This window comes from Chenopodium quinoa, unplaced genomic scaffold, assembly GCF_001683475.1.
Source record: "Chenopodium quinoa cultivar QQ74 unplaced genomic scaffold, ASM168347v1, whole genome shotgun sequence".
In the NCBI taxonomy this organism is placed as follows: Eukaryota; Viridiplantae; Streptophyta; class Magnoliopsida; order Caryophyllales; family Amaranthaceae; genus Chenopodium; species Chenopodium quinoa.
Window position 1 is genome coordinate 5,435,468 of NW_018742484.1, and position 72,089 is coordinate 5,507,556.

General features: G+C 35.7%; 4 protein-coding genes and 1 long non-coding RNA gene across 7 annotated transcripts in view; 3 read left to right on the top strand and 2 right to left on the bottom strand.

Annotated features, from left to right (window-relative positions):
• Positions 1-6,877: 6,877 nt before the first annotated feature.
• Positions 6,878-9,056, top strand: LOC110719525 (transcription factor bHLH18-like). Its single transcript, XM_021898477.1, has 4 exons — positions 6,878-7,107; positions 7,564-7,986; positions 8,281-8,682; positions 8,795-9,056. The coding sequence occupies exons 1-4, from the start codon at positions 7,066-7,068 to the stop codon at positions 8,858-8,860; spliced, it is 933 nt and encodes a 310-aa protein (XP_021754169.1). The 5' UTR covers positions 6,878-7,065; the 3' UTR covers positions 8,861-9,056.
• Positions 9,057-15,637: 6,581 nt separating this feature from the next.
• Positions 15,638-26,079, bottom strand: LOC110719526. 2 transcript variants are annotated; one of them, XR_002511120.1, is made up of 3 exons: positions 25,711-26,079; positions 25,435-25,476; positions 15,638-15,890 (listed from the first exon to the last, which is right to left on the bottom strand). It is a non-coding gene; the product is annotated as an uncharacterized LOC110719526 (long non-coding RNA). The 2 variants fall into 2 exon arrangements; XR_002511121.1 differs by lacking the exon at positions 25,435-25,476 and having other exon boundaries at positions 25,711-26,072.
• Positions 26,080-35,261: 9,182 nt separating this feature from the next.
• On the top strand, positions 35,262-46,175 carry LOC110719527. Its single transcript, XM_021898478.1, has 8 exons — positions 35,262-35,866; positions 36,773-36,835; positions 38,692-39,375; positions 41,324-41,458; positions 42,481-42,558; positions 43,776-43,835; positions 43,941-44,027; positions 45,621-46,175. Exons 1-8 carry the CDS (start codon positions 35,465-35,467, stop codon positions 45,900-45,902), a joined length of 1,791 nt encoding a protein of 596 aa, XP_021754170.1. The 5' UTR covers positions 35,262-35,464; the 3' UTR covers positions 45,903-46,175.
• A 15,453-nt stretch (positions 46,176-61,628) lies between these two features.
• LOC110719528 lies at positions 61,629-66,718 on the top strand. Of its 2 annotated transcripts, none has more exons than XM_021898479.1 (3): positions 61,629-62,641; positions 63,301-65,143; positions 65,874-66,718. In XM_021898479.1, the coding sequence occupies exons 2-3, from the start codon at positions 63,317-63,319 to the stop codon at positions 66,201-66,203; spliced, it is 2,157 nt and encodes a 718-aa protein (XP_021754171.1). In that variant the 5' UTR covers positions 61,629-62,641; positions 63,301-63,316; the 3' UTR covers positions 66,204-66,718. The 2 variants fall into 2 exon arrangements, with proteins under 2 accessions (XP_021754171.1, XP_021754172.1); XM_021898480.1 differs by lacking the exon at positions 61,629-62,641 and adding an exon at positions 62,658-62,872.
• A 748-nt stretch (positions 66,719-67,466) lies between these two features.
• Positions 67,467-72,089, bottom strand: part of LOC110719529 — a 6,374-nt gene continuing 1,751 nt past the window's right edge. The window contains exons 3-10 of the mRNA XM_021898481.1: positions 70,996-72,089; positions 70,737-70,855; positions 70,403-70,527; positions 69,858-69,957; positions 69,690-69,767; positions 69,352-69,435; positions 68,774-68,859; positions 67,467-67,963 (exon numbers count right to left, since the gene is read on the bottom strand). The exon at positions 70,996-72,089 is cut by the window's right edge and continues 188 nt beyond it. Coding sequence (XP_021754173.1) covers positions 67,801-67,963; positions 68,774-68,859; positions 69,352-69,435; positions 69,690-69,767; positions 69,858-69,957; positions 70,403-70,527; positions 70,737-70,855; positions 70,996-72,089 — 1,849 coding nt within the window. The 3' untranslated portion in view covers positions 67,467-67,800. The remainder of the gene's footprint in view (positions 67,964-68,773; positions 68,860-69,351; positions 69,436-69,689; positions 69,768-69,857; positions 69,958-70,402; positions 70,528-70,736; positions 70,856-70,995) is intronic.

Sequence of the window (72,089 nt, forward strand, 5' to 3'; positions counted from 1 at the left end):
TAAAGATAATTTCACTTTTGCTACCACCAAAACACATGCATTTCACTTTTGCTACCCCTTTAAAATTTATTTTTATTTTACTACCACACGAAAACACCTTTGTTAAAATTTGCTACCACTTAACGGAATTAGTTAGGGTTCCGTTAAGTTTATTAAAAAAAATGTTTTAAAAAAAATGTTTTTTTTAAAAAAAAAAAAAAAACCCAGCCACCACCTTCAACCCGTCAGCCACCCTCCCCCTTCCCTTTCCTTTACCTATGCATCCCACCACCTTCAATTGCCAACCAGCCCCCTCCCCCCTCCCCCGCCGGCGCCCAAGTCGTCGGCGCCGGTGACTCCAACCCCCCTCCCTTTCCTCCACCTACGCAGCCCACCCCCCTCCTTGTTCCCCTTCTTGCTGCCCCGACCCCCACCCCGAACCGGAAACCACCCCCTCCCCATTCCCCCCACCAGAATGCGCCGCTACTGCTGCTGCTCCTCCCGTCGAACAAGTCGCCCCACTCCCCAGCACCTCTAATCCTAAACCACCAACCCGAAACCACCCTAAATGGGATTTAGGGTTTCGTTTATGGTGGTGTCGGCTGGTGTTTAAGAGTTAGGGGTGGCTGTTTTGGGTAGGGGAAGGGGAGGGGGAAGTAGGGGCCAATTCCGGTGTGGGGGATGGGGAGGGAGGGCTATTTTCCGGTTTCGGGGTGGGGGTTGGGGCAGCGAGAAGAGGATAAGGGAGGGGGGTGGGCTACGTAGGTGGAGGAAAGGGAGAGAAATTGGAGTCACCGGCGCCGGGCGACTTGGGCGCCGGCGTGGGGAGGGGGCTGGCTGGCAATTGAAGGTGGTGGGATGTGTAGGTGGAGGAAAGGGAGGGGGGAGGGTGGCTGACGGGTTGAAGGTGGTGGCTGGGTTTTTCTTTTTTTTTTTTTAAACATTTTTTTTTTTTGAATAAACTTAACGGAACCCTAACTAATTTCGTTAAGTGGTAGCAAATTTTAACAAAAGTGTTTTTGTGTGGTAGTAAATAAAAATAAATTTTAAAGGGGTAGCAAAAGTGAAATGCATGTGCTTTAGTGGTAGCAAAAGTGAAATTTTCCTAAATTTAACTTATTTTTAGGTAGACATAACTTGTTATGATTTTAAGGGATACTCTCTCCGTTTATTTATTTATTTTTAAAGTTAGAGTTCGTATTTTCGTCTTTTTATTTTTTTTAAAGCTAGAGTTCCTTTTTTAGAAACCTTTACAATTTAATAATATATCTTTAACCACTAATGGTCTCTACTCACTTTTACTTTATTATTTCTCTCTCCTCCAACGATTCCCATTTCCTCTCACACCACCTTACTTTTCAATAAAATAATAACTTACTATATTTTCTTACAATTTTTTATTACCTTATCTACTCCCTTAACATCTTATTTTATTGAACCTCCTAAAACTCCGTGTAATCCCAACTCTAGCTTTAAAAAGAACGGAGGAAGTAATTTTTTAAATTGTAATATGGTCACTTTTACTAGATGATTTTTTTACTTTTTTCGTATTTTTTTTTAAATGCATCACTTGGTGATGTGCGGAGTTTTAGGAGGTAATATACTATTGTAAGTGGGTAATAATTTATTATAGTAAAAATAAGATGGAGACCATGAAAGAGAGTAGATATTTTTATTTTTAAAGTGAAGACCATGGGAGAGAGAGAAATAATACGGAGTAAAATAATTAAAATGGGGTTTAAACTAAGAGAGAGAAATTGATAAAATATAATACTCCCTCCGTCCGAGTTCATAATTTTTGTTTGTGTTTTTTCACGGTATTTAAGAAATGGGAGGAGAAAGTGGATGAACTACATTAAAAAAGTTAAAGTATAATTATAAACAAAAGTACTAGAAGTATATTTTAGGGTAATTTAGGCAAGTAGAAAATTCAAGGGTAATTTAGAAAGTTTAATGAATAAAGTTTAAAAAAATAGCGTATAAAAGTCTTTATATACTATCCAAAAATAAAAAAGGAACAATGTTGCAGCTCTTTAAAATAGGAAAACAGGAACTATAATGTGGGACGGAGAAAGTATAAAGTTACCAAATATAAAAGTAATGCTTTTAAAAAAAAACACTTATAAAAAGGAAAGTGATTGATTTTAAAAAATAAATAAATAAAAAAACAGAGGGAATACTTTTTAAAAAAAAAAAAAAACTTTATCTACTTATTATTAGACCTGGCAATTCTGACCCAGACCCGATGACCTGACCCGAATGACCCGAAATTGACCCGACCCGACCCATACCCGACCCGAAAATGGAGTTGACCCGAATCTGACCCGACACCCGAACTGACCCGATCCGAAGTGTTTGACCCGAACAGACCTGATACCCAAAATTGACCCGAATAGACCCGATATCCGACATGTCCCGAACTAAAAATTACCTTATAATTGAACTTAAAATATCTTTTACAAAAGTAACTCAAATCGTTCATCTTCAACCGTAGCTAAGCTCATAAACTAAATTGATAGTTTTTATTATAACAATAACAAAATATATACTCCGTATAAAATTATCCATTTGAGCTTGATTCACAAATAAAACAACCCGAACATGACCCGACCAGATTTTGACCTGACCCGAACATACTTGACCCGAAATTGACCCGACCCGAACTTGACACGACACATGACCCGAAGTTGACCCGAAACCCGAATCGACCCGACCCATACCCGACCCAAATATTAGCTGACCCGAAAATGACCCGACCCAGATCCGACCCGAATGACCAATTTGCCAGGTCTACTTATTATAAGAAAATATGCAAACTATTCAACCTAATTTTACATCTGGTATACAGTATTTATTTTACACTCACCTTATTATAAAAGTTGTGTTCCTTATTTTAAAAGTTGCAAGGGATTACGGAGTATATGGTTCTTAATTTCTTATAAAGTATGATGATACTCTTATGTGTTAAAAAGATTTGGCATTCATACCAATTACCAAAAAGTTTAATCTAAAATTTAATTAAAAACCTTAGAGATGGCATATTGGAAACCATTAATAACATTGTAGGAATGACAATAGATCTCAAATAACTTCACCCAATTTCCATAATTGTTTCTCTCTTTAATCAAGAATAATTGGTACGGATTATTTCATTCTTGAATTGTATTGGCTGGGTGTGAAAGTAAAAGGTGGGTTAGGTTGGCCTTCTTTGTCGTCTTTGCCCAAAGTCAAAGAAAAGGAAAAGGTACTTATACATTAACTTGTGAATAATTACGAAGGGGATAAAGACAAAACTAAAATGAATGAATAATCTTGCCGTCGAAGGTAAGCAACGGAAATCGTCATGATGGTGGCTTTGAGGAAAACCTCGTTATAGTCTATTTGTGAATTGTGACGGTTGTAAGTGTCCCACATTAGAGAAATAAAGAGAAAATCAATTACTTTATAAGGTAGAGTAATTACCATTAGTATTATCAATTATTTTTTAAGTATAAATCCTTTTTAGGCATTGTTTGAGTAAACTAGCCAAATATGTAATAATTATTATAAAATCGATTGCATTGTATAAGAATTTACATATGTTCATAATTTACTAATTTGCACAAATGATTAAAAAAAAAATTCTTTTTAAGAAATGAACAAAAATACTTTACATTGTCAACTAATAATCCCAATTATTTTTTTCCCAAACTATAATTCTCACATCCAAAACAAAACATTTAAACCAAAAATATAGTTACAGTTTTTCTCCTGATTCTAAGAAATTTTAAAATCGATTCTCATCATTGAAATTAACAACTTGAACTTTGATTTCTTGACAATGGTGGTTGTTGATGTATAATATGGTAATTAGTTTTCCAATTAATTGATTAAATTGAACAGATTTGAGTCTTCATTTTTGCAAAATGAGACTTTTTGTAGCTACCCAAAATTTGCTTATTTTTGTCTCAAAATGACCAAATATTTAGAAAAATAGGTTCGCATAATTACACAATAGAGCATTTTCTGTTTGGCTGGCCACATTGGCCGGCTGACACACGAGTAACCCCTAAACCGGGTTACCCTGACTGATCGAGTAACCCTAATCGATTAGGTAACCCCTGACTGATTGAGTAACCCTTGACCAAGTAATCTCTGACCGACTAACCCCTAACCAATTAACCCCGATGTGGCCAGCCAAATATGAAACTGCATTTATAACATAGCCACTAATTGTATAGTGCGTGAACTCATATTATGAAATTTTGTTAAATTCAACTTGAAATACTCGTATTATTCAAAATATCATTTGGTATTGTTGTAATTTTCTGTTTATTGGTTTTTTGTTTATCAAAATAATATTATATATGTCATATGAATTAAAAATGGTCAAATTTATGAAAATCATGATAATTTGAAAATTAACAACTAAAAAATAAAAACACTTTTTTTCTTGTTTCTTTTTTTTTTTCTTTCAAAATATAAAAAAATTGAAAAAAAAAAAAATTATCACGTGAATATTTTTGACAAGAGAGAGAACAAGAAATCATATATTGAAGCCGTAAAATTAAAAACATAATATATATATATATATATATATATATATATATATATATATATATATATATATATATATATATATATATAATAAAAAACTACGAGTATAACAATTCTACGAGTAATATTTTTGAAAAGATCACGTGAATAATGACGGAAAGGAGATTTCTTGAAAAGCAATTATTGTTCAATCATTACTCAAATAAAAAAGGAGCAATCTTACTCTTTTTGGCAAGACTTTTTTTAGGACAATAGAGAACGTAGCGATTTGAATAAATGGGAAAAGATAAAATGGTGTAAAAAGCACAAAAACATGTTAACGTTCATTTTTATTATGGCACAGTTTTCGGTAGATTAAAAAAATGCGTAGTTATATTTCAGATTAATTGCAACACTTTTCATTTTAATTGTTTCTAATTAATTGCGACACTTTTTTACCGTATATGATAAGAGAATTTTGTTATTTTATTATGGAAAATGTTACACATGGCTCTAAGGACTATCTATAAAAAGCTAAAAATGAAAAAATAATGAAAAAATAATATTAATTACACTGATTTGCGCGTGATTTTGTTATGTATTCCTAAATTAATATTAAATTAAAAAAGATATTAAATGTTTATTTGTGCATATAACATTACCCTTTTATTATTTCTTTTCTCCGTAATTTCACTTACATTACAAACTATATACTAAGCACCAATTATAGTTTATAATCTTTATATTTAAAATCCTCACATTGATCCCACATTCCCACCTATATTAATTTTTAAACTACGTGTTATGCTTATTGATAGTTTATAATCTTTATATTTAAAATTCTCACATTGATCCCACATTCCCACCTAACTCAGCAAACAGAGTGTTAAGCTTATTGAAGCGTTTAGTCCAAACAGAGTGGATGTGATTAATCTGAAATGGAGGGAGAAGAACAAGTAGGGCCACAAAAAGTTGGTCTAACTCAGCAACCCGCCTGAATCAAACCAGAAATAAACAGGTTTTATTTGAGATTTTCAACTCGTTTATGTGATTGGGTTAACCTAAACCCAACCTGAAAATAAACCAATATAGTCTTCCAAACCTCTTCTCTTCAATCTAACCCCAACAACCTAAGAGGCATTTTTTTTTTCCTTTCTTATTCAGTAAAAAAATTAAAGTTCAATATAATAAAAATAGGTTTTAATCAGTAAAAATCAGTAACTTAATATGATAGTGAATTATTAAAAATTGTTCAATTTCAACAAAAATAATAACAATTCGATAAAAATGATTTCAGATCAGTAAAAATAAGGTGAAATGAACATAGTTAAGTGTTAACCTTTCTTTCATTTTCTTTGTTGTTTTCTTTCATCTTCTCTCTCTTTCGGACTTCCTAAATGTCAAAATATATTAATTTGTGTTGAAAATAAGTTATAAATGTTTAAATTTTTAAGAACACCGTGCTTATTGAGTGTATTTTCTATTAATGTGGATATTAATTTATCTGGTCAACATCAGCTCTCTTATTTTTTAGACCAAAAAACAAGCTTTAAAATTTATCGGACTACACGGGTCGAGTTCTAACTGATTTGATTATAACCGGTCAAGTTCGAGTTTGAATTTTTAGCACGTTTACATAAACAATGCAAGTTGGGTTAGGTTTAGGGGTGCTGACCCAATTATATAAACAAGTCAATCCGAACCTAATCCAACTATTGCAAGGTTGGTATTAAATATTAACATATTACCATATGTGTTATAATGGCAATTGGCAAAGTTATTTTAAATTATATGATTAAAAAAGAGAGACTTTAGATGAGCACAATTATTTTGACACCCAAAATGTAATACAATCATTCTATTATGGGAATGAGGGGGAGTAAAGTGAATCATGTACTGTCTTATTCCAAATAATATATTATTACTCTCTCAGCTCCATTCATTTTATTTTTCTATACAACGATTTTTATGGTCAACTTTTTAAAACTTTGACTATAAAAACTCACTACAATATAAACATCAAAATTATATTATGTGGAATCTTGTTAGATTCAGCTTAAAATATATATTCAGAAATTATTTAAAATCCTTATTTCTTACATCGCGTTTTGCGTATCGCAAGCCACACCATGTGACTATTTGTAAAAGAACAAAATAACCTCTATAACACTGACCGATTAACCCCTATAACACTAACCAAGTAACCCCTACAACACTAACGAAGTAACTCCCATGATAGCTGGCCACACAATGTAGCCAGCCATATATAAAAATTGGTGTATTTCTTACTCACATCTTATTGAATGTATTCATGATTGAAGATGTTTATTGAAAACCGTAAAAATCAAATCATAAAGAATAAAAAATGAAGAGATAGTAAAAAAAAAAGGGGGGGTGTTGGGAAAACACGTGAAGTTGGTAACATCCCTCTATATAAATGAGGGAACTCTAAAGACTGAAAACTTAACAACAATACTTTTCAAATCTCTCTCAAATAACAAATCTATCAGTATAATAGCATTCATATACTCCTTTTTGTCGTCCTACTTGAATTGCTAAGAAGAGGGAACAATGACTTCGACCATGACTATGGATGCATGGTTAGCAGAATTGGTAAGAACTCAATATACAACTCCAGATTACTTCGATCATTAATAAATTATTTGTAATGTTTACGTCGAATATCGCTCTGTCTTCTAATGTAATTTGAAACAGTAATATAATGTACAATTACATTTGGTGGAGTGAAGAATTTTGTTTTCTTAATATTTGTGAAGTTATTTTTTAATCCTTTTATTTAAATAATGTGAATATATCTATTTTGCACCGTCTTATTGTTAAACGTCGGTATTTAAATCGATTATAAACATAAATTATGAAAAAGTTACAAGTAGTATTATAAAAGTAAATATTTAGACTAAACTAATATTATTTCTACTTTAGTAAAAAAAAAAAAAAAAAATTATCTCCACTTTTTTCTTACAAATATGTATCCTTCTTAATCTTTTGCTCATTGAAATTAATTTTGTAATTAATAAACTGATCCATTGTACTAATTGGTTGATGTAGGAAATTGATATGGATTCAATTGATAGTTTAATCAACCCTTATTACCAAAGTGTAATGGATATGGAATCAACTTTTGACGAACAACTTGCTGCTACATTTTTCGACACGGCCTCTCCTCAAGGAGATATTGAGTGTGATGTCATTGAACAATATATGTCAACCCCTCCTATTTCCGATCTCAGTGAAAACCACGACGATAACAATAACAAAAATGACAGAGATAACATTGCAAGCTCCGATGTTCAAGAGAGCCAACTGTCTAAAACTAAGCAAAAGACGAAGAAGCAAGCAGTGAGTGATGGCCCAAAGAGGAAACGACAGCCAAGCCAAGTGCAAGATCACATTATCGCCGAGAGGAAGCGCCGGGAATTACTTAGCCAGATGTTCATTTCGCTCTCTGCCATCGTTCCTGGCCTTAAGAAGGTGCGTGCACAAATTTTTTTATTTTATTGTTTTTTTAAAGAGGAAAGATACACAAGAAGGTAGGACAGTCTTCTCTCAAAACTACAAGCTAACTTATCAGAATGAATAAAAAAAAAAAAATTACTATCTAAGAAAGGATCAATTGACCATGGTGCGCCTGCATGAAGTGACCTAGAGAAACAATATAATATGTTGCTCTATTGCCTTTTTTGTATTTATTTTTCCATTGTGTTTATGTTTGATTTGAAAAAAGATTTAAAGAGTGAAATATAAGTTGTGATAATGGTTATACAGATAGATAAAATATCGATCTTAGGGGAGGCAATCAAACATATGAAGGAACTTCAAGAGAAAGTAAAGGTAATTGAAAATGAGGTCGCAAAAAGGACTGTGGAGTCTGTGGTACTTGTCAAGGGCATTGTAGATGATAATGTCTCTTCTTCATCGACTATGGAGGACTATTGTGGACACGGTAGTAGCGATGATGATGGAGGTAATAGTAATGGTAGTGAAACATTTTCAGAAATTGACGTTAAAGTACTGGGGAAGACAGTTCTCTTAAGAATCTATTGTGAAAAAAGAAAGGAGATATTGGCCAAGTTATTAGCCGAGATAGACAAGCATCATTTGGTCATTACTAATTTTAGTGTTATACCATTTGAGAACTTAGCCTTAAACATTACCATTGTTGCGCAGGTAATTCATCGTACCCCTTATAGACTAAAATGCATTTTCTTATCTTGATGAATTGTTTTTGTTGAATTATAATTAATGAATTTTTCCTACGTCGTTACATTCATTTTTGCAGATGGAAGGGGGATTCAAGAAGAATGTAAGAGATTTTGCTACAACTCTTCGTAACGCCCTTCATTAAGCTAGCTACGTACCCGATCGACGTTCTATATCGAAAGAAATTGTATATTCCCCATAGTTTAGTTAGCTAGAACTTGTTTTTAGATTTTTGGAATATCTCTGTAGTTTATTAATTATCTGAACTTTACTAAATAACGGAGTAATAATAAGTTTATGCAAAACATGGCTACATACACTTATTAATAAGTTATATGAAACATTTCTAAATTTGTCAATTCAAATTTTTATGATTATATGATGATGAGTTTAGGTAAGGGAGCCTTTTATTTCAATTTTTATCATAATTTATTCATGAAATCAAGCTTTATAATTTGCCAAATATATAGAGTATAAAGCGTTTCTTATGAACACGCGGTCACAATTTTATAACAATGTGTCGATTTAGGCTAAGGCCTATACATTTTCCTAATGAGTGATGAAAACTTGGGGGTATGTAGAATTTTGCGGTGATGACAATAATGAGAATATTGCCCTTATTTGTTAAAGTGTTTTAAGTTTATTGAGGCCTATTAATTATTTTACCATTTTGAATAAGCTAATTTGGGAATTTGGTGAATAATTTATTGAAATAACTTTTCTCCTTTTGAAAAACCTCATAATAGGAAAATTTTGCAATTATCTTATTGAACTTAAGAGTTTTTTAAAATATTACATACACTAAAATAAATACTCCCTCCGCTTTATAATGTTAGTCTCATATAGAATCAATCACATAAAATAAGAAAAGAATAATACTTGGAATCTAACATGAAGTACAAAATAATTCATAATTAGTTTACCTTATTTAAGTTTTTTAAATTTTTTTTTGAGAAAAGTATAAGTCATAATATATAATTTAAGGTAGAGATTTCCTTACTTAGAGCCATGTCATCAATTCACAATCAATTAACTTCAAAAAAATTAAGTTAAAAATTGAACATATTCAATATGGGTAGATTTTTTTGAAATGTCCAAAATAATATATAGGACTAACATTATGAAACAGAGAGATTAACAAATAACAATTATTTACTTAACGTAATCAGCTAGTTAAACTCGATGGCAGATTTATAAAAAAATTCATTTGGGAGCAATCAAATCTAATTGTGGGCCAAATTTATTTTAAAAAAACTAAGCTAAATGAAAAGGCAAAACCCAGATTGATAAAATTAAAAATTGTGGTTGCAATTGCAACTTGCAAGTCTTAACTTGCTATTACATCCTAGGGTTTATAAAAAAATAAAATAAAATAAATAAAAAATTAGAGCAAAATAATGAAATTAGGGAATCTTGAATCTAGTAGGAGATAGACAGAAGTAAGTAAGACAAGTCAAAACACTCAAAAGTACGTGGGTCTTAACTCTTAAGCTACGAGTTAGCCGTGGAATTGTCGTAAATAAAGTTGCGCCTACTCCTATCATATCAGGACGTTTTTCCAAATTAAGCCATATTTGCAAAAAATATTTACGAAAATGGTTGCGTGGCAAAAGTAGTTACCAAACTAAGTTTCAGGGATAAAACGCTATCTCGGACAGTGTTTTATGCCCTGGTTTTTAAAAAAAAAAATCAATTTGTAAAACGTTGTCTGGGACAACGTTTTACCGTTTGACTTTATTTTTTTTAAAATTTTGTAATTACCAGTTTGTAAAAAAATTTTTGCAACAATAAACGTTGTATGAGACAGCGTTTACTGTTAAACAATAAACGCTGTCTAAGACAGCGATTCTTGCGTTTTTATTTTTTTGCAACACCCATATACCAGGCAGCAACAGGCAGCGTTTCCTCCCTTCTTCATTCCCAAACTCCCTAACTTAATCCCTCTCTCTCTCATACTTGTGCTCCTCCGTTAAGGCCACCGCCGCCACCTCCACCGTCGCACTCCGACGACCGAACGCCGGAAGCCCACTAAACCTAGCCTCCCCTCACCCCGAAATTGGTATTTACTCAATCTCTCTTTGTTTTTTAAATTCTAGGGTTTATGTTGGTGGTTTCTAATTTTTTGGAATTGTGGTTAAAATCTTGATAATGTTGAGTTGTTAGTGTTAATAACGTTGAATTGTTAGTGTTGGTATTGTTGAATTGTTATTGTTGGTAATTGTTGAATTATTAGTGTTGATATTGGTAGTGTTAATATTGTTAATGTTGATAATAGTTTCCGGGTTGAGGACCGGCTGGTTACGAGATACTTTCCTTGCCATGCCTACGGACGCTGATGACGTCATAGTTGAGAGATACGCTTGAGCATACTTGTTCCTGCTCATATCCGGCGTGTTGTTCGGGAACAAGAGCGGGAGCCATATGCAGCTTATTTACCTACAGCTGTTAAACCACGACTGGGATCATATCCGTGGATACAGCTGGGGTAGTGCTTGTTTGGCGATGTTGTATCGCCACCTGTGTAAAGCCTCACAGAGTGATGCACTCGAGATCGGTGGACCCTGATCATGCTTCAGGTAACCAACCTAATTTTTCACAAGTTATTTAGGCAATGACTAACTTCATACTTAACATAGTTTTGTATTTTTGCTATTGCAATTATGGGCTTGGAAGCACATCCAAGTAGGAAGACCAGGTAGGCCTGTTGTGCATCGTCGGGGGCAGCATAACTGAGATGACCACTATGACCCTTAAAACATCGCTCCACCGCTTCCTGCAACTGATGAAGCATACGGTTGTAGGTTTGTAACATTTGTCATTCTTTTTTGCCCCCATACGGTTTCATTTTGCTAACAAACAAAACAACTTTGTTGCCATAAGTGGGTGGTCCCCAGACTCACATAGACTCATGCGGCGACGAGTCTTCCGTACTACCGAGACGCCCTTGATCGACTCACTGAGCATCAGGTGGAAACTTTTAAGATATTTGTAAACAATTATGTACAGTGTGTACTGTATGTGGACTAACTTAATTAAAATATTCATTTTGATGTGTTATTGCAGATCACCTGGGATCTGTATGTACCGGAGTTGGTAGATGTCATGCCTGCACATCTACTAGATCATCAAGCAGAGTGGCGTGCCAGGGTCCCCCTGATTTGTTTCGAGGTTGTGGAGAGTCACCTACCCGACCGCGTCATGCGACAGTTAGGACTACGCCAGCCTATTCCCCAGCATTGTGACACTAGTGTACGCCTTCACGGCATTGACCAGCGGGGAAAGGGGGAGATAAACTGGTCACTGGAGCATTGGCAATTCCTTCAGCTGTGGCAACAACGGTTGGATTATGTCGTTCGAGGTGATCCGATGCAGGGCGTTATGGATCCTCACGATCCGTACACGGTGTGGTACAGGCGTATTACACGCCGTTCATCAACCCCAGCTACACACCACCGTCCACTCATTACCATCCAGCATATGACATCATTAGCGGATATGTGAGTTTCTTTTATTCTACTTATCGTCCTCATTTTTTATTTTTTCATACATCATGTAACTGACTGATCGATGATTACTGCAGGCGGCAGATATGGTGGCGATGTTTGATGCACTGTCGCTCGCCCTTGCAGACGGACCCACTAGAGCCCCGGTCGAGCGGATGCGAGATATGTCCGTGACTTCTTTACAGAGACATGGTCACGGTTATCTCGTCCACCAGCGGGACGGTCAAGATGGCCACTCCTTCCATTCACAGTTCGACCCCGGCCAGAGTAGCGGTGGAGGTGATCCTACGACACCCATGGACGCAGAGGAGTACATCATCCACAATATTGCGCCCACCGAGACCCAGGAGGACACATTGTCCAGCCAGCTCACTCCCCCACCGCCCTGAGACCCATTCACCACCATTACTCATTACAGTCGGCGTCGTAGACGGAGGGACGACAGTCAGGCTAGGGAACCTTTAGCCCGAATTGATGAGTCGGGATAGTATTGTATGATTTATTTGTTGTAGACAAACATTTTCTAGAATGATGTATATAACGATTACATTATTAATATAATACATGTTAGTTGAATGAATTTGTGTGTAGTTTGAAGTTTAGTTTCCTTATTTATCCAAATCGGACTTATGTCAGTCAAAACAAATCCTTCTAGACCGACATATATCAAACAGCAGACATTTGGGATCCATAATCAGAAACGGGGTAGAAGCGATGGCCCGTGGTGGTTAATGTGGTGGTTCATGGTGGTTTTAGTGCTATTGGTTGTGGTGGGTGGTGGTCGACGGTGGTGAAAAGGTTGGGGCTGGTGGTGAAGGTGGTTGAAGTGTTGTTGGGGGTAGTTGGACTGTTTTGAAGTGCATAAGGGTGGTCGAAAGTGGCGGAAGGTGGTGGTTGACGATGGGGGTTGGTGGTGGGGGTGGTGGTTGACCGTGGTGGCTTAATCAAGGCAGGGGTGTTGTGTTGGGGCAGAAATTAGAGAAGCAAGGCAGAAATTAGCGAATAAAGGCTGCTGGTTGTTGGTGCTGCAGACCAACAGAGAAACGTTGTCCCAGAAAGCGTTTTATGTTGTACATAAGACGCTGTTTCAGACAGCGTTTTATGTGTTTATTAAATTTTATTTAAAAAGTCAACATCTAAAAATGTTGTCCCAGACAACATTTTTAAATTGAATTTTTTATAAATAAAAAAAAAAAAAAAGGGCATAAAACGTTGTCCGAGACAGCGTTTTACCCTGAAAGCTTAGTTTGGTAAATACTTTTGCCACGCAACCATTTTGGTATTTATTTTGTCAATTGGGCTTAGTTTGGAGAAAAATTCATCATATCATATCATATATCACTAATATATAAAGCCGGTTTTACAGCTAGGCTACGAGACAGTAACAATTGGCATTCCAGTTATTCACCAAGTGTCACGCCACGTAGGCGAAAAATAGATATTATTGTGACACATATGATATTAAGTAAATGAATTTTGGATAGTTTTTTAAAGATAAAAATGTTGTATAGAATTTTATTATCAATATAATTCTAATACTTCATATATGCAAAATTAATCATTACTTTTAATAAATATTATATAACTCAATTCTATTTCCATCATAAAATTCGTTTTAAGTTCTTTTAAATAAGATCTATTTATAATATACATTTATTTAAAAAAATAATAGAGAATTAGTAAAAAAAAAAATTAAGTTATATAAAAGTATATTCAAATCAATAATAACATAGATATTCGCAAACAAAACTACAAAAAGTACACTATTATTTAATTAAATAAGCGATATGACATCGCTTGTCTAAATATCCTACGTTATCAAAAGGTATTGTAAGACCGTATTTAACATTCAAGTAAAAAAGTTTATACTGAAATTTTATCAACAATGTGGGCATCGCCCGAACACAAAACTAGTAACTAATATATAACGCTAAACTTTTAGCCAGGTCACGAGACTACGACACTTGGCGTTCCAACTTTTCGCCAAGTGTCGTGCCACATAGGCGACATGTCATGATGGTCAATAAGATTGAAAAGTTATTAAATAATATATAAAGATATTATTATTATAATATAAAGTTATTGATCGAGTTAACTGAGTTTGACATCCTATTTGACGGTGAGTGGAAGCTATACTTGAGATATCCTGATTTTCTCTCTCTTCTTCGTCTTCTACTTTCTTCTTCTGAAATTGATTTTCTCTTGTTTAGAGCATCAAACCACATACATACATACGATTACTATGAAGTCTACCACCCGACCCCTTTAATTTATTTCATACCTTTTTTCATAAGATTAGGAGTATTAATTCTTTTCTAGCACCTTAGCTTTTATAAAGCTGCATACAATATATTTCCACCACTAAATTATAATTGCAAGAATTCAAGATAATGAGCTTTAAAATGTGCCTAGATTGCAATTACTCCTTATAACATTATTTTTGTATCGGGTTGAAAAAATTCCAAAAATTCCTCCCTACTCTTTATCTTCCTTCATCTCTCCTCTTAGGCTCCCATCCACCCTCTGCTTTCCATTCCCATTTTCCTTTTCTACGATATCGTATGAAACCAAACAATGGCAAGCTATTTTAGAAGACATTTCAAAGAATGTTTATTTTTTGAATTCTGTATCAAAAACATCAAACAATAATATTAATTTACAAATTATGACATAAAATAAATGAAAAAATAATAAAGAAATATTACAGTTAAAAAAATATATCAAAAATTGTTACAAAAAAGGTGATAGGGAAAAATTATACTAAAACGACAAATATTATTTCAAACTAAAATCAATCCTAATCCATATAGAATTTTTATATTATATATTATAATCCAACTAATATAAGAATTCTAATCACACGATGAAACTAATTAAATCCAACTAATATAAGAATCCTATTCACACGAGGAAACTAATTAAATCCAACTAATATAAGAATTCTATTCATACGAGGAAACATAATGATGTTTATATAAACCCTCTAACCTCACCTATACTCAATGTCACTTATTAACATTCAATTCTACACACGAACAGACAGAAGCACTCTTAGACGATCGATTTCTACGCAAACATTTCATAAGCAGGTATGACTGTTAATTTTTTAAAAACACAAAAAGCATACATGAATCAACCTTTTTACGATAAGTTCATTAGTTTCTTATATAAATTATTCTTTTGCAGTAATTCAAGTCTACATTGAAAAACCTAACAAGAGAATGAGGTATTTTCCAATACTTGTGTATAATTATAGTACACTTTACAGTTTAAATTCAGAAACAAGAGTGAATTCGCGTTCAGATTCACATGAAAAGATCAACTAGAATTTCAATCGTGAGTTTAATGATTAAAGCCTAATATTTAATTATCTATTTTCATAATGCAATAACAATAGGCATAGTGCACTAATCAATCAATTAACCTCAAAAAGAATTTTACTAATACTAAAAATTATTATTCCCTGCCAAGTGGGGTGAAAGAATATCCTTCCTAATTTCCTACATTGCACGCCACCCTAACCTTTTATTTTTAAGGTTTAAAAATAAAATTACAGAAATAAACACCCCAAGAATCATAAATGAACCATATATGGACCCCATTAACATGTTTACCCTTATTAACATTGCTGTAGCATTATAAAATTTTCCAGACCCTAGGAGCTTCCATTACCTGAAACATAAAGATACATGTCTTTTAACAGAATAAACCATATGCAATAAAATAGGTGTAATGAAAGAGTAATCAACAAAATCAATAAGTTGCTCGGTCCACTGGCATCTAACGTACACTTTACAAATTAAATCTATTTAATGAAATTAACATGATTGCCTTCAAAAAAAAAAAAAAAAATTAAAAAAAAAAATTAAAAAAAATAAATTAAAATTAACATGATTTGAAACAATAACAATCCATCATCACTAATTTTTACAGTGAAAAACAAGATGATGCAAGGGCTACAAGGCAACACAGACGATTAATTTTATCTGAAAAGAAGCATCAAACATACTTAAATTTATCTCAAAAAACTTTTAGATATGATGCAATGCAGAGTACAAACTGTCACAAAAGAGCACACTCAAATCATTCTTCAACTGTACACAGTGGTAGGTATCAATGTAATAAGGAATTTATCATAAAGTATAATATTTTGAGGTTCGAAAAATACTCTTTGCCTATTTTGCAGGAGACAACACCAGAAATCACAAAAGAGCAAGGCTTGAGAGAATGAATATGGTGCAAGAGAATCAATTCACAAAAGCAAACACATGCATTACATCTTCAATTCATGTTGAGCCACAAAGTTTAAATGAACCTTTCGATACACAAAGCTGTAAGTATCATATAACAAATGATTCAAAACAAAATAAGAATCTCTTTTTAAATAAAAAAAAAAAAATTAACCACTGAAATTTTATACAGCCATACGCACATCAAATTACAAAAGAGCAAGAATGGAAAGAATGAAGATACTTAGACAACGTCGAAACACAGCGAGAAATTTAAATCAAGATAGCAATGCTACGAGCTCGCTGCACAGTCTAGAAGTTTTGGCACAATCAGAGAATAACAACCCCATCCATACATGTAAACATTGTGGAGCATTATTTAGGTTGGAAGAATGTGTAGAAAAAGAAAAAAATGCAAAAGACCCAAGTTACAGATATTATTGTCAAGATGGTCGGGTGATATTACCTCCCCTTAAAAGAGCCCCGCATGTTCTGGAGAAGCTTATGCACCCTAACGGTGATAGAGAGTCTCAAAATTTTCGTGACAACGTAAGAGTATATAATTCCATCTTCGCATTTAAATCAATGAGTGGCAAGATTGATAAGGACATAAACAATGGCAAAGGACCTTATGCATTTCGAATTAGTGGGCAAAACCACCACAAAATTGGGTCGCTACTCCCGATTGATGGAAACCAACCTAAGTTTACAGTTATACAGTACATATATGATACAGAGAATGAAGTTGAGAATAGACTAAATGCCATTAATCTTGGAGAACCTCAACAAAAATTGGACCCTAAGATAGTTCAGGATCTACTGGAAATGCTAGATGAAAACAACGAACTTGCAAAAGCTTTTCGGATGGCAAGATATCGTTTCAGAGAAGATGATTTCATCCCAATTCGGGTACAGCTGATAGGAAATCGTTCTAAAGACGCAAGACAATACAACATGCCAAGTGCTTCTGAAGTTGCAGCTCTTATAGTGGGTGACTATGAGGATACTATTGGTCATCGTGATATAATCATAGAACACAAAACTGAAGGCTTGCAAAGAATCATTGAGTTACATCCAAGCTATATGGCAATGCAATTTCCACTTCTATTTCCTTATGGGGAAGATGGATATCAAACCGACATAAAGTATAGACAAGGAGGAAAACAGGACAGAAAGAGGAAATTCGTAACTATGTGTGAATACAATTGTTATCTGATTCAACAACGAATAAATGATGAATCCATCTTACTATGGAGAGGACGTTTACTCCTTCAATTTTACGTAGACGCATACACATGCGTAGAAGAAGAAAGGCTAAGGTTGTACGAAACAATCAGACAAAACTAAGGAGTGAACTATATGAAGGGCTAAAAGATGCAGTAGCAAGGGTAGATAACGACCCAATATCAGTTGGAAAAAGTGTTGTACTACCCTCCAGTTTCACGGATGGACCAAGATACAAGGTAAAAAACTACGAAGATGCTATGGCTATTTGCAGGGTTTACGGAAACCCAGACCTATTCATCACCTTCACCGCAAATCCAAAGTGGCCTGAGATACAAAAAATGTTGGACAATATGCCTGGATAAAAAGCAGAAGAAAGACCTGACATAATCGTCCGTGTATTCAAAATTAAGCTAAATCAACTAATGAGAGACTTGACACGAAAAAAATCACTTTGGGAAAGTTTTGGCAGGTAAGCTAGAAACTAATAATGATGATATCAAAATGAAGCTTAATCAGAAACTAATAATGATGATATCAAAATGAAGCTTAATCAATTAATGATAATGATGATGTGTTTCAAATTAAAAAATTTATGATGATGATGATGATATTAAGCTTATTACTAATGTTTGTTTATCTTTGATTCACAGCTCTCTACACAATTGAATTTCAAAAAAGAGGACTCCCACATGCTCACATTATACTATTCCTTCACTCAGACTACAAGTTTCCTAGCCCAACGGACATATATCGGATTATTTCGGCTGAAATACCTGATGAACAACTACAGCCAAACGCACATGCAGCAGTATCAAATTTTATGACTCACAGACCATGCGAAGAAGCAAGGAAAACAGCCCCATGCATGATCAAGGGAAAATTCTCAAAGCATTACCCTAAACAATTCAACAAGGAAACAACCATAGATGATAATGGCTTCCCTGTCTACAGAAGAAGGGACAACGACCCCACACTAATTAAGGGTAGAATTCAATGCGACAACCGTGATATCGTACCACACAATATAGACTTGATTGTTAAATACCAGGAACATATTAATGTAGAATGGTGCAACAAAAGTCGGGCCATCAAGTACTTATTCAAGTACATACACAAGGGTCCAAATAGAGGAACATTCTTAGTTGAAGACAAAATGGATAAAGTCAAGGCCTATCTAAATTGTCGCTACGTATCAGCATGCGAAGCTGTGTGGAGGATTTACCAATACGACATTAATTATCGCACACCTGCGTGTTATGCTCGGGGAATGCTAGAGGGAGATAAGGAGTGGAATGATGCAAGTCGTGAGGCATCTCTATGGGCAAACTCAGCACAACTACGCCAACTTTTTGTCACAATGCTACTATTTTGTGAAGTGTGTGAACCTTTACAATTGTGGGGGAACAACTGGACAATACTCTCAGATGATGTCTTATACATACAAAGGAAGCAATTAGGCTACTTTGAACTACAATTGTCTGAAAATCAGTAGAAGAACTATGCCCTTTTAGAGATTGAAAAAATATTGCTGACTTATGGAAAACACTAAGAGATTATCCACCTTTACCTTCACCGCACGAAAACTTAGTGGAAACATCCAATAACAGACTCATAGCCAAACAACTATACTTGGACAGAGAAGAATTAGCAACCGAGCATGGACTATTGAGTAAAGGGCTAAACGAGGAGCAAAAGCTAATATATAACGAAGTAGTCGAAGCGGTTAAGAAGCAAAAAGGAGGATTTTATTTTGTGTATGAGCATGGTGGTACAAGAAAGACCTATCTTTACCGGACGATAATATCAAGGTTAAGATCTGAAGGAGAAATAGTACTCGCAGTAGCATCTTCTGGAATCGCATCCCTATTGTTACCTCTAGGAAGGACAGCACACTCGAGATTTGAGATCCCAATAGACTTGATTAACTCATCTACCTGTAACATACGACAAGGGACACAATTGGCAGATTTGCTACGCACAACAAAGCTCATAATATGGGACGAAGTACCCATGGCACACCAACACTGTTTTGAGGCACTTGATAGATCACTAAGAGACATATTGCGGATAACAGATGAGAATGCTGAGAATACTATCTCTGGTGGGAAAACGGTGTTACTAGTCGGAGACTTCAGACAGATCCTACCAGCAGTGCCAAAAGGTAGAAGAGAAGATATAGTTGGAGCCACCATAAGCAGATCAAAATTGTGGGAAGAATGCAAGGTGTACACACTACACAGAAACATGAGACTACAACAGACCAGCAACGAAGAAGACAGGAAGAAAATTGAAGAATTTGGCAATTAGATACTATCTACAGGAGAGGGCACTATACCACTGATGAAAATGGAAGGAGAAGATGAGGACACATGGATCGAAATACCTGATGACTAAATTATAGATCCAAACGAAGATGCAATAAAAGAAATGGTATCAAAGACATGAAAATTTGCAAACTTATTATAAGGATCCTGATTATTTATGTGAGAGATGCATTTTAACCCCAAAGAATGCAACAGTGGATGAAATCAACAATTACATCATGGACTCACTTCCTGGGGAAACAAAAACATATCTAAGCTCAGATTCAATATGCAAATAAAAGTTCCGGAGATATAGCCGATCAAGATATCCTTTACCCAATAGAGTTCTTAAACAGCTTGAAGTTTAATGGGATTCCAGATCACGAGTTACACCTAAAAGTAGGCACTCCTATCATACTACTAAGAAACCTAAAGCAGCAGGAAGGCCTATGCAACGGGACAGGCTAATAGTCACACATTTAGCAAATTGGGTGATAGTGGCTGAGATAATGGCAGGAAAATGTAAAGGAATTAAGGCAATAATCCCAAGGACAGTAATGATCCTTACTGACTCTAAATTGCCATTCATTTTCAAGAGGCGGCAATTTCCGGTGAAGGTATGCTACGCAGTGACAGTAAATAAGAGTCAAGGACAAACACTAAGGAAGACAACTTTTTAATTACCAGAACCCATATTCAGCCATGGACAACTTTATGTGGCAGTATCAAGGGTCACTTCAAGAGACGGACTTCGAATACTCATTGATAACAAGGGAACTGTGCCACAAAATTATACAAAAAGCATCGTCTACAAGGAAATTTTTGAAAATGTGCCTAAAGATTCTGAACAGTAAAAATTGTAACATTTTATTATCTTAGATTGATATGGTCTGAATTTAATATTAGGAATATTTACAATTAAGATTGTGCTTATTGGTTGACTTGAATATTTGACATTAGCACTGCTTTACATAGCAAAAGTTGACCAAAACCTTATGTTATAAATCATACTTCGTTTATATCAAATCTAATACTTCCTTCAATTAGTAACTAAAACACCTCATTCACATATGACACTCAAATCCAAATTATAAAGCAAATTAAACCTCAAAAATAAAAAATTAAAAATTAAAAAAAAAAAAATTAAAAACACAAATTAAATTAAAAATTAAAAAAAAAAAAAAAAAAAAAAAAAAAAAAAAAAAAACAACTAGAAAACGATCTCCCCTAAAGTAGGCGAAAACACTTAAACACCCTGATTAATCCACTGCACCTTAATTAACTTGATATAAACACAAGACAAAAAAAAAAAAAAAAAAAAAAACACCACTACATGGCATAGAGCTTTGACATAAGAGTACCAAGAAAATTTGAGATTAGAAAAAATGGAGAACGATACCTTTAACCCCATGAAGCTCTCTTGACTCAATGGACAATTGAGTCAGATTTGTAGATCCTTTTAACGAACCCGGTAATAATCCATAAAAAATTCTAATCCAACCTCAAATTATGAATTCCTAAAAACGAGGCGTATTCATCCAAAATCACTCCAACAATTCATCTCACTTTTTAATCTTCAATTACTTGGGTTCTTTAAGCCAATTTTTCTGACGAGATCGTAAACCCACAAACATTAATCTTTCCAAATTGATCTTCTTTCCCAATTGACCTCCAAAACACCAACTAAATCTTAACCATCTACTATCTCTGACCAAAAGATCTGATGTACTCAAAAAAGAACTACAGATGAAACATAAGGAGAAGAAATCAGTAACTCCAAATTGTACTATGTAAAGGAGTCCTAAAAAATAAAATGAATATAAATGCATACATATCATCTACTTCTTCTTCTTCTTTTCGAGGAATGACTGATGTTTGTTGGCTCAAACATTAGGAAGTACTACAATATATAGCATCTTTGTTTATTTTTGTAATTAAACTCCAAAAATCCATTCCAATTTTATTTATATTGTTTTGGGGTTTTGGTAGTTTTAATTTTTCAATTGTTTTATCGTTTGGTTGTATATTACTTGATGCTTTGGTTTTAGAGAGAGAGCAAGAGAGAAAATGAGGTTTGATTTCTGGGTTTTTGTGTTGAAGAATGGCTGAGTTTCAACGTGAAGTCAGTGATTGTACTTTCTTTTCCTCTCTTTCCAATTTTTGTTTTTTAACATTTAATTTTTTAGTCCCCTAAATTTTGTTTGATTAAGTTTTGGTTATTTATGTATTAGGTTTAATAATCTTGGAAGTTTAGATTTAAACTCAAAATCTGTATTGGATTATTGTAATTGATATCAGATTTATAACCGTCTAATAAACGAATGGTTATATTTACTACAATCCTACCCAACCTATAATACGAAATTACCAAACATCATTATAATTTTTTTGAAAAATAAATATACAAGCACCTTATTTTAAACACTTCTCAAATGATAAAAAAAATAATTACTACTTAATAATTTAATTGACTCGTTAGACCTATTCTAATAATTTTTACGAGATGTTAATCAAACCGTATAAATAAATTACCTTCCCGCCAATGAACATTTACATCCACAAATAAGGATTTATATTGAGTAGTAGTGACTATTAAAAAGACACTCTGCAACTTATTTAACCAAGGGATCCTCTTCTGATACTTCCTTTGACCTTTAAAAATCAATTACCTCACTGCCTCTTTAGTACCCATAATATTGGCTCTTACCATTTCTGCACAAAGAATGCCTTTCTTATCTAAGCACACATCTCCCACGTCCTTAGAACATGCATCCTTATCCCCTTCCTTTAAGAACTCTCACTATCACTAGAGACATAGAAAATACTGTAGGTTGCTAACCTGAATCTTTTTCTCATGAAAATAGTTCTCCCAAGTTTGTATGAGACATTAAATGTTCAATGAGGATTCTATGTAAGCTGTAAATATCTAAAGTAAATAAAAAATAGTTTAATGTAAATAAAAAAGAATCTAAAGTGAATAAAAAAAACTTTAAAGTAAACCTATTAGCTCAATTCATATAACACTATGCGGATGCATAGAGGTGTAGGTTCGATACTAACATGGGTTCTTGAAAAGTAAATATAAAAACACTCTAAAGTTATTCAAAATATCTTAAAAAGTAAATCAAAATAACTAAAAAGTAAATCAAATTATCTCTAAAGTATACGAACAATAAATTAACTTGAAATGATAATTATTGACTAAGAAAACTCAAAAACTCCAAGTCATTGACTTTCTTACAAAATGAGTCATGTTATAATAAGTAACAAATATATTGAATTCGATGTAGATGTTTTCAAAATTAAAAAGTAAATAAAACTATATCGAAAGTAAACAAATGAGAATAAAAAACTAATAAAACATATAACTAAACCTTAATAAGTAGTCTAATCTTCATATTACACAAATAAACTTGCTGGGATTTGAACCTACATCTTTTGTGCAATTGCACAATGCTTTATATGTTAAACTAGTAGGGTAGTGTATATTTAACATTCAAATATCTCAAAAGTAAATAAAAAATATTAAAAGTAAATCAAAACATCTATAGAGTATACGTAGTACAATTTTTGAGGGATATGAAAATTTTATTGCACTCAAAGTATACTAGAGTCAATATGAACTGCCTCCAAGAGTTCCAATTTGATGTACATATATGTGATATAGCATTTGTCGTTTCCTTTTTTTCAAAAGTAAATAATACTTGCACAAAAGTAAATTAGAAAAACACAAAAGTAATAAATATAAAAATATCAAAAGTGTATCTATCTATAATCTAATGGTTCGAAGCGTTAAAAAAAACCTACGTGGGATTTGAACCATCTTTTATGCACTTGCACAATGCTCTAACAATTGAGCTAGTAGGTTATTATAGAGTCATTTTAATTTCTTAATACATAAAATATTTCAAAGTAAAGAAAACAAATACAAAAGTAAATAAGATATACTCAAAAGCAAATAAGAGAAGCACTAAAGATAACATTAGCCATATTAAACTAATTGGAGCTCAGTTTTCTTCCTAAATTGGAGGTTCTTAGAATAGGGGACAACTTGCTTCGAGGAAAGATCCCCAAAAGTATTGGCAACATTGGCAACTTTATTGAATCAAAAGTTCTAGCCATTGCTTATTGCCTGTTGAATGGATGTGTCCCATCTAAGATAGGCAAACTTAAGAATTTGGAGTCTCTTGATTTGCAACAGAGCGCTCTCATGAGCCCAATTCCAAGTGAGATTGGTGACTGTGAGAAGCAAAAAAAATTTGCAGCCTCCAACAATGTGCTCAACTCCAAATAACTACATTCATGTCATAGATAAATTACACATAAGTTCATGGTTGCTATTCGACATACAGCATGGTGTATTCAGATTTCAGAGTTTAGAACTTCAATAGCATTTTGATTATTATAGCACCAGTGACTCCCAAATGATTTGCTTTTCAACAAGGAAAATAACTAATGTACTCCACTACTTCAAAATGCATCCTATTGTTGAAATCCAACGTCGCTATATACATTCTAGGAGATTAAAGTCTTAATTTAAATCTAGAAGGTTGAACACAACAGGACATGAGAATACTGAATCATCACCATGATTTAAGAAGGAAGAATTTAACAAAGAAAAAACAAATTATAAACTCATAGAACATAAATAGTTAACTTTGCAACTAACTGATCATATGCTTGAGGAATGAGAATGCTGATGAAGAGTATCACCACATAGTGGAATCGCCTTATTACGTGTACTCATCACAATTCTACAATAAAACCATTCCTCATGCTGAAGTTTCCGTTGCTCCCAACATTAGGCACCATCCACCACAAGATTAAGCACATACGTCATTTCAAAAAACTACTACGAGTATAAAAAAAATTGAACACAAACACTCTGCAATAACACCACCACCTGCTAAGTTCCCTTACCCATGCAACAACAGTCAGTGGCACATAGCACCCATACCCCTGCTACTTGCTAGCCATAGAAGATCCCCATTCACAAAACACCCAAGGTCGTCACAACAAAAACCCACAATACGCTTGCTGCTTTTACCTAACAACAACCCTAGACATCAGCTCCCCCACGCAGCCACTACCATCAACAACACAAAGCCATACCAAACTCAACCACCACCATCAACTAAAAGTAAATAATATAACTCAAAAGTAAATTACATAAGCTAAAAAGTAATTCAAAAAATTAAAAACCTACGATAGAAACTAGCATATCTTAGTATCATGTAATTCCAAACTAACATGCATAGCTATTAAGGAAAAACAAAAAAGATTGGACCTCTAACATCAAACAAACAATCACACATCATACTAAACCATCAAAAAGATCAGATCATGTGAAAATCCCATCAATTTAGATGTCCAATTACAAAAAATTAAAGTACAGTAATTTCATTTGAAAGCCAAGTTAAAGAAAATCAACAATTAAATTGAAATTATATTCTGAACCTTAGATAGAAAATCGCACGTAGGCATCGAAGAGGCGAAGACCTAGTTAAAAAAAATCAACAAATAAATTGAGATTTAATTTGGAACCTTAAACAGAAATTCGCGAGAAGGCTCGACAAAAATCGCAACAAAATCTTAGAAAAAATAAGTGAAATTGCAAAATTGCTCAAACTAAAAATAGCAAAAACCCTAAATTCAGACTCAAAATCATAAATAAATCAAACAATTAAAAAACAATTGAACAAAACAACAGAAGAACACAATCAAATAGCTTACTTGTCTAATATAGTTGCCTACTTGCCTCACAGGAGAAAAGCGGATTCGTCCAACAACAAGAACAGCGTAAAAAAATTCGCTGAAAGAAAGACAATTAGAGAAAATTCAGAGGGTACGAATCACAGCAAAAACAAGAACGTAGAAGAATAATCAAACAATTTGCGAAATCGAAGAGGAAAACTTATGAACTCAATGAGCGAAATCGCCTTCAGACTTTTAGAGAGTACGGAGGTAGAGAGAGAGAAAAAATGTAGAGAGAGAAAGTAAGAGGAAGAGAAAGAAAGTTAGAACAAAGGTCGTTTAATGGACAAAATTACGAAAATGCCCTTAATGAGGCGGGTGAAATGTACACAGATCTAACGCGTTGGACAGCTCATATCAGTTCTTAGTTCCTATTATTCCAGTTTTTTGCTAAGTATCACGCCACGTAGGCGACAAATAGGTATTACTAGATGAAAGCCCGTGCGATGCACGATTTCTCATACATATATCTCGAAAAGATATATTCCTATATACTCGAAGTTTTTTTTTTTAATTATTTGATTTATTTTACAATTTAATAATTTCAGACAAAAAAAAACAAATAATAATTTAATTAAAATGATATTGCCATTTACAAAAGTATAATTTTTTAATGTAATTTATAATGCGACTTAACTTATTGGTGTTTTGTATTTTATTCGTTGTTGTTAGTTATATGACAATAATATGATATCTTTCAAAAAAAAAAAAAATTGTAAACATGATAATATGAAAAGATAGTAATTTTTTATTTTTAAAATAATTTAAATCCTAAATCATTATTCGTTGCCTTTTACGCTTGAAATTAAACTCTCAAATCTATATATCATTTTGTATACTTTTTGTGATCTCTTGATCTCTAACAAATTATCTGTCTTTCCAATTTTTTAGACATAAAATGTTTAAAGAAGGTAAAGTTTTTTATTGCGCGCGTTATAAGTTTAAATTTTTTTTTTATGAAAAAAACATCTTATTAATCGATATTTAGATAAAACCATTAATTTCATAAGATAATTTTTTTTTAATAATTTAAATCCTAATATCCCACGATTTTTTATACGTAATCTCATAAAAATAATTTTTGTAATTAGATCATACTCATAATATTTTTGATTACTTTGCTATTGTTTTTAAGGATAATTTTTTATTAATTTATGTAATTTATTCCCCTAATAAATATTTTAATAAGAACATTAAAAATAATAGTTATTAGATGTAATAATTCGATGTACAAAAATTTGTATTAAAAAAAAATTCGATAGGATCACCAATTTTGTTCACACCCATATCTCTTCCATCCAATAAAAGTGGATAAATTGAACATGTGAGCAAAAATAAAATTTATATCAAATTAATCTTTGTAGTCTTATAAAATAAATTAAAATATTTACCAGAAAGTGAATAATTGTTGTGAAATTAATCTAAAAAATTGTAATTATACAAAATTAAATCTATGTATTGGAATTTTTTCATCGTCCTCAATCGCCCAAACAATAGTATTTTGGAAAATTGAATCATTATTTTGTTGTTACTGACAATGCGTGCGATATTGCTTCTTATTTGTAACGACTGAAAAGTATCTAATGGAGTAAACTTTTCCTTCAATCAATTTTGAACAAAATTGTAGAACAAAGTTGACTTTAATTGAGGCATGAACGTAATCACCCTGTAATTAAAATAAAATATTAAGTTAATTCTATGACTTAATTAAGCTACCTAAATCACAAAAAAATTGTTTTAATCATAAAATTAATTGATAAAAACTAAAAGGTTCATTAAAAGATTTAATAAATGTAAACGATTTATACAGATATAATACCTCCTCATCCAATAGGATCATCAGGCGAGAAACTCGTACTTTGATATTCCAAAGATTTTTTGCTCAAATATAATTCTCTGATTAAATTAGATTTGCATGTAGAAACAAAATTCAGTAACAAAACATAAACATATAATCATTAAGTATCCCAAATAAACACAATTTAAGCAATAATCACAAATATACATTTAAACATGGGTTTTAAAAATTAGGCTAAGAATTACCCAGCCATTGATGACATAATAAAACTATCACAAAATTAATGACACATAATTTGCTTGGTTTGGTTTTGTATTGATACGAAATTTTGTTGGTGTCATATGATGCGTCAATTTGTAATGGTAAATATCACAAATTTTAATTTAATTATAATTAAGGAATAATTTTTATTCTTATCATAAACACTATCAAAATTTATCTTATAATAGGTATATAAATCCTATATCTAAAGATGATTATTTTAAAAGATAATTTTTAGTTTTTAAAATAAATTAAATCCTAATAAATCAATATTCGTTATTTTTATTTACGTGGCAAAATTCTTAAATCTCATTCGTCACTTTTGTTTAGGTGGCAAATGAATTTTTTAATTCCAAAATAAAATAAAAATCTAATTTTTAATTGGTCGAAAATATACCTTTGTTTATGTGGCGCGCCGAATGCTCTTGAAAAGTGACTACTTTATTTATATATATTAGATTAGATTAGATTGTGACAAATGTGATGCTAATGGATATATTTTTTGTAAGATAAAAATGTTGTATAAAGTTTTATTATCGAAATACCTCTAATGTTTCATATATACAAAATCATAACTTTCAATAAATATTCTATAATTCGGTTTTATTTCCATCATAAAATTCGTTTCAAAAAGTTCTTTAAAATAAGATCCATTTATAATACTACGTATATTTAATTTAGTTAAAAGAATAATAGAGAATCAGTAAAAATAAGTTTTAATCAGTAAAAATAATTTTGGTTTGGTAAAAATACTTTCAGTTTATATTATTTCAGTTTATATTAGTTAGGTCTTGTTCTTTTGAACTTTTCTGATGTTAATTGCAGTTCATATTATTTTAGTTTAGCTCAAATCAATTCATATTATTTTAATTATTGATATTATTATTGTTATTGAAAAACCCTAGAAATTATTTTTAAAATCCTCTCTTCTACAAAATTAAATAATAATTTAAGGAAATAACTAAACTATTATCACCATGTGATAACAGTTGGAGCTTTTACAAAACATAAACACAACAAATTAAAAGATTACTTTCAACACTATCTACACATCCAATAAACCAAATAAGTTTTCCAAACCAAATAAATATAGGTCAAAACTAGAGGGAATTGGAACCTAACCACCCATAATTAGACCCCGAATCCGGATTAGCCCAAAGGGTGAATCGGGTTGGAACACCAAAAAAAATATAGGTCCAAACTCACTTACGAAATATTACAACTTGGAATCATAATGACCCAAAAACCAAATCCAAAACAATTTACTAATTCCGTTAATTGTTATCTGTAACTTTGGAATTTTTAATTTATATCTTACAAATATTACCCCAAAGTTTTTTTTTTATTTATTTATTTTTTTTTGACAACATTGAAGCAAAATAAACTAAGTAACAAAGCTGGTAAAATTGTTTCTGCACTCATTTGCCCTCGATGTGCCGGGTGAACTTGTTCCCTACTAACCTTCCAAACAACACAAGTTTGAAACATACTTGCCGTATTCTGAATATCCTTAATTGTCCAAATAAACAAAACCAAGACATTTATAGAAGAAGTGAATAACTAGAGTGGCTAACTCGCGTGATGCGTGCACCGTAGCTAGCTATGTCTGGAGAGCTCTATCAGTTGTTATATTAATGAGGGAAAATATGTAAAAAATAAAAAATACTTTAACGATATAAATATTTGCACACTATTCTTAAGAATTAAAAAATAACTATTAATAAGGGGGAGAAAGTAAATAAACATTTCAGGGGATATAATTGTCCAATCACTATTCAAAAGAGTTAATCGTCAAATCATTATATGAATAGGGACATATAGCTGAATAAACATTTGGGGATAAAATTATTCTCACATAATTTATAAGTGTTTTCTCATACTTTTTATAAGGTATGGTCTTTAAAGGTAAGGATAAAAGCAAGTAACTCTCAAATACTCAATCCAACATGCTTTATATGCTTGAATTACCAACTCTTTATATTATTCCACTACTCACCATTTATAAATGGGTCAGAGTCTTATATAGAGCACGATATTACAAGCTACAAATTAAATTACAGAGCACGATATAACATTTGTAAACCTTTGGTTTTTAATCAATTAAGACATATTATAAGTGAAACGAATTTTATAATGTAAACATAGTATAATTATAAGATATTTATTAAAAAAATATAATCTACTTTATATGTATTTAATGTTGGAGGTTTATCAAAAATAAAACTATAAAGTAAATTTTATATTGTAAAAATCTATCCGAATTTCACAATATACGAGTATTAGTTATATGCATGATCAATTATCATTTATATTATGTAGTTTATTGTTTTTCTTTTTTTGCATTATGTATTAGTGTGGTAGGGTAATAATAATTAATAAGAATTAATGAAGTAATCGAGATAAAGCACATAAATTTTATTTTTAAAAAAAAAACTCCTTATTTCTCAATGCTTTAATTTAATTGGCAGTCATTCTGTTTTGTTTTATTCTTTATGCTTTGAATTTTACGATCTTCAAATGCACGTACATCTTTGACCACTAATATATATATGCAATAAGATATGAGTAAAAATTCTATATCTAAAATTTATATTTTTTTATAATATATTTCAAGCCATGTTTAACAAGATCCCACATGACATGGTTTTGGATTTTATGGTAAAAGTATTTATATGTTGATATTGTTGATCATAAAAGTCAAAATGTAAAGATTTAGTAGGAACGGAGGAAGTACATAATTGAAAAGGAAAATGATGAAACAAAAAAAAATTGAGCAAACCTGACTAAGTCTCCATTTTTCTATAATTTTTTGTAAGAATGTAAGTTTTCAATGTAAATTAGCCCTCTTTTGTTTTTCTTATTATCGTTTCAAAATTGATGGAAAAACTACAAATAATTAAAGGTAAACAAATCAAGAATTTGGATAAATTTTCACTTATATTTTCAATAAAATTAAACCATCTATGCACATTAATAATCCTTATACACATTTGTTTCACAATAAATGCATTGTTTTTACTTGTGTATTTTTAATACATCACTTTGACCATAAATTTTGTATACATTGTTCCCTAACAAACTTTAAAATTTTATATTGTGAAAATATACAATGAAATTAATCAACTTTTTTTTTTTTACAACATGTATAAAAATGGAGTTAAAGTTAATAAATGATTGGCGTCAAAAACCAAGTTTGACATGGCATGAGAAGCACACTGATGAGTAATGGGCTGTGCGTGGTAGTCATTTTTTAAACTTTGGTACAAGCACAATGGATTGACTTGCTTATTTTTTACCAGTAAAAAAGTACTTCCTCCATTAACAGTTATTTGCAACAAAGGGGCTCAATGCGGACTCTTAGACAAAACTTCTTAAATATGATTATTGAAAGTTATGGACATGTAATTATGGATTAATCAAATCAAAAAAATAAAAAAAAAATAAAAGCAATGACAATTAAAACAGAACCGCCCAGAATCACCACCACACGCCACCCAGAAGCACCACCTATGCCACCCAAAACCCACGAACCACCACCCACAAATCACCGAAACCCACCCACAAACCACCGAAATCCACCCAAGAACCACGAAAACCATCCAAAAACCACCATGAAACCCAAAAACCAAACCCACCCACAAACTACCCCCACGAACCACCCAGAACCACCACCACCGACACCCACCCACGAAACAACCATCCACAAACCACGAAATAGCCACCCACGAACCACTTACACCCACCCACAAACCACAAAAACCACCCACAAACAACAAAAATCACCAGATCTATCGAACCCACCCACAAACCATCAACAACCACCCACGAACCAAATGAGGCATGAGAAATGAAACAACCACCCACGAACCAAATGAGGCATGAGAAATGAAGAAGGAGATGAGAGATGAAGAAGGAAGAAGATGATGAAGTGAGAGATGAAGATGGAGGAGAGATATGGTGGGGAGGTAAAATTAGGGATGAATCAGAATTTTTTGGGGGAAAAGCTTAGATAATTAAGTTAGACTAGGGTTATAATAATTTGTAATTATGTGTAGTATTATATGTTAATAATTTTTAAATGAGAGTATTTTGATCATTTTACTAGAAAAAAGTTACAATATTAAGAAAGATTTAGTTTTGTTCCAAATAATAGTTAGCATCTTTTTTTGGTCAATGTTGCAAATAACTGTTAACAGAGGTAGTATATAAAAGTTATTGAAGGACACGACCCGCCATATGGGCAAGGGCGTGTAGAAGTTTTAATTACGAAATATCTGCACGAACTAGGGGTGAGCATGGGTCGGGTACCCATACCGTTAACACTATCGGTTCGGCTACCCGATAACCAATAACACTAAAAATGATATCCATTAACCGAACTGATAAATCCGGGTACCCGGATTTTCGGATCGGTTATCGGGTGCCCAATATGATATCCAATAAAAAAAATTTAGACTTTATAATATAGTTATTATGATATCATTTAACACTAATTAAGAATAATACCACATGATCATGACCAAATTACTAAGCATTTAAATTATGAAGTGATTATGAAGTAAAGTAAGAGTTTAGATTTTGGATAAATAGAGTTAAGTAGGAAAAATAAAATTGCTTATCGGATCGAATCGGGTAACCAATAATTTTAAAATGATACCCAATAATCGTATTTGATAACAAATTATCGGATCGGATACCCAAACCGTTATAATTATCGAAACGGATATCCTAATTTTCTGTTCGGTTATAATTCGAATTTTCAAGCACGAACTCGACACGATTAATTCTTGACCCTTCATACTTTTTTAGGTACGACATCACACTTAAGCAAGATGCATGGGCCTGTACACCTTTGTATTACTGTATGCATATGTAGCTTGTGATCTTAAATTCTTAAACATTTTTAAGCATGTTATAATAATTTTGTAAACGTTGATATTTCATCTATATATCAAATGAATCAATCTAGATCCTACGTGACTTGCGTATAGTCTTTTACATGTATTTTTTCTTTTTTTTACAAACTTTTACATGCTTTGTATTCATTGATATAGAGTATTAAATTTCATTTACTCCCTTTGTGTTTTAATAAGTGTTACACTTTGACCGACACATAATTTTAGGCAATTTAGTTGACTTAAATAAAATAAGAGGTAAGTGGAGTAGTTGGAGTATTAAAGAATTGTAAAAGAAAGATAATGGGGTTAATAATTTATTGAAAAATAATGAATGTGAGAGGAAAGTAATAATAAAAAAGTAGTAGTGGGTTTGGGTGGGGACCATAAGAGGAGAGAGATATAATATTAAAATGTAGCTTTTTGCCAAAAAAAAGGAAGTGTAACACTTATTAAAATACGGTCGCATTTGTAAATGTAACACTTATTAAAACACGGAGGGAGTACTCAAAGTTGATTTTTCATCGATCTTCTTATCGAGATAAATCAATATAGATCCCATAAGGATACGTATATTATATTCATATTATATAGTCTTTTACATACTCCCTCTGTCCTTTTTAACCGCATCGTGGGAGATTATTTCATGCTCGCCGGTGCACACTTTATAACATTGATATCTTAAGTTACATAAAAAATAAAAAAATAAAAAATAAAAAAATAAAAAATTATTATACAAAGTTGATATTTTGAAAGTATATCTCATGAATTATTGTAACAAGTCCCACTTGTTGTCTATATTTTTTCCAACACATAAATTATAAATCACTAGGCGGTTAAGGAAGTGTGAGCGACAATGTGAGTATAGTGTAAGGATCATATGATTAGCCAATTAGGCACCACTGTAAAACGTATAATTACACGCACAAGAATCAATTTGAATATTAGGGTTGGGTTTGGTTCAAGTAAAATGAGGTCTTGGGTCATATTCATGTCAAGTCGCGTCAAGTCCATTTAGCCTCTAGTCCGTGTTCAAGTTCGGGTCGAATCAAGTTTGGTTTGGGTTATGTCGGGCCTTTTACCCTTTTGGGTGTATTGTCAAGTTTGGTTCGAGCCAATTTCGAGTTCAAGTTGTGTTGAGTTTGGTTTGGAGAGAATTTAAAGCGGGTAAATTTAGGTTTAAGTCATATCTTGGTTGGATAATTATCAGGTTATTAGACAACTCAACCTTCAGTTCAGGTCAATTTAGGGTGTGGGTTAAATTCGGGTTGGATTAATCTTAAGTCCAACTTATATGTAATTATGTTATACTTCATATGTGATATGACCAAACGTTATTAGCATGTTATTCAACCAAAACTAAACTTATTTTCATAAAAATTGTATTGATAACATTAAATTAATTTTTTATTGCTTCACCATTGAAAATAAATTAAACTGTCGAGTTGGTAAAAATAAATCAGGTTGACACCTAAATTACATGTTGGTATTGAATTTAAAACTGGGTTACGGCTCAAACAATTCGGGTCAATACACATGTTGTGTCATTTTATACGGAGTAAACAGTTTCGGATTCCGATCAGGTGCGGTGCTATTTTGGGTTCTAATCATTGTCGGGTCAATTTTGGATTTAGGTTAAGTATCGCGTCAAATTAGATATTGATTAATATCGGGTTGATTTTAGGTTGGATTTTGAGTCACTAGTATCACTCATTGCTCAGTTATAGGTCGAGTTGGAATCATTGCCGGTTGAAATCGCGTCCATTTTTGACACCTATTTTACACCCATACATTTTCACATACATACACCAACATATAAAATCAGCTTAGAGCATAAATATTGGTGAGGATGGTTTTGTCCTCTCAAACATTCTCTCCCCTTACCCTATTTTGACACCTCATACTCTCCTTCATCCACCTCATTTCCCACTATCTCTTTCCTCTCTTCCATCCTCTTTCATTTATTTTTCCCACATCAAAGGGTATCCTCTTGATATATTTTATACTATAAATATGGCTCCACCTTCAAATTTTATCTTTGTGAAAGATTATTTTTTATTGATTTCTTTAATGATAAGGTCTAATAAAAATTACCATACTTTACCAATATTTTGATACAATAACACATGAAATTAGGAATAAAAACACTAATTGATACACTAAAGTACAACAAATACAAGAAATTAAAGACAAATAACTAATTATCCTCTTTTTCCCTTACCGATTACTAGTATGCTCAAATTTTGCCCACAAATATTTTGCCAAATTCATATTTCTTCCATAACTATAATTATTTTCATCCATTACAAAAGAAAATTATAAAAAGAGAGGAAGAGAGGAAGGAGTGAAAAAGATGCAAAATTAAAGTGCATAAAAAATGGCCAAAATTAGGTTCATTTTATAGAGAGAAAAAAAAAATACAACCGTTGGTAAAATTAGTTTTTAAAAATATGTTACCGTTTGTGATTAATTACCGTTATAATTTTTTTGAGTTTGTAAAATTATATAACAAAAAAACAAATAAAAGCTTGACACTTCATATCTTTCACCAGAACAGGATTGTTGAGGATCCTCTTCCAGGATCCTTCTTCCAGGATCCTCTACATTACCCAACATCAAAGAGGACTACTCCAAATCAGCAAAAACCCCACATAAGAGCACATATATCCTCTCCAATAATCTTGCTCTTATCCTTCGCGGGCAAACCCTTTTCTCTGATCTAAACGCTCGCACTGTTTCTCTCTCCATCTCCTACAAAAAACCTCGAATTCAGCCAACAATGGTGACACGAAGAATAACAGAGGTATCAACCAGCGACGACGAAGGAGCTCCCAAGCCTTCTAGCAGCGACGAGGACACCCTCCCTTTGCACAAACGCCGCCATCGCCGGAGTCGCACCAGCAGCCGCCGGGCGCCGCCTCCGCCTCCGCCGAAGCGCCGGAAAAAGGTTCAAATTCCCGACGAAGATGAGGATGAAGATGAACTACTTGAAGACGAAGCCGGAAATCTAGAGAAGGAAGTTGAAGAAGATGATGAAGAGGAGGAGGAGGAGGAAGAAGAAGAAGAGGCTGTTCAGGAAGATGCTAAGCCTGTTGGTGATGTAATTAGGGTTTCTGGGAAAGGTAGAGGTCAGAAGAAACATTACAAGGAGTTTGAATTTGATGGTAATCGTTTTGAGTTGGTAAGTTTTGAAATTCTCTTTTATTTTCGATTTTTTTTTTCGATATTTTGGTGATTATGCTTTGTAATTGATGTTTGATTTGGGTAATTGTTGTGCATTTATGGTTTTTAGTTGGGTTGTGTTGAGGAATTGGTGGGTAATTGATGAAAGTGTGATTTTTATGATGGGGGTTTTAGGGTTAGGTTTTACTTTGGTTTTTGTGAATTTGCTTGATTGATAATCATTAAAACTCATTTTGTGCTGCTTCTTGAAAAAATGGTATTAGATTTTAATGAATTTAGCTTAGTTGATTGATTTGTGGCTGTATTTCGTCCATGATGATGGATAGATCCTGTGCTAATTTTTCTTTTCATTTCGTGTACTTTGAGTATTACAAAATGAAAATGATTTGGAAGAACTAGATGGAATAGAGAGCATTATAGGGTAGATAGAGGAGTCTGATCATATTGCCGAGTAATAAGATTAGATGTTATCCCCCGCATTTGAACTTGTTTTGACGAAACATCACTTGAAGCTTAAAGTGGTTGTCTTTGCCATATTTTCTGTTCATAATCTTCATATGTTATGTTGTTTACATTAGATCTCTCTTGAGAATTGATGAAGGTTTTGGAATTATTATTTCTTGTTGTATTCATGGTGAGTGGTTGTTTTTTCTGATTTTAGGGTGTGTTCTATACAACGTATTTTGTGTAAACTTCTTGCCATTACTTAAATTTATTGGGACATTTTGCCTGAAGTGAACTTATATATAATTATATATTGTCTAAGATAAGTCAAATCAAGTTGAGTGGAACACACCCTTAGTAAAGACTGTGAAGTCTCTTCCTACATTCTTCACCCTCTTTTCCATGGAAAAATGTTGAAATCAAATTTCATCTTCATTTATGTTGTCAATCTTGGATGCAGGAAGATCCTGTACTATTGACTCCAGAGGATAAGAGTCAAAAGCCTTATGTAGCAATCATCAAGGTAACTTTCTGTTACTCTACCTTTCTCTCCCTCGATAGATCTATCTAGTCTGATATGATTACAAAATGGGACGATTTAATGCCTTAATTCTGCTTTCCTGCCTTTCAGTGTAGATAAAATCTGGTAACCTATATTCTGCAACCTTTTATTTGGACTCAAAGAATATACACAAACCTAAATATATCTTGTTCATGTTCGGTATGACAATAGTAGAATCTTAGGAAATCCAGGTGTAATAATTTCACCCCCAAATACCCAAAGAATATTAGAAAGGCTGATTCCTTGTTCATTGTTCTGTTTGCTGGAGTCATTCTTTGTAGATGAATTTCCATGCTCTATGAATCCTGAAATATGGTTGAATGTTCAATTTTTACTCAGTACATGATTAATAAGTTCTTGCACCTGCAAGCAAATAAACAGGATCAATTTTTTTTTTTTTTATTTTAAATCTGCCTAAGTGCAATTTCAATATTGAATTTTTGTATTGATACAGTTGATTATGAATGCAATGTATGGCACTTAGGTTTAGCATTTGTTCTCTCCCATCATCAGTGATTTTGGGACCCTAGGAGAGTCTTTCCATGTATACACCTGTTTGTCTGTATATAAAATTTCGTTATCATTGGCTGATTTTAATTATCCCATCAATAAGAAATTTATGCAGGATTAGCTAGTAGTTTTGGAGAGGATATTCTTGGGCCTCTATTACATGATTCTCATTTTTTTTTTTCCTTTTTCATGTATTTAAGCTCCCCTACCCTCCTATCTTTAGTCCCTGCTTCTTTGATTCTGCCATGGCACATTCATTCTTCATTGAGTCTAAGTGATATTTTTCTAAATTGATGATTGTGATAACAATTGGGAAGCCAAGATTTCAATTTTGAGGGTGCTAAATTTTAATGAAGTTAGTCCAAGGATTATGACATACTTATATAATTGACACTTGTTTGAAGTAATGTAGAACTACATTGTAAGCAGCTCTATTTTTTTTTTAATTAATGAACTAGCTTCTCTCTCTCTCTCTTCCTTATGGGTTACAGCATTATGGTAATTGAAATATTTTTTCTTTTTAAAAACCAAATATAAAACCATTACAAGGATTTTAATTGAAAAGGTAGCAAGCTTTGTAGTGGCATAAGCCCCCCTAGCTCTCTCTGCCAATGTGTGTCAACATTTGAAGTGATTGGATCAAATGACGGGAATAACATGGGCCATATGATTTCAACCACATTTTGCCCGATCTGATATTTTATGATTAATACCTGGTTCTGAAAGTTTCATCGTTTACCTGTCCTAACCTTAATAAACTCTTGCATCTGGAACTCTGCAAAAGAGAATTTAAAAGGAAGAATGTGCTGTTGTGACGTGTCCTGTTTTGTATGAAATGCAAATGCAAAGAATGTGCAAGTCTTCCTTCTTTGCAGCTTCAATTTTTTCCTTTTCAATCATCATTTTTATTATAGTAAAAAATTTACATAGAATTTTAAGAGATTGGAACTTAGGTGTCGTGAAAATAGCCTTAATGAAAATTTGTATATATATTAGAGATTGGGAGAAGATTAGAGGTCAATTAATTAAATTATGAATGTGATTAAATTGTATTGAAAGATGGAGAGTGAAGAAGAGAAGGTTAAAAATACTCAATTTACTGAATTTAAGTGAAGGTTATAGCATATAAAGAGTTATTGAGAAATTAAGGAGTGAGTAGGAGAAGTTCTAAGCAAAAAATTTGATTATAAAGAAAGATAAAAGGGAAGGAGGACATGTGGAAGCTTAGGTTTGTGTTTTTAAATACTAAGTATAGATTGCTTGATAGAACATACCTTTTTTAACCATAGAACTTACCTTAATTGCAGGAAATAACTCAGTCCAAAAATGGGAACATGATGGTCACTGGACAGTGGTTCTACCGTCCTGAAGAAGCTGACAGGAAAGGTGGCGGAAGCTGGCTAGCTCGTGATACAAGAGAGCTTTTCTATAGTTTCCACAGAGATGATGTTCCTGCAGAGTCTGTGATGCACAAGTGTGTAGTCCATTTTGTGCCGTTACATAAGCAGCTGCCCAACCGCAAACTGCACCCTGGCTTCATTGTACAGAAGGTGTATGACACTGTGGAAAGGAAGCTATGGAAGCTCACCGATAAAGATTATGAGGACGGAAAACAGGAGGAAATTGATGTCTTGGTGCAGAAAACAATATCCCGTCTTGGTGAGCTTACTGACATTGAGCCGGAGGAAATTCCTCCAGCTTCGTTGGAAGAGCTTTTAAAAAACAAGCGAGCGCAGAAGAAGCGGCACCTATCTCCAGTAGATGTGTCAAAGGTGGATGAAGGGTCACTTAAATCTCCCAGAGTTGAGACCCCAGGTAGCTGTGTTGCCAATGCATCCAAATACTTCTCCATCTTGGCTGAAGCAAAGGCACTGACAAAGGAGATGCAGCGAGATAAATGGTTGGAAAAGCTTCTCCAAGGAGTTGAGTCTGTATGTTCTTCGACAGACAATTCTAACGTTGATAAGGAATTCCGAGAAGAGAATACGAAGGTATGTATGTTCTTCTACCGACTAGTCTTCACCATGTCATGGTTTTAAGAACCAAATGTAATTTAGAGAGAGAGAGAGAGAGAGAGAGAGTTGGGGGGCGGGGGGAGAGGACAGTGAGCGGAGAGGAAGAGAAGGAAGGGTAAGAAGAGAGTCCCTTAGAGTGTCAATATATTTTTGTAATACAATTTGAGATTTGTTCACACCCTTAGTTATGGGTGATAACAAGCAGAGTTAGAGCTTGAGCTTAGGATTTGAACTCGAGCTTTTTGAGCAAAATTTATTCAAGCTTGTTTCGTTTTATAACCCAACTCGAGCTGAGGCCTTAGTAGTGATCCCTGACTAAGCAATTAATATTTCAAGGCATAATATTCATATTTCTATCGTTTTATTGTACTCATATATACATCAGCACTTTGTTAAATCTATATTGTTGCTCAAGCTCAGAAGTTGTCACTTTTTTATTTTTTCGGAGTATTTTTTCTGATTTGTTTTATGTATTTAATCTTGGTTACTGCTCTTACTAGTGTTTGAGCTGATTTTAGCTGGAATCAGCTTGACTTTCCTAGTTTTTGAGCCCTTCTCAAATTCATTTCAATTTTTGACTAATTTGATTTATATATATATAATTTCTCTTTCTTGCAATCAAATTATTTCACTATATCCCCTAGTATAATAGATTTTTTGTTTTTTTATATATATATATATATATATATATATATATATATATATATATATATATATGTAGAGAGAGAGAGAGAGAGAGAGAGAGAGAGAGAGAGAGAGAGAGAGAGAGAGAGAGAGAGTTTATGTGCATAATTTTTGTACTGAATGTGCATATTTTTCGAACTAAATGTGCAAAAAAAAAAATTGACAGAAATTCAATGTGCATAAATTTTGAACACAATGTGCACATTTTCTGATTTTCCAGAAAATTCAAAATTTTTATTAGTTCGAAAATCAATTTTGCACATTTAGTGAAAAAATTATGCACATTTAGTGAAAAACTTTTGCACATTTCTTCCTTCTCATTTTATATTTTATATATATATATATATATATATATATATATATATATATATATATATATATATATATAGTTAATTAGTGAGATTTTCTTCCCTTAATTCAATCTTCTTAGTTTATTTCTTGCTTAATTCTTGATGCTTGGATAATTTTGCTTGTATTTTGATTAGTTGCTTGATTAGTTGATTTCTCTTGATCTGATCAATGTTTATGATGATGATGATTTACTTAGCTTCAATTTTCCAATTCAACATGCTTAGTGAGTAATCCCCTTAGCTAGGGTGTGGGAAAGCACGTATGATTGAAGATTGCTTCTAATTTGGGGATTTAGGTCAATTGATTGTTGGGATTAAATTGATTAATGGAAGTGTGCATGTGTTTGGTTTGATTGCATTGTAAATCTTTTGACATGACCACTTGATTTAGGATTTGCAATTATTGGTTGGTTTGAATTGTGATTCTCCTAATTTGTCATTCTTAGTGGAGACCTAGCTTGATGATTAGGCGATAACCTTTCGATAGCACTTACCATTAGTCCTTGCGACACTTGATTGGCTTGTTTTACCCCCAAATTGATGCACCTATCATGATTGCATGTGGACCCTAATCCCTAGCGTTTTGCCTATTGCTTTATCTCATATTGCCTAGTAATTGTTTGTTTAGCCTAGTTAAACCATCCAACTTCCGACTTTGAAATAGCTTAATCTAGGGTTAATTGCTTGAAATTGCACCTTTCCTCGTGGTTCGATCCCTAACTTGCCATTGTACTCTTATTTTGGTATTTAGAGTTTACAAATTTTGTTTGATTTGAGTGAGCTAATGACGACATGGTTTATCCCGTATATATATGTATGTGTGTGTGTGTGTATTATTTTTTTAAGACAAGTATAATAGTATTCAGACTCCTTATATATTTTAATCACAGGGTATCAATAGTTTTACATGGCCAGATTCTGCTGTTTCAGCCGTTGTAGCTTTGGAGAAGGCTTCACATGAGGCATTTATATCTGATTTTAGCAAATACAACCAGAAGATGAGGCAGCTGTCTTTCAATCTCAAGGTTAGTGTCATATTCTTCTCTTAGATGGAAGAGAGGCAGGTCTCTGGCTCTATAGACTTGCTGAGATTTGTTTAATATAAAATAACCTTCCATGACTTTCAAATTTATGTCTGCACATTCTGATGGTCAGGGTAAATCATTGTCTTTGAAGCTGTAGTTGTGGGTTAGATCTGGTTCTTTGTTAGGCATATCAAGATCTAGGTTCCTCTGATATGAGTCATTGCTCTTTTATACGGTTACTTTTGGCAAGTATACCTTCCATGGCTTTCAAATTCATGCCTGCACATATTGATCCCTCAAGTACAATGAGCATTTACTGAATTTGATGATCAGAGTGAACCATGCCTTATGAAGCTATAAATGTGGTTAGATCTGGTTGGTTCTATATGAGGCATATCAAGATCTTGATGGTTACTCTGATGCGAGGGGGATTGGAGGTGGGGGTGTGTGTCTTTCCTCAAAAATAGCTGAAATTTTTTATTTTTTTTTGACAAGAAGAAAAAAGATTTCATTAATGAAATATAGCCAAACAGCACTTGCAAACAATTCGTAGGAAATCTAAAATTTCAAGTACAAATCACCTTAGAACTCGTTACATCGTAGATTCGATCAACGATCGCCTTAATAAAAAAATTCATCCGAAGCAATACAATTTGTGAGTTAGCACTAATTCGGCTTGAGATCCACTGATGAATAGTTTGAGTGAAAATACTTATATGGTCTTCTAGATACTTCCATAGATTATGAAACCCTAAATCTTCAATCTTCAGCAAACGAACAAACAAAGAAATTAACCCTAATAGAATAACCACCATCTTAAAGATGGGATTAAGCAATTAAAAAGTTTTATTGGGCTTACCACCAGTAAAAACACATGAGGAAGCCCCTACAAAGATTTTTAAAAAAACCAGAAGAAAAGAGATGTAAAGAGAGAAAAGGAGAAGAGTGAAGGAAAACCTTCAAATTGTATTACAAAAGTAGAAAGATGGCTGAAATTAACAATATCTTTGTGTTATTTTCAGGGTAAACTAGCCAGGCGACTGTTGAGTGGAGAATTAGAACCTTCAAAAATTTTGAGCATGTCACCGACTGAACTGAAGGTATTTATTAATTTATTGGGATAATTATGTATGCAAAATGTTTACTTCAAACTTGCTTTGGATGGATCATGAGTTTGGGTACCCAAAAGTTTTTCCTTCTATTTAGTAGATGATAAAATTGTATTGTTTTTCCTTTGTTTAGCACCTAATGATTTCATTTTTTTAGTAGGCAGATCTTCCCTTAAGGGCATAACAAGTGTAATATTGCTGCGGCTTACGACTTATGGACATTTTTCTATTCTTGTGCATATTAACTGTCAAAATCTCTAGTACAACAGTTTGTCTACTGAATTTAATCTGCATATAACGTTGATGATATTTGTCTGAGGAGGTGGGGATGAACTTGTGATAGAGATAGAATATGCTTGAAGGTATTTATCATTATAATGTGCTCAATTCTTATTTTCACTAGAAACTAATTGCAGACTGGAATTATGGCCCCCTGTTCTCTCACATACCTTATCTCATTCAACTGCACAGTATTAGATCACAGATCCTTCCCCACTTGACCAGTTTAGAGCAGATGTAGGAAATGGACCAAGCTGTCAGTTATTGACTTCATGCCTCTTTGCTTAAGCTGTCTCCAGTGAAGTAGCGTGCTTTATATTTATAAGGAGCATTTTTATGAGATGGATAAAAAAACCCTTTTGTGTGTGTGCTAATCAGACGCGAGCCCCTCCTCGGGCAGATTCCTCCAACCCTTTTCGCTCCGCTTAGTCCTATCCCCCTCTAGAGGTATTTGAGTGGACCTAGCTGCTATCGAAGCTCCATCTACAAATGGATAAAATTGCGTTTTTCGCAACATGCCCATTTTGTTATTTGGTTCTACCAAAGAATAGAATCATACGGACGTCAGATTCCCGACAAAACCAAAACAAGCGACCCCGGAAGAAATAAATGAATTCCAAAAGTCATGTGTGTGTGTGTGTGTTACCTTCTGTGAATGCAAAAGAAAAGAAAAAAAAAATGTATACAACGAATCTGTTGTTATTTAGTAGTATCATACACTCTTGCTGGCCGATACAATTCCTATCTGTAACTGTTATTCACTGATTTATATTCTGATGTGAACACTAGCTTAACTTTTAAAACAGGTCAATGGTTTTTTATATTTTTATATTTTAGATCACGTATAACATATACTTGATTGTGGGGTCTTATCTCTAAATATATATATTCTACCAACTTATTGTGTCAACTCTTTCTTTTCAATGCAGGAGGGTTTAACTACAGAGGAAATAACTTGTAATCAGCCTGAGGAGGCAGCAAAAATGCAGGTCAATTTCTATTGTGTTGGCAATATGTTAATTGCTGTTTAAGCCAAAGCTTTCTCCTTGCCTAATTATAACGTTTAAAAATTGTTTCCACATTTGAAATTGCAGATGACTGATGCTCTTTGCAAGAGGTGCAATGTGAGGAAAGTTGGTCTTGTAGATATCATACAAGCAGGTCATGGTGATCGCTATCAGGTCAGTTGATTTCTGTGCTATTAATTGATTATTTTAAACTCGTCCTAAAATAAAGCCATCGATGCATTTATAAATACTGTGCTTCTTTCTGTCGATTGTAGGAGAATATATTTATAATTTGTGATCAAAAGGTTTGGTCCCTTTTTAAAACCCACATTACTTTTTCCTACACTAAGGAAACTATGCCCTCCTTAGTTTTGCGAGTTTTGGCTTATCTTTGATGTAATATGGTGCGGTATTCATTACTTCAATAAAAATGAAAATCAAATTGTAAATATATGCTTGGTACTAAATTCATGATAATCTGACAGGATAGTCACCTTGAGAATGTTCTTGGTGTTTGATCATTTTCATTAGTGTTCTTCAGTATGCAAGATAAATACAATATATGTTAATATTTAGCGAGTATTGTGAGTGATTTGTGACCAAGCCTGCAGTTGCTGTCATAAGTTTGACTAGATAGAACCATCAAATAGGGCTCTTATTTTATCCATGAAGCTGAATAATAATTCAAGAGACCCAATTCTTGTAAGCACTTGGATGTTTTTATTGAGTATTGGGTAAAGAGATAACGAGGATCAAAGTCCATAAGAATTACCAGAGTAGAAATTACCATGTCATTAAGAATTGAATGGTTGTGAAGCGGACTCCATATAATTTCCTTTCTAGGGGGTGGGTAGGGAGGTAGTGGTGGTTCCCTTTTGTGTGTGTGTGTGTGTTTGGAGGGGGGGGGGGGGGGGGACAGGGGGATTTTGTTTCCAGTCAAATAACGTGGATTTTGCTTGTTTAATTAGTAGGCCTCGTTTCCTTCATATTTGCGAATCAACAAATATTCGAAAAATTGAGAAGCAATGATGACGTAGAAACAATTGAGAGATTTAAAGTGAGGAGAACAAGGAGGTGAGTGAATTTGGGCTAGGGTTGGGAGTTTGGGGGTTTTATTTACTCAGCCGCATAATTGGAATCAGTTATGGCTTATCTCATAGGTTTGATATACAACTACCTACTCGATACCAATTGTTCAGCCAGGCAGGGCCTAAGTAATAGTATACTGGATTTGGACCTTTATTATGCTTTAAGGCCATATATGGTCCATATTTTTGCTAATTTAATCGCCACACCTGAAATATATCAGAGGCCTGGTTCTATAAGCGTACATGGAGAAAATGTATGATGTATCAGTTTAGGTCAATATTGTTACCTCATTCAGACATCTTTAATGGGTCATATGAGCTCATTGTTTAAATGCCTAGTGTTTACATCCTTCTCTAATAACTGACCATTTCAATCTGACACACATTGATGAAATGATTAAATGTAGTCAAATGGCTGGCTTGCCCCTAATGAATGTTTAGTTTTTGTATGAACAGTAGTTCATAAATAGCCAGGGATGGTAATTTTGCTGCCTTCTTAAATTTTTACATTGCAATAATGGATACTTATTTGATCACATTTTGACAAAATGGCCTCTATTTGGAGATGATGGTAGCAATTTTTTGTATTTGACCCTTACTATGAATCCTCACGTTCCCTTGATCTGCTAGCAAATTTTGCCTGATTGATATACTGTTAACATTCCTGGGTGATTTGCAGTTGGAATGTGTTGCTTGTGGTAATATGTGGTACGCTTCTAGAGACGAGGCAGCTATGCTGACAATTGATGGTCCCAGCACCGGTCCCAGTGTTGGTACTGCACCATGGGCTACATCAAAATTTGAAAATGTAGAGAAAAAGAAGATAATTAGTCCTCGTGATGCAGACAAGGCAGATACGGCAAAGAAAAGCATTGAAGGTTCCACTCCAGTTTTGGAGACTCAGAAATCTTTCAACAAGTCCAGGAGTGATGGCATAACATCTCCTAGAAACCCCAAGTAGCTGCTGTACGACATCGTAGTTTAGTACTAACTTCAATTGGACAGAATCATTACTGTAAACTTGTAAAGCTTTGTATATATACTACTCTGTGATTATACGCCCAGAAGGCAGTCCACATAGCCATCAGATCCTTAGTTAGCTACATTAGCTCGGGAATATAAAACGATTGCGAGTCAGGTTATCGGCTCTTCTGTTGCAAGAGCAATGACCCTCGGATTCACTGATAATACCATTTAATGGTGTAAAGTAGGTTTATCCTCTTTATTTCTCCTATTTGTTATAGTACTGTGTTTTTTCTAACCATACTAATGTCAATTATGTTTGCCATGAATACAGCTTTTGTAAGCTGTAGGGACGTAGGGTGAATGTAATGCGAGTCATTATTTTTTCTACTTACAAACCACCGAATTTCATTATTTAATTTCACCTTAAATAACTAGGTTGAAATCATTAATTAGAATAGGGGTCATTCTTATAAATATATGGTCCCCTATTAGAGGGGTCCGATTATTTGATTCTACCCTGCCACTGTCAAGTTGTCCAGGGTTGATGGGACTTTAATTGGAAACTTTGTCAAGTCTTAGTTGTGATTAGCCAATTTTTGGCACACAACTTTCAATGTGTTCATGATTTCTATATTGGATACCCTCTGCCTGAAGGTAACCATCTTGAATACTGTAGCTAATAGTCATATGTTATCTGTTCAATAAAAAAAAAAAAAGAAAAGGTCATATGTTCTCGTTTAACTATCCAATTAGCCACACGAATTTCTGATATGTATAGTCTTAACGTCACGTTAGGATGCTGGTAATAAACGGTAGTAATGGTAATGAACTTTTAAATAACTGTGTAGAAGATTTTATGCCAATGTCTATCAGAAATGCTCGACCCTTTCCAAATACGGAGTAGCTCATTTTCTTTTTTTATTTTCACTATAATCCATTACCATCTTAAAGGTGGTATTGTGCGGTAAGTGAATTTACGTGAACAAATTACAAAAACACATATTTATAGGTGGAGTTCCATTGACCTATCATGATATACATACAAATCCATTACCATTCTCGTAATTTATGACCGCTTACCAAACGTGTCATATAAATTGTAATTAAATTAAATTCCTTATCCAAATTAAGAATTTAATCAAACAGTAATTAAACTGAAATGTACACTTTAAATTGAGATGAATTAATCAATCTGATATAGTTTCATAAATTCACATGGATTGATTCTGGCAAGTGTCGGTGAATGATGGAAAATAAAACGAAGAGCAATTAGTGTAGTGTACATTATTGGTGCAGATTACCAAAGATGCATTGACTCTGTAATGAAATAATTAAGTTTATATTGGGTACTAATTTAATTGTCGTATTCCAAAATACCATAACATCTAAAACTATTGTCAGGTCCCTCAGATTGTCCCAATGTTTACAATAACGCATTGTGATTCGGTCCCCCTCGTTTGTGTCCGCTAGATGCACATTCTGCCCCCCCACCCCCATTTATATATATATATATATATATATATGAAAGATGCACGATCTAAATCTATATACATGCATGAATATTCTGGATATGTCGTTTAAAACTGATGTGTTATTTATTACGGGATTAAGTTTCACTAGAGGCACGTTCAAGATTTTAAGAGAATTTGACGTAATCAAGGTTAAGGGGTATGATAGAAGCTAGATACTTAAATCCCAATTGGAACATTAGTTTACTACCCAAAATGTTAACTACCCAAAATAAAAATGTTACTTTGAACGTACTTCGTGATATGTATGGACTGGTGTTATATTATGTGCATATGTCAAATAGAGGGAAAGTGATTTGGGTAAAATTACCCATGTCACGTGGCTCATTCAGAATGGGACACGTGTCACCCCAGGACAAGTCCAATAAAGGCCACTCACTAGTTGACACGTGGCACCCCAAATCAGCAAGGGAAAAAGACGGCCTTCAAGGCCCAATTCCCTAGACTGCCAAAAAAACGGCGCAACCCATCAGTCCTAGGTTTACGTAACCTAGAACAGGGGTACAAATTCCAATAACCCTACAAATAGGGAGATTTACCCTACTTTGGAAAAAAGGGGGAATTCAATATTAAAAAACACATTCAATGATTACAAAATCAATTCTATCGAAAACAGAGAAAAACACCCAATCTCGGAATCCGAGAAGATCTCACTTTACTTTCCGCACCTTTTTACATTCTCCGTACACGTTCTAACTTGATCGTCGGAGGCGGAGCTCCCACCACTTGGAGTCTCCGTTGTTTTGCAGGTACAGGCATCCGGAGTCCAAACTTAGTGACGTAACTCTCTCGAGGGACACAGAAAACCCCGAAACATTTGGCGCCGTCTGTGGGGAGAGTACCTCTAAGATGGCTTCACAACAGTCTGTACCGCCTCTTAAAAAGAAACGGCCTACGACCGAAGCTGAGGTTTATTCGGACCATGACAGTGATGACGACTTTGAAGTCGAAACGTATGTGGCCATTGATGGGTCACTCAGAACCAGACGCACCCGTCCCAAGGAAAGAAGGGAACGGGGCGATGATAAGCTGGTCCAAGTAAGTCATCCGGACAGCCGTCTGGACAACACCAGGCGGCGGAAGGCACAACCGCAGTCACTCGATACGAACTCATGAAATTCATGATAAGTTTCATGGGGGAGATAAAGGACCTGATCAACAAAAGGACGGTTGGCTCCAACAGGGGACAGTCAGCCAAGAAGCCTTCTCTCCCTAAGAAGAACAAGCCAGTCAGGGTCCGAGAGCCCACTCCGCATCCTAAATCAAAGGAGGGGAAGCGGCCCTTGATTGATCTTTCCAAAATCCGATTGCCTGAGACAGGGAAAAGAAAGGCCATCCGGCATGTTCAGCCCGATGGCTCAAAGAAGACATACTCTGATGCCTGGTTCCTAATCGAGCAGAAGAGAAACCAACAATTGTCTGAGTCGACTTCAACATCGAGTTACCCAGATAGCTTCCTGAATACCTCAATGAGGTATTCTCAATCTGTACGAGAGAGTCAGTCAGGCGGCCTGTCCGTCTACACTTGCCCTCAGATGATCCATTCGGCCCCGTATGTGCCTTAGCAGCCATACGTGCTGTATGGACAACCTTGCGTGCAACCGACCCTCTTTGGGGGTCAGACGGCACAAAACGTCTAACCTTTGGGCTAGCAATTTCGTCTGCTAAAACTTGGGGAACAACCTTTTGCGTTCTCCAAAGAAATAATCGAGGCGGCACAGCCGGCCAAGGTTAAGAATGTCATGGCGGCTACTTATGATGGTACCACCAACCCTGAAGATCACCTCATGGCCTACACAAACCTCATGTACTTGGAGGGGTTGGATGACGCCACCTAGTGCCGATGCTTCCCGGCTACATTGAAGGGCATCGCCCAACAATGGTTCGGCAATTTGCAAGCCGACTACATCAATAGCTTCAAGATGCTAGCATTCTTGTTTGCATCTAACTTCTTTATGAATATCCCTGCCAAGAAAACAAGTCTTGACTTGGGTGTAGTGCAGCAGGGGGATAAAGAAGGGTTGCGGCATACGTCAGGCGGTTCAATCTGGTGAGAATCCAGATTCAAGGGCTGTCTGACGATGTGGCTTATACAGACTTCTTCAAGGGTTTGAAAGACGGGTTGACTTTTAAGTTTGACCTCGTCAGAAAGAGGGTTGCCACCCTCCAAGAAGCGCTGATGAAGGCCGAAGCCTATATACAGGTGACCGAGCTCTGCTCAATCAGCAAGCAGTAGGACTCCAAGAAGTCTAACAAAAAAGAGAGTCAGCAAGCTCGGCTGGCTAAGAAAGCTGAAGAGAGTTAGAAAAGAAAAGAGATCTGGGCAGTTGACGACTCTGATCAGCCGTCCCAGAAGAAGAAGAAAGAGTTTAAACCGTACATCCCAAAGTACGAGTTTAACAAAGACTGCTACTCCATCCTCATGGAGATAAAGGACCGGGTGACCATAGAGAAGCCCGCTGCTATGAAAGGTTTCGCCAAAAGCCGGAACAAAAACAAGTACTGCCATTTCCATGAGGATATTGACCACGACACCAACGACTGCTATAGTCTCAAGGGTTGTTGGACCGTTTGGCTGATAAGGGGGTGTTGAAGTCTTACATCCTGAAGTCCAAGGTGACCCTGAAGACAAACCCCGAGCAGTCGTCCAAAAAAGATGCCCAACCTGCTAGTAGTTCGGACACTAACAAAGAGCCGATCTACACAATAGCAGGCGGCTTTGCAAGAGGGGCCCCAACCATCAGGGGGACCAAGGACCATGTCAAACGACTTTAGGGGTGGGGTCATGTGTTAGGTTTTACAGTAATTCAAATAACAATGAACTACTTAAGATTGTGGGAACAAAACCTAAACAATGTATAATTAATATCAAATTATACAATAATCCAAATACTAATCAAAGTATTACAAACCAAGCACCAAATATACAATGTAAATCAGAAATTGCAAAAGGAAATACTAATGTGAAAAATTCTATACTTGCCTCAACTCTAAGCCAACACCAAGAACATGAACATGAGAATGTTGATGACCACTTGAGTCTCAATCCTTGATACTCTTTCTTAACCGTGTATACACTTTCCTAAAGAGGTTAATTTCCCCCACAACGGTGCTTGGGTTCAATCCGGAAATCCTCTTTGAGATACAAATGACAGCAATTTCGTTCTTTGCACTAAGAATCGAAATAAAGATGACAAATTCACCAAAATTGGATTAATTGAAAGAGTTTTTCTCACAAAAAGTTTGCAAGAAATTTGAGAGAAAATGTGGAGAATTCTTTTTGGAGAGATGAAGAATAATGTTCTGTATATCATCCTTCACGAAACTTGTCTTTTAATAAAAGACTCAATTGTCAGGAAAAAACCGCAAAACAGGGAGGCGCGGGCACGCCACATTTTAGCGCGGGCGCGCCTCCCAAAATCTACGAGATTCCACAAGAAGGCAGTGAGGGGCGCGGTTTAGGCGCGACCAGCAGCGCGGGCGCGCCAACCACACCCTTCCAATTTGCTGATTTCTAGAGAGGTGCGAGGTTTAGACACGCTCTCTGCGCGGCCGCGCCTACCTTGTGCGGGCGCTCTTCATGGTCGCGAGCGCACAACCATCAACACTCTAAATATCCAACATCATGCATCCAGTTGGACGGATTAACCTACCCATCTGGCTGGGGGAGAAAGAAGAGATGCCAGGCATCAGCCCGGATCTAGCTGTCCACAAGCTCGACGTGGATCCCAAAAAGAAGCCGGTTAGGCAAAATAAAAGAAACCACGGCGAGGAGAGGAGTCAGGCGGCAGCCGTCGAAGTGAAAAAGCTGTAGAACGCCGAGTTCATTCGGCAGTGTCACTTCCCAGATTGAATTGCGAATGTTGTGCTTGTTAAGAAGCCGAATGGTACCTGGCGCATGTGTGTTGATTACGCTAACTTGAACAAGGCATGTCCGAAGGATAGTTATCCACTTCCAAAGATCGACAGTCTGGTCGACTCTACAGCCGGACATGCTTTGATGAGCTTTATGGACGCCTATTCAGGATTTCACCAGATACCCTTATGAAAAAAAGATCAAGAGAAGACAACATTTGTCACTGATCAAGGGTTATTTTGCTATACTGTGATGCCGTTTGGCTTAAAGAATGCGTCTGCTACTTTCCAACGAATGATTAATAGAGTCTTCATTAATCAAATTGGGAGGAATGTAGAGGCGTACACTGACGACATGATAGTCAAATCCAAGCTACAGACGGATCACCTTGTTGACTTCCGAGAAACCTTCACCACACTCAGGCGGCAAAAGGTCATGCTCAATCCCAAAAAGTGTGTCTTTGGTGTTGAGTCTGGGAAGTTTCTCGGATTTTTAATTGATCAAAGGGGAATAGAGGCCAACCCAGAGAAGATACAGGTGGTCATTGACATGAAATCACCCCGCACTGTCAGAGAAGTTCAAAAGTTAACAGGTTATCTGGCGGCATTGGGGATATTCCTCAGCCGGTCAGGTGACAAGTGCCTCTATTTTTTCCAAGCTATCAAAAAGAAGACTAGGTTTGAATGGGGAGATGATGCTGAGGCGGCCTTTCAGAAATTGAAAGAACACTTGCACTCTTTACCGAGGCTTGTTAGCCCTCTACCAAAGGAGGCGCTCTACATGTACTTAGTCGTCTCAGACCATGCTCTCAGTGATGTTTTCCTTGCTTAGAGAGACGACATCTAGCTCCCGGTCTATTTCATCAGCCATGTTCTTTGAAATGCTGAACTACGGTACCCAATGGTTGAAAAATTTGGCCTGGCTCTTTTTATGATAGTCAAGAAGTTGAAGCCTTACTTCTTGGCACATCTAGTTGCGGTCTACACAGAAGAACCTCTCAAGCAGCCAATGACAACCTTGGAGTCATCCGGTAGGATGCTCAAATGGGCTATTGAGATACAAAGTCTTTAAATCTCTTTCGAACCAAGGAAGGTAGTGAAGGGTCAGGCGTTTGCCAACTTCATTATCGAAATGACAAGGCCGGCCGAGCCGAAGAATCTTGACCAGGTTTGGAAAGTGTATGTAGACGGGAGCTCTGCTATGAATGGCTGTGATGTCGGAATTATATGTCAGTCTCTTGAAGGGGACAAGTACGAATATGCACTACCACTACTAGAAAACGGCCTTTTCCGTCGGAAATTCCGTCGGAACACTGTTTTCTGACAGAATTTTCTCGTCGGAAGAGGAGTTCCGGCCACCGGAAAGTCTGTCAAAAATTTCCGATGGAATACAAATCCGCCGGAAACTTCCGACGGAAATACCAATAAAAAAAAATAAAAAAAACCACCACCACCCCAACCACCCTACCCCGCCCTATCCAGCCACCACTTCCCCACCCAAAAAATTAAAAAAAGCCCCCTTAACCACCACCACTCACCACCAGCCCCCACCAATCACCACCAGCCCCTCTCCCTTCCCCGAACACCACATCCCCAATTTCCCCCACCACTCCACACCGTCACCACCCCACCACCTAATCTCCCCACTCCCTGCCAGCCCCACCACTCCTCGCCAGCCCCACCACGATAACCGGCCACCCCAAAAAAAAACAAAAAAAAAACACCACAAAAACAGTAAAAAAATCGAACAAAAATACAAAAATTAAACCAAAAATCGATAAATACAATACAAAAATTAAACAAAAAATATCGAAAAATACAATACAAACCAATCAAATCCATAAAAAAATCAATCAAATCGAAATTTAATTAGAATTTCATAAAAAAATTAAAAAAAAAAACGATAATTATACATTAATAATTAAAGGAAATGCAATTAACATTACAAATACATAAAAAACTAAGTAGATCTAAATCTACCATAAATTAAAACTAGATCTAAAAAAAAAACCTTGAGAGTGTTACGCCGTTGTTGTTGACGGTGGTTGTTGTTACGCCGTTTTTGTTGTTCATGTTGGTTGACGGTGGTTGTTGTTGACGGTGGTTGTCTTAGACGGTTGTTGTTGTTGTTGGTTGAACACAGAGAAAGAAAAGAGGAAAGAGAAGAGAGAGAAAGAGAAGAGGAGAGAGGAAAGGAGAAATGAGGAAAGAAGAGGTGAAGGAGAGGCGCACAGAAGAGGAGAAAGAGAAATGAGGGAAAGGAGAGGCGCACAGAAGGAAGAGGAGAAGAGGAAAGAGGAGAGGAGAGGAGAGGAGAGAGAAAGTCAAGCGAGGCGAGAAACAGAAATGAGAAGGAGAGAGAAATAGAAATGAGAGCTTAGGGTTTGTCTTTTTATATTACTTATTTCCGACCGTCGGAAACTTCCGACGGATTTCAATTCAGTCGGAAATGTTTATATTCCGACGGAATATTCCGTCGGAAACTTCCGACGGATTTTAATTCCGCCAAAAATGTAATTTTTCGACGGAATATTCCGTCGGAAACCCTTCTATTCCAACGGATTTTAATTCCGTCGGAAATTTTCGACAAAAAAAAAATCCGTCGGAACTTCTGACGTTTCCGACGGAATTATGTGTCCGTCGGAAATCGGCCTATTTCTATAGTGTACGGTTCAAGTTCCAGGCCTCAAATAATGTGGTGGAATATGAAGCCTTTCTAGCCCGCATCCGCATGTGCTAGGCGGTAGGGGAAAGAAAGATTGACGCCTGCTCTAATTCACAATTGATCGTTATCCAGTACCATGGTGACTATGAGGCCACCCATCCGGCCATGATCAAATATTTGCAGGCGGTCAAAGAAGAGGTTGGGACACTTGATGAGTTTCAGTTAAGTCAGGTGCCCAGATCTGAGAACAATCAGGCGGATGCTCTGTCCAAATTGGCTTCATCCGCCTCATGTGATACGCCTCGGTTAATCTTCTGGGAAGTAATGGAAAAGCGAAGTATTGAAGAACATCCCATTGGAATACTAGACCGAAGTTCGACCTGGATGGATGGCATTCGGGCCTATCTGCTAGACGACACTTTGCTGGATACATATCTAGAAATGACTGTAATGAAAAAACGTGCGGCTAACTTTGAGATTCATAATGGAGAGCTTTTCAAGAAGGGTTTTTTGCAACCTCTTTTGAAATGCGTCACCCCAGAAAAGGGGCAAGAGATTTTGGAGGATTTGCACTCGGGCTTTTGTGCCTCCCACATAGGCAGCATGTCTCTAGTAGAAAAGGGCCAGGTGGCACGGCTACTTCTGGCCCACTCTTGAGGCAGACGCCATGGAAATGGTGAAGAATTGTGACAAATTTTAAAGATTCGACAGACTCATACACCGTCCGGGCACTGATCTAACGACCATCCATAGCCCAGTACCGTTCGCCAAATGGGGCATGGACATTCTGGGTCCATATACGCCAGCACCAGGTGGACGGCGCTATATTCTAGTCACCGTTGACTACTTCACCAAGTGGGTTGAAGCAGAGGCGGTCAAAGGCATCAAGAAAAAGGATGTTATCTCCTTCATTTGGAAGAATATCATCACCCGGTTTGGGGTACCTATGTCTATGGTCTTTGACAATGACCCTCAGTTTGAGACGCCTACCCTCAAGAATTTGTTGGGAGACCAAGGGATCGAAAATTGAAAGGGTTGGCGGTCTATGGGCAGAAGAGTTAACTCATGTCTTATGGGCCATCAGAACAACAGAAAAAAGGGGCAACCGGCGAAACCCTATTTCTCATGGTGTATGGTGCTGAGGTCGTCTTGCCTGTCGAGCACTACGAGCCGAATCTTCGAGTCATGTTATATGAAGAAGAGGCAAAGTGGGAGGCCATGCGGCTAGCACTAGACTCACTCCCAGAGCATAGAGGCAATGCCACCTTGCGTCATGAAATTTACCGACTGAGAATGACAAGAGCCTACAACAAAAGAGTACACAAGCGGCCCTTGAAAGTAGGGGACTTTGTGTTACGGAAAATGGAGGCAACCGGTAGGGCCAATGAGCAAGGAAAGTTGACTCCCTACTGGGAAGGCCCCTACCGGATCTATGAAGAAGTGAGAGGAGGCACCATCCGCCTGGAAACCCCAGATGGATGGCAGCTAGCCAAAACTTGGAATGTAGATAAATAAAACTCAAACTCAAACTCAAGCGGTAAAGACTGATTAACCCAATAAGGGCTAATTCATAGCCGTTTAACCTGAATAATCTAAAATGGAACCTAAACGGCATAAACAAAATCGCATGTCTCATTGACACCAGCTGGTAACCGGCCGCTATTCCCTATTAGATTAATATCCCGAATTAATTACGTAGCTCAAAAAGTCCTCCCAATGGGGTAAAAGGACGCTTGAGTATATTTTTGGAAAACAGTCCCAAACGGCAAAACAGAAACGTCTGGGTATTCAATTTTAGTCCGACTGTGTGATGAACGGTCGTGTACTTGGTTTAAGGCAATCAAGGTAATGATTGATTGACCAAGGAACCCTTCATACTCTCTAAAGTATCTAGGGTTCCCCCGTCAATCAATCTACTTTGAAATCAACCACACAGCCGTCCAGAGGCAAGAGGCAGCCGATTCGTTAAGTGCCGTGTGCAATTAATAGGTTTGCTAAAGTTGCAACTATACATATAGAAAAAATAAAAATTTTTTGCAAAGAATTGGTCAAAACCGACCTAGTCAATTATTTCATTCAAAGCTCCGAGCATAAAAAGACCGAGAAATAAGGACTGTCATATCGAATCCACATCCGGAAAATGATAAAAGTGTTGGAAATACATTGAAATAATCGGCGTGCAGGCCAGAAACATAGACTGCTTATGGCTGAAGAGAAGCTTAATTTTGCTTTTGTTGAGGTGGAGGCACTGACTGGTCCTGACCGAGGGGAGCTCGCTTTCAGGTTGCCTTGGTTGAACTTGGTCAATGTCAACCGGCATTGGGTCTTCCTCATGCTCACTGAGCTCCTCATCCTTCTACTCCTCATCAGACAGCTCGATACCGGCTCATTCATTAAACGGAGCCGGCGCCTTCAGACTAAGGGACTATGCATCATATGCCTCAGTGGCATACTTGTACCTTAGGTTGAAGAACTCCCAATCGTAGTTCGGATGGATGAGATTCCAGGCTATATTCATGTGTGCTTCGCAATCTCGTTCATTCTCATCCACCAGCCACTCTTGCTCAGCCGCCAGCTCAGCCTTATGATCAATCCGCATCTGGACCATCTCATCCTTGAGCCGGTCAACGTCTGCCCAAAGCTGGGTATTTTCCTTGTCGGCCCCCTCCAGTGCCTTGAGATCTAACTGGGCATTTTTAAGCTCAAGCTCAAGGTCAGACGCCCTATTGTTAGCCGTCTCCACAGCAGCCGTGAGCTCCTTAACCAGCTCCTCCTGTTTCATCTTTTTGGCTTTAGTCTTAATATCATTTAGAGTAGTTCAGTATTGAGCAGAGTTAAGGGCATCAGTCGCCCATTCATTGGCGTCTCTTACCTCCTCCTGCTTCCTTTTAAACGGGGCTTTGAGCTCGTCCACCCTCAGCATTGCCTGCAAAACTCAGCTGTCGAAAAGATAATTTAGCTGACATACCAAAAAAAAAAAAAAAAAATTGAAAAGGCTAAGTTACCTCAACTAGTAAGGCGGAGATGCGGTTAATGTTGACCTGATGCAACCCAGGAATCAAGTCCTTCTCTGACCGGGTGAAGCACCTCAGCATCCACCTAGAGTGCTATTGGAGGTCCGACCACCTTGGAGAGGCATCTGCACCAATAAAAGGATGTGGTGAGTTAGCAGCATAAGCGGCACCTGTATTGTGCCGGCTGCTAGATGAACCCCCCGATTGGGTAACCTGAGATTTGACCGCATGTACCCAAGCGGCCATGAGAGATCAAAGCGGTTAGTCATACCTTGAGGTTCCGACTGAGGGGTCTCCTCACGCCCAGCCGCTGTAGAGCCGGATCGGATGTAGCATCAGGTGGCATGCCACCCTTCAGCGTCATAGGGACGCCCGACTCTTTGCCAGCCGCCTCAGTGCTTAGACCAAGATCCTTTAGGCTTTTGCCTGCAGAAGTTGGTCGGTCCTGCACAGGCGGCAGAGATTATGTCCTCTAGGTAGGCGGGGCTTTTCTTAATTTGGGGAAAGTCTTGGAAGGTTCCTCAGCCTTCGGTTTGAGCATCTTGGAGATGGATCGTGGAATGTTTTTGCTTCCACCCTAAAAGTGGAGCACAAGGGTTATAGCCGGTTAAAAGCCGTCTGATGACAATAAACGTTTACAAGTTAAAAGGTATAACCGGAGCTTACCCCATCATTCTTGGTTGCCAACTGGGCCCTTTTCTTCTCAATTTGATCCATCCGAATATGAGGCTGATCTGGCAGGCGTCCTTGCAGATTCCACCATTTTTAGAGCTTTATTTGCAAAAGGGAACCGGTTGGTTAAATACAAAATAAATCACAAAACCCTAGAGGCGGCATCAAAGTATCAATTAGATGGTTAACGTACATCTCTCAAACATGGTACTAAGACCACAGGCGGAGAGGAAAGCCTCATCTTTTTTCCAATCCGGGTGGGGTACTTAATTCTAGGGTACAATTATTTCAGTGCCGTCTTCCAGAGGCATGGTGGTTGTTTTGAAGAACTTCGGCTCTATTATCTATGACCAAGCCTCCTCAGGGATATGCGGAAGGGCGCACTTTGTTCCCAAGAGAGCCGATTTCTTATTATACCGGCGGAGGAGATGGTTTTGACGTTTGGATGGGGAGGAAATCAAGTAGAACTTGCTCTTCCATCAGTTGCTCCACTTAGACGGTTTATCCAGCGTCATCATGTACTTCGAATGCGTGGTTAAAGTGTACCACACCCTCCAGCCGCCTGGGGCACGGATTAAGTAGTTCATGTGTACAAACGCCTCCCAGCTGGGCGTTAAGTTCTGTATCTCGCAGGTGGTGATATATCAAAGGATATTCACCCAGGAATTGGGTGTGAGTTGCCATACGCCAATTTCATAGCCCCTTAAGATGGCTTTGACTGCGTCATGAAGGGGGAAGCGGAGGCCGGGCTTTGAAAGCCGCCTCATAACAGCCGAAATAATTGTCGGCATGTTCAATATCGTCCTCCTAGACGATTGTCGCCTCAGCAGGCGGCACAATTATTTCCCACCTATCCCCCATTGGGCATTTATCTACAAAGGCGGGAAAGCTTGCTTCTAGGGTGATTCTATCCCTGGCGGATATATGAGCCTCTGTTGGGTTGTTCATAGACGGCCACTGGGACGCCTCACCTTCCTCACTGTCGGCATCCGCCTGCAGTGAGATCGACACCTCTGAGTCAGATCGTTGGACGGCCTCATCGCCGTCTCCTTCATCAGAATCTTCCAAAATGTCGTCACTCGGAGTGCTGGGTACACCCGGAGGATAGTCATATTCTCTATCAGCCGGCGCCTCAGCTGAGCCCGTCTGACCTATAATTTGGATTAAGTGCCGTTTGCATCGTCCAAGCCTTATTGTCCTGTACATGCACAGAGACGGTCGGATTCGGGGAAGAACAAGGGTGGTCCAAACACCCATAGACGTCACCCCCAGTCCTAGACTCAGCCAAACCAGGAGACCGGCTGACTACTGTCCTAGACTGTGCCGTGTGTGTTGTGGGTGAATCCCTTATTCAATGCAATATATACAAACGGTAAAAAGCTTGAAAGAGCTGGAAAAAGGAGAGACGATTACCTTATTGCAGGAACAAAGAAGTCTCAAGCGCTGACCGGCTGTATCAGGCAGGCAGAAATCAAGCAGCTGTTTGTGAGATACACAGACGGTTGTCAAATTTTCTCTCTCTAGAGCGTTTGAATTTCTCTCTCTAGACTTTTTTTGAAAATGTCAAAAATGAGGGAGGAGTAAAACCATATTTATAGAGGGGTAAATTCAGGGGTATCTCTGTAATTTCCCCAAGAAGGTGAACAGTTAAAACTATTCACCAATGCCTAAGTGACAAGTGTCATAGGCGCCACGTGACTCCTGTGAAGGGCAAATGATTTGGGTAAAAATACTCATGTCACGTGGCCTACTCAAAATGGGACACGTGTTACCCCAGGACAGGTCTAATAATGGCCACTTACCAGTTGACACGTGGCACCACAAATCAGCAAGGAAAAAGATGGCCTTCAAGGCCCAATTCCCTAGACTGCTAAAAAACGGCGCAACCCATCAGTCCTAGGTTTACGTAACCTAGAACAGGGGCACAAATTCCAATAACCCTATAAATAGGGAGATTTACCCCACTTTGGAAAAAAAGGGGGAATTCAATATTAAAAAACACATTCAATGATTATATCAATTCTATCGAAAACAGAGAAAAACATCTGATCAAAAAATCTGAGAAGATCTCACTTTACTTCCCGCAGCTTTTTACATTCTCCGTACACGTTCTAACTTGATCGTCGGAGGCGGAGTTCCCACCACCCGGAGTCTCCGTTATTTTGCAGGTACAGGCGCCCGGAGTCCAGACTTAGTGACGTAACTCTCCCAAGGGACATAGAAAACCTCGAAACACAAAGATAAAATGAATTTAAACTACTTCCTCCAGCTCATGAGAAACGAACTAGCTTAATATTATAGATAATAATTTAAGTGTTGATGAAAGGTTAGAGCTAATCATTGATCAATTTAGGTCACTTTATTTTTCGATATGTACAAGTATATCTCTACCCAAATTATGTAAAATCAAGGTTGGGTTATACCAAAGATCAAAATAATACTAAGTATGAAACTATGCACTCGAGTCGAGCCCAGAGACTCAATTATATAGTTTTGATCAACTCTTGGTCTATAACTATTACTATCTCATACAAATATGAGAAGCCCCTATTTGATTTTGATTTATCTAAATTTTGTTTTACTAGTAATATTTTTTGTAAAAATATTTTGTAGATAAACTTATCTTGAATTACACCAAATATAGTGTAAGAATTTTCAAAATAAAAAAAATATTTGGATGGTTGGACCTTGAAGTCCTTAATAGCCAAGTAGCAATCAACCCCAATAATAAGTTAAAAACAGAGATAATTGGTTGTTCTCCCAAAAATATATACGAGAACATCACATTTAAGAATTCTTGATCGACCTATAAATTCCAGCATTAGTTATTGTCTATAGTTAATAATATTCCCAAAATTGTACATACTAAATTTATAGCAAGAAGAAAAAAATCATTCTAATAACACTAATAAAAGCAAGCCTATTGGACTAGAAATTAAGAAAGGCATCAAAACCACCCTTTCCCAACTATAATACATGTCATCTTTCTCTTTGTAGTATATGTTGGAGGATTCTTCTATGCTTAATAATAATAATAATAATAATAATAATAATAATAATAATAATAATAATAATAATAATAATAATAATAATAATAATAATAATAATAATAATAATAATAATAATAATAATAATAATAATAATAATAATAATAATAATAATATGTGGTGGGTAGGGGCTAGGAAAAAAGGTTAGGCTTCCTTAAAAGTGATTAGCAACAGCATAATATTGTATTAATTAGAAGTATAGTATAACTAAAGAGATACTTTGTGTGACAACTACATACCCAAATGTAACACCTTAAAAATAAATAAAGAAAATAAAAAGGTAAGGAAATTAACGTTATTTTAAAGCAAAGATTTACAATTCCCTATTCAAATTATAACTTTTATATAATTGAAATAGTTGGAGAATCAGGTCCAAGCCTAAAAATTAGTATAAGGTGGTCATAATTAATAACTGTCTTAATATTCGCAATAATAATAAGATAATGTCCTGTTGCAGTAATTGCCCCTATTTAAATATTCAACCGTATCTCCTCTTACTTGCTTGGACTGGCTTAAATGTTGTTACCATATATTGATCTTCAGATCTTGGCTTGTGGTAGATTGTTGAGACTTGTAGCTTGATAGGATTTCCGTGTTGTGAGTTGTGAGTCTGTGGCTACTATTTCGGATCTTGCTACTAGGCATGTAAACGAGTCGAAATTGAGATTGAGATTAAGGTTGACATCGAGTTGTTCGCCTTTATCTAGTAACATTTGCATTTAAGCAGTTTTAAATTCTCGACAGCCTTATGTCGTACGTACTACATACAGTAATGTTTTTATAACTATCAGGAGTATTTTCATACTCAACACAGAGTAACTTTTGAAATCTTCACCAATATGTGTTCAAATTTTTTTGGATAATTTTTAATTAGATGTTATATTATTTAAAGTAGAATAGTAAGAGAAGTATTTCAATCATATTCACGAGTTTCTTGAGTTGAGTACCGTTGTGTTTGGTTCACAAAAACTAAATTTAGTGCACAAGCCTAATAGACTCGTTATTACCCCTACTTTTCAATAGAAATTTTTAGGGTAGGGACTCTGAATTGATAATACGTGACTTAGTTCCGCACTCTTTTTTTTTTTTTTTTTTGGAAGATTAGTTCCACACACTTTTTTGACAGTAAAACACATAAAACTGCATATCTTAACCAAAGCGCCAAAATAATTTTTTGGAGTGCCAAGGTTATTTTCCTAAATCCTATGAAGAATTACAATTCAACAAGTTGTACTTTGAAAAATGTTAAATTCAAAGGGTAAGATCGTCTTTTCAATCATAAACTCACAATCTTACAGCAATAAGACTGTATCCCCACAACCAAAATCAAAATGGCATCTTTGATTCTTGAAAAATGGGATTTGCCCCCAAAATATTTAAAGTGAAAAAGATGGAGTAAGAAATTTCTCAAAAAAAAAAAAAAAAACACAAAAAATTTCACTACTACTAGTAGCAAGTAGCAAAATGATGAGTTAAATGAGAAAAGAATGGTTTCTTAACTTACTTTAATGGACATCAACTGTACTCACAGCTGCTTACTGTCTTTCTCTCTTTTCCTCTTTCTCTCTCCTCCTGATTACAAGGCATGCTCATTCTCTCTCTTCCTTTCTTTCATTCATTCATTCATTCATTATTTTCTCTCTCTAAAAAAACACCCTTTTTCTGGGTAACACTTCATTATTGCTTATTTATCTATGTTCTTCTTCTGATTATTTGGAGGTTGATTTTCACTTTAATGGTCAAATAAATTTGATTGGTTTTTTCAAATGGGTTTAATTGCTTGAAGTTGAAGCTCTATTTGAAATTGGAAGAAAATGATTTGAAGTTTGTTGGGTTTGTACATTTCTTTGAGTTCACTACTGTGAGATCTGAAGTGGGGTATACCCAGTTTGTTAGAATCAAATAATTAGCCATTTTAATTTTTCTGGCTTGAAATGCAAGTGTAATTAAAGGTAAAAAAATTTTGGTACTAATGTTTGCTTTATTGTAATTAAATGTTTATTTGCCTCTTATTTGGGTGCTTTGTATATTGTAAGAAGATATGAACCCTTAAAAATCATATCTTTTTGGGTTAATTTCTGCCCTTGAATTTGAAGTTTGTGGGTGTAAACCCAGATTAGTGTCCGCCATTTTCAGCAAAAATGGGTCTTTTCTTGGTTTCTCAGCAAATGGAGTGTACAATGGTACTATTTTTTGTAGGACATTGATTGCATAATGTTTTGTTTTCCTAGTTATGATTGATTTTGTAGGTTAATCATAAAAATCCTTGATTTTTGTAGTCTATTGGATGGAAATAGTTGTCTGATTAGTCATATTTGTGTGTGTATTGAGAGTGGTATTGGGTAATGACGTAGACGGGATTCGATTTTAGGTCTTGGGGATGCAAATTAGAGGACCCATAATTACTCAATTTCATACATTCCTAAGATAGAGAAGGCTTGTTTATTTTGTTTCAATATATAGTTATATATGGTTATTATGTGGCTGAAAACTTTGTTACATAATGTTGATTATGGAATATTTTCCTTTTTCCGAAATCTTTCTTGTTTACATATATTGTGCTGTTTAATGCTTATATTGATTCTGTTATGTATTGTATTTTTTCTTGCAGAATTATAGATGCATCAATGGGTGTAAATATGGAATTGGAATTTGATAAATTCTGCAAAGTAGGTCGGAGCCCTAGAACTGTTCTTCCTTCTCCGCAGCAACCGAAAAAGGTTGAGCGTAGGAGTAGTAGAAAAGGAAGAACCAGTTCTAGGAATGAAGATTATGATTTAGTAAGTTTAGAAGAGAAAGGATTTACGGAGATTAAGTTTCGGAATTATCGGAGTGTTTCTTGTAAGAATCTTCCATCAGGAAATGTTGAGTTGGAATGCAATGATTTCCTGAGGCGTGGCTCGGTGTATCAGAGCTCCACAGATAGAAGATTTAAGAGGCCGGAAACTCAGGGTGGGAGAAAAAAGGTTGAGTTTTCACTCAATAGTGAGACACCCTTCTCCTTTAGTATACTAGATTCTATATGCGGTTCTGATGAGGAAGCCCGAGCTGAGCCTGAGCAGAAGAGATCATCAGTTGTATCATTGAATTCGGATGCTGTATCTTCTGCTAAGCCTCCTAGACAGCCGTGTTATATGGATTTGAAAGAGCGACAAAGTGATTCGGGTTCATGTGCTGAGAGGGACTCAATGAAAAATCAGAAGTTCAGATGTGAACGAGTGAATAGTCCTTCGAACAATGCTAATGCCCTCAAAGAGAGAGACTCTCTTGCTTTGAACAAGTCTCTCTCTGCCAAGCTTGCAATGCCACATTCCCCAACTCATTCAGAAGGGGATAAAACCAAAGGAAGCCCGAAAACACGTTTCAAAAAGATGTTTGACCCTTTTACAAAGTCTAAGTCTCATCGAACTCCTTCATATGATGCCAAATCATTGAGCTTAGCAGATATTGGGAAAGCTAAAACACTACGGAAATCCTTGTTACATGATTTTTCAAGTGCAGTGCCAAATGTGGAGACTACTGAAACCCCACCTGTCAAGAAAGAGCCGCAGCAGGTTGTCTCACCATGCTCACCTGCTCACCTTAGAGGTAATCTGAAGATGGAGCAGAAGCATGGAGTCCCATACTTTGAGTTCTCGATGGCAAACTCCGATGATTTGTATGTGGCAAAAACATGGAAGGCGGAAAATGCACTTAATTGGGTGTATACTTTTCATTCTGTTCAGGGTAAAAAGAGAAGTAGTGCAGGTGGTTGGGGAGTGAAGTACAGCAATAAAGATTCTCCCATGGTTGGACAGATGCAGGTACAGTGTTACTTATGCTCGGAGCTAAGAGGTGGTGGAGCTTTTAGCAACTCGATGATGACAGAGTTCGTGATGTATGATATTGCTCATGCAAGAAAAAGTGTCACTGCTGAAGAAGAGATCAACAGCTCTGAAAATTCCATAGTTGTGGGTGTTTCTAGTGAAAGTTCGGTAGAAGGAAATATTGAATTGGATGATTTGTTTGGTGTCTCAAAGCCTAGACTGCCAACCATGAATGCTGTTGACAATTGCACTGCAGATTTCTCTACTCCTTACCCATGGGCCCAAGCAGATTTGCGACCAAGCTTTGAAATTGCAGCTGTTGTTGTTCAAAATCCCTTTGAGAAAAGAGAGAGCTTAAAATATAAAAGGGGAAATAAATATAGTGACCAGGTTACAAAGGACTTGCGTGATGATAGTAGCCCAGTAAAGGTGAATGTAGTGACCCCGTTGGGGAACCATGGTTTGCCAACTAGCGGTGAAAGTAGAGGGCCTTCTTCATTACTCGATAGATGGAGGCTAGGTGGAGGCTGCGAATGTGGTGGATGGGATATGGCTTGCCCCCTTCTTGTTTTTGGTAATCCAAGTACTCAATGCAAGGATCAGCACGCTATTTTAGAGAAGGATCAGCCTTTGCAACTCTATATTCAGGTAATTTCTTCTCCTATGCAAGAAATGTAGGAATTTTCTTTAATCAGATCATATTGTGATCAATGTTTCACTGTTTTTCCTGACTGTAGCTTTAGGTCTTTTGGAAAGTGATAACACCAATTAGTATTTGGATAGAATAGGTGAACCCAAAGTTACCAGCATTTATGTTACGTAAATGACTTGGGTCTACTTCTTTGCTTGGTAACTGTAGTTATAATCGAAATTGATGGTGATCTATATACGTTCATATTTTTGCAAAGTGGCAAGCCATCTCACTTAGCCTTGAGTCTGCATATTGCCGTGTTTCTCCATTCCTATAAGATTGGTCCAGGTCTCCTGGTAGAATATCATGACATTTAAAAAAATTTAACAAAAAACCGCTAATGAGAATTTAGTAATATAAGGTTGATTAGCACTTCCTAGGAGTAGGTAAATCAGTGTCAAGAGTATGGAAAAAGTTGCACCTGTGGATCTGCCTCCCAATTCGGCCTTAAACTTAATTGGAGCGCCACAATGTCAGATTCCAAAACTTGATGTTAGCTATATTCATATCTTGAAGTACTAGAATGAAGACTTTGTTCCTCCTCTTTAGGGGAAGCATTTTGGTACCAAAGCAGTGATGATTAATGAGGATGTGGCGTACATATCTTCGAATCCCTTAAAGAATTCTTCTTTCACTTCTGTTTTTCCCACTTTTAGGTCTGATACATTATTGAAATTTCTTTTGTAGGGAGGAAAAGAAAACATGCCAGCTTTGACCATAAAAATCACCGAGAAGGGGAAATATGCAGTAGATTTCCATGCACAACTATCAGTACTACAGGCTTTTGCTGTCTGTGTTTCAATCATGCACACAACAGAAGCTTCTAGCTTGGTTGAGCAAGAGAAAAGCAAAGAGTTATTGCAGAGTAGCTCTCTGAAGGTTCTGGTTGAGGATGAAGTGAAAATCTTGATCGAAGCAGTCACAGAAGAGGAAAAGAAGAAAGTTGCAAAGGCCGCAGAAGAACATCAGCCATCTTTTGTGCTGAATCCACCCTTTTCTCCTATTGCCCGAGTGTAGCTCATTCAGTTTTTTTGTTAACAATGGAACTAAATCTCCACAACTCTTGCATTTCAGAGCCCAATTGAAAATTTTACATCTGATTTCCACAAGAACTTTGGGAAACTTTACACGTCAGAACCTCCAAAGGTCATCTGAATGCAGAGAGTATACTTGGAGTATCTGTTCAGTAGTAAGACTTTCAGAAAGGAAATATACTGTCCATATTTGGTAGATCATAGAGAGGGCTAAGATCATCTGATCATTTTAGGCGGAATAGCTAGGTTTCTCCTTTTGTTTTCATTTTCTTTTCTTGTACCCTTATATCATCTTGATTCAATTTTGTACTTGTAATTTATAGGGCGCTAGAGAAAGAGATTAGTTGAATGTTTATGGTTCTAAACATCAGGTCACGGTAGATTTTGGAGCCAAAAGAAGAGCTTTTGTATTTTAGCAAAATATGTATTGCAAATAATGTAATAAATCTTTATGGAAAGAATTTTATGCAGAATGGCATTCTGCTTTTAGTCCTTGAATTGTGGCTGATCTCTTCATCTTTCTTTACTGTGAAGTGTGAACTATGAAGATCTCCTCTGCTACAGGTTCATCAGCTACAGGTTTGATTCTATATTGGGATCCAAGTACTTGTTATGGATCGGAGTAGAACATTTGAGGATTAAAGAACAAAACTGGATAATACTGTACTTTTTGATCATACTGTACTTTTTGATAGTTACATTATTAACCTTCCACAAAGATATGATTGGTTACATGATATAACTATTGAGATACAAAGGACAGCCGTTTAGTTTAGATTGTATTTCTACGTTGATCTACAAGACATTTGTGTTTAATTTCTGTCAAATTGAATAAGAATAAACACCGCCATATATATGTCAAAAGAAACAAACAGGAAAGGACATTATGTACTCTGTATCATCTACTCTCTTTGTTCTATAAAAACTTTTTATGTAATGTAGAAAGAAAAATCACATAAAGAATATGACTTGAGAATGTGGAAGCAGTTTATTTTTACACATTTCGTGTTCAAGAGACATGAGTCTCTATTTAAAAGGATAATCATTTCAATCATGAAACAATTTTAACAAAAGGTTGAAAAATAAGAGTTCTTTCAATTAATTACTAAATGGGTGGTCTATCCATCTATGAGTGTTGTATCATGATTTTCTTTCTAGTATATAAATAGGGATAGCATCTAGAAAGGCTCATGCAATAATTTCGACTTATTTAAAAATCAATAAAATAAGTCAAAAGATCAGGATATATGGTTTAAAAACTAGCCGATATTGATTTTATTGATTGAATTTCAAATATAGGTGAAGCAAAATGCAATCACTTTCTTGAACAAAAATAGTACTTGTATGTTGATTCATCTCTCAAGTATATATAGGCCGGTGTACAAAAAATTTCGGGCAATTATACACTGCACATAATCTATACAAAAGAATAGCTCAGATATATTCTGAATGGGACTTCCTAAGCTCACTCTAGTATGAATATGATCTGGGTGAAGCAGTGAATATACTTTACATCTTCGAGCAAAAATGAGCGTTCCACTGCTGAACAGACGAGCAAATGACTATTAAAGTTGCAATACTCATAATGACAATAGTGGATCGTCGTTGCTGTCCTGTTTATGCTGTAACATCTCTGATTTATGTTGGCGTAGCTCCAAAGACAAAAAACCTTTCAAAAATTCATATGATGCAAAAAACAGTGCTCCTTGGGACATATACATAGCAAGCCTCGGAATCAAACCCCTGATCACAAAAGCCCCCATCTTTGATCAAAGAATGTTCATTAGGTGCTAGGTTAACTATTGAACTTAAACTTAAGGAGGAAAATAAAACGAAACCATATAATTTTACGTATTATGTTTTTATATTGGGAGGGAGGCCATGGAAAAGTAAGATCGGAAAAATTTTATGTTCAAATACATTTGACCGATTTAGTTACACATTACCACTTGTTTTTCGTCTTTTTTCCCTTCTTACAAACTAAGCAAAGAAAATTTGTGAAATCATTTGCTTTTCAACAATATTACACATTAAACAGCCAAACATGTAAAAACTAGTATTTTCCGCAGTTTTATCTTTTCAGAGTTTTCCCCATATTGCTCTTCCGCACATTTCCATATTAAAATGGTTCTTAAACCTAGATATAAGTGTGAGTTGGATGCTTGAAGCAAAAAAAGTAGTTAAAACTTTATATATAATACTTCTTAGGCAGCTCTTTTGCATTTTTATAGGCAATAATTGAAGCACGTTGCTTTTATTGCTTAATCTTCAAGTCAAAGTTTTGAAATAATATATTAAAGCTACAAAAGCCAAGGGCAAAAAAGACGATGATTCAGTGTAACATCCAGGGATCACACAGCAAGGACTATACATTTATCAATTTTCATGATGGATGATTAATTTATGAAATAAACTAGCCGTTGCTTTTTCACTTTTCGGCATGAACAACAGTTCTTAAAATACGACACAATGTACGGAGGTTACGGTCACAACATCCACCACAAGAAGATAAACAAAACCATGCCAACAAGAAAATGGTTCAGAAAATTATACCTGTAAAGACCTCTAACACCTTCATGCTCACAAATATCTTGAAGGGTGTTAAAAATGCTATGGTATTTCTGTGTAGATCCAGGCATCTGCTTCAACAAAGCTCTTTGTCACGACCAAAAGTATCATATCCAGTATGGAAAAAGACAATGATCAAACTCTTCTAGATCAAACATAATAACCTATTGGGACAGGCAGACAGCTCATGAAATAGTCGAGCCTGATTTCTCAGCTCCACTACATTATATGGTTGCTTTTTTTCAATATTTATGGTCTGTCTCATAGTAGCAGTCAAACTATTTTGGGATGTCAAAGATCAATTGTCAAAATTCTAAGATAAATTTAGGTTATGTTTAGATTTCAAAACAAACCCACACTTTAATGGAGTGATCGAGAGAAAATAGAAAAGAAGGCAAGTATTATAAAGGGCATTTTAGTAAATTATGGCTGATTGGGAGTTGGGACATTGTGACTACTAATTCTGCAAAGAGGTAGTATACAACTATACATCATGATTTGAATTGAATCATAGACAAGGGAAGCTCAGCTATAAAGAACAAGTATATAAATTGCTAACAGACCTGAGTTTGTAATCTTGTTTTCACCACATCAAATGGAGTAGAAAACAAAGCAGCAGTAGATCCAGCCAATCCTCCACATAGCAGCTGTATATGAATTTAAGAAGCAAGGAAAAACTCGGTAAACCAAGAGTATTAAATGTGAAAATGAGTGGGCAGAGTCTCATCTAGTATAGATTAAACACCTATTCTCTTGCTCAATCAATATGCTTCAATAAAAGCACACTATAATTTTATTTTTTTTAAAATCTTAGTAAGCTTTATAAAAATACCAAATCTTTAGCATGCAGGAGGCAAGTCTACCACCAAATACAGAAGCATAGAGTGAGCTTTAAACAAACCGTTTGCAAAGTGCTAGGCTGTTTAGTGGGTGGGTGCGATGACATGAGCATTTGCTTCAGGCTTTCATAAGTGTAGAACTGCATAGTGAAGCATAAACCCTGAATAAGATGACTTCTTAGAGTTAATTGAAGTATCAAAATGAAAGAAAACTTGATTTAAGGTCTCACTTTGATGATTGAGTGTGGTATATTCCTGCAGAGTACAGCACCCCAACCAGCATACAGAGAACGTAGACCCCCTGTGTTGATGATTCTCTGCACTGCATTCCTGGAAATAGCCAAAAAGAACATAAGTTTAATCCTCTAACTGATGCTTCTGAGAAGAGGAATAAATGAAATAACGACATCTTGGTTAAGGGCTACGGAAGTTTTTTCCCCCACCCTTAAGATGCTCCACAAAAGTTAAGAGCTTTAAGGTTTAAAAGTACTAGTTATGACAAGAGACTACTTAACAAGATAGCAAATCATATTGAGCCATACATTATTGACATTTCTAACATAATGTGGCATAATGAGGTGTGCAAATACAACAAAAGATTCCCATTAACTGATCTACGGTGGACAATTTCTCAGAGAACAATATTAAGCATAACCAAATTGCATGTTTCATGTTTGGTCAACCATCAAATGTACATTGATTTTTAAAACCTGAAGTCTATGCAGCCAACAAACTACAGCAGGAACATCAAAAGACAGAGAAAGCGGCAGAATACCAGCAGTTTTGATACTTTGAATTGACTTGCATCTGCTGCTTTATACGCTCACTGGGAGTAAACACAACTGATGTAGCTATACTTGCACAAGCACCTGCAGTGCAATGGGCAACAGAGTGATATTCCTGCAAGCATTAAATAATCAGGGTTTACATGAAGAAATTAAAAAGAAAATCTTAAAGTAACATAAACCTGTAAAATATTGAAATGAAATGCAAAAGGAAAACATTCCATCTAGCTCAGCTAAATGTTGAAATACCAACAGCGAAACCTAATCAAACAGAGGTTTGATCAGATAGAACGAATACATAATAAAGGCCATGCAAGAAGAGACCTTTGCAAGAGACGGAAGCATGAATTCCTTCACTGATTCATATGTGAAGGTGTAGATGGCAGAAATAGGTGCAGATGCGGTAATGTTGCTAGTTATTCCACGATAAAGTCCAGGTAATCCTGAAATACAATTCAGACCCAACATGAAAATCAATAATTCATATGTAACCAATAGAATACTGAACCAACAGATACTTCTAACAAAGGACCACGAAAAAAAACCTAGGAAAGCAATAGAACCTCATTCAAACACAGTATACCTCTCTCAGAAAGTACTGATCTCCCTATGTGACAAATAGACTTCTGTCCGGGTTGACATGATTGAACGATAGTTTTAACTGTATCTATTGGATGTAAGCATAGACTAACAGCTATGCCAGCCAAGGCTCCTGAAACAGCATGCTCTTGTTTAGCTAGTAATGGATGAGGCTTGTTTGTTACAGCTGGGCAGCTTTCACTTTGATGTTCCTCTTGAATATTGATATTCTCACATTGACTCATTTCATTTTCCGACCAGTGATTGCCGTCCACATTGAGCTCAGTTGGCTCTTGAGTACAATCTGGAGCTGAAGTGCTCACATGGTCATCCAAATGAAGTCCAAAACTCAAATCCGTAGGCATACTAGCTGCAAATTGTTCTTTCTGAACCCCATGGAGGAGAGTATCTGTATACAAAAAGGACACAGATTTTCTTTTACACATAATGACTTCATCGCTCCCATGAGAATCTAAATCCTTTAGGCTGGGCCTATCAACACAAATCTCAAGATTTTCAGTTCCTTTATTGCTAGAATTCATTCCAGATACAGGAGAACAATGGAAAACAGCACCCTTGGAGGTGAAGGCCTCAACAATCTTCTTGACCTCACCAGACGCAGACATAGGACGCTTTGGCGAAACTAAAACTTGGCTCATCCATCCATATGTTTTCATTAAGTTGTAAAGGGCTCCTAGATCTGCAAGACTCTTCTTCTTCAACCTGACTTCAGGCTTGTTGGAATTTTCATCTCCAATTTGGCAAAAGATGTTCTCAACAAATTGGTCATCAAATGGATTATAATGTATTCTTCGAGTTGCTCTTGTGATTTTTAAACTTTGTTGCATAATGCATGAAAAATAGTGGGAAGAGTCTAAGTCAACATGAAGGCATCCACTGCCAAAAATATTAATAAAGCCAAAATCATCATTCTCAACCGATAAACGTGAATCATTTTCTTTTTGACAAACAGTGCCTGAGCAGTCAAAGCTTGCTTTTGGTTGATAGCGTGCAAGAGAGCGGCTAGCACAACCCCATACTTGCCCCACTGCTGAAATGAGCTCACTTGTGCTCAGAATCTCAGGAGACTGCGATGTC

What these genes read in the sequence shown, in the direction of transcription:
- LOC110719527 (XM_021898478.1), top strand. Translation starts at nt 35,465, where the DNA reads ATGGTGACACGAAGAATAACAGAGGTATCAACCAGCGACGACGAAGGA. An exon ending in ATGGTAATCGTTTTGAGTTG is followed by an intron (nt 35,867 to 36,772) that starts GTAAGTTTTGAA and finishes TCTTGGATGCAG; the next exon opens with GAAGATCCTGTACTATTGAC. An exon ending in TCCGAGAAGAGAATACGAAG is followed by an intron (nt 39,376 to 41,323) that starts GTATGTATGTTC and finishes TTTTAATCACAG; the next exon opens with GGTATCAATAGTTTTACATG.
- LOC110719528 (XM_021898479.1), top strand. Translation starts at nt 63,317, where the DNA reads ATGGGTGTAAATATGGAATTGGAATTTGATAAATTCTGCAAAGTAGGT. An exon ending in CTTTGCAACTCTATATTCAG is followed by an intron (nt 65,144 to 65,873) that starts GTAATTTCTTCT and finishes TTTCTTTTGTAG; the next exon opens with GGAGGAAAAGAAAACATGCC.
- LOC110719525 (XM_021898477.1), top strand. Translation starts at nt 7,066, where the DNA reads ATGACTTCGACCATGACTATGGATGCATGGTTAGCAGAATTG. An exon ending in ATGCATGGTTAGCAGAATTG is followed by an intron (nt 7,108 to 7,563) that starts GTAAGAACTCAA and finishes TGGTTGATGTAG; the next exon opens with GAAATTGATATGGATTCAAT. An exon ending in ACATTACCATTGTTGCGCAG is followed by an intron (nt 8,683 to 8,794) that starts GTAATTCATCGT and finishes TCATTTTTGCAG; the next exon opens with ATGGAAGGGGGATTCAAGAA.